This window comes from Rhinolophus hipposideros (assembly GCF_964194185.1).
Source record: "Rhinolophus hipposideros genome assembly, chromosome: 25".
In the NCBI taxonomy this organism is placed as follows: Eukaryota; Metazoa; Chordata; class Mammalia; order Chiroptera; family Rhinolophidae; genus Rhinolophus; species Rhinolophus hipposideros.
Genome location: NC_138071.1, coordinates 6,234,499 through 6,306,587, shown reverse-complemented (window position 1 = coordinate 6,306,587; position 72,089 = coordinate 6,234,499).

The following is a 72,089-nucleotide window of genomic DNA, read 5'->3' as shown; positions in this document are numbered from 1 at the left end:
TGCATCAAAAAAGTACAATACCTAAAAATAAATTTAACCAAAAAGGTAAAAGATCTCTACTTGGAAAACTATAAGACACTGAAGAATTAAATTGAAGAAGATACAAATAAATGGAAACTCCTAAACTGCTCATGGATGGGAAAAATTAACATTATTAAAATATCTGTACTACCCAAAGCAATCTATAGATTCAATGCAATTCCTATCAAAATACCAATAGCATTTTACACAGAACTAGAACAAATAATCTTAAAATTTATATGGAACCACAAAAGACCCTGAATAGCTACAGTAATCATAAGAAAGAAGGACAATATTGGAGGTATCACACCGCCTGATATCAAGGCTATGGTAATCCAAACAGCATGGTACTTTTAGGCACATAGATGAATGGAAAGGCACACAGATCAATGTAATAGAATAGAGAGCCCAGAAATAAACACATGTCTATGTGGTCAATTAATCTATGACAAAGCAGGCAAAAACATAGTGTGGGGTAAAAACAATCTATTCAGTAAATGGTGTTGGAACAACTGGATCAATAGATGCAAAAAAAATGAAACTGGTCCACCTTCCTCCACCATATACAAGAATAAACTCAAAATTGGTTAAAGACTTCAATATAAGACCCAAACCATAAAATTCCTAGAAGAAAACATAGGCAAGAGTAAACTCCATGACATTGCTCTTACTGATTATTTTTCTGATATATCTCCTCAGATAATGGAAACAAAAGAAAAAATAAACGAGTGGGTCTACACTAAACCAAAAAGGTTTTGTACAGGAAACTATCAACAAAACAAAAAGACAACCTATTGAATGGGATTATATTTGCTAAAGATACATCTAATAAGGGTTCATATCCAAAATTCATAAAGAACTCATACAACTCAACACCAAACAACCCAATTAGAAACAGGGCAGAGGACCTGAATAGACATTTACCCAAAGAGGACATACAGATGACCAATAGACATATGAAAAGATGCTCAATGTCACTAATCATCAGGAAATGCAAATAAAAGCCACGATTAGATACCACCTCACACCTGTTAGAATAGCTATATATCATCAATAAATCAACAAACAGGGGTTTGGTGAGGATGTGGAGAATCCAGAAGCCTTGTGAACTTTCGGTGTGATTGCAAATTGGTGCAACCACTATGGGAAACAGTACTGAGGTTCCTTAAAAAATTAAAAATAGAACTATCTTATGACCTAGCAATTCCACTTCTGGGTATATATCCAAGGAAAACCAAAGCACCAATTCAAAAAGATATATGCACCCCTATGTTCACTGCAAAGCTATTAACAATAGCCACTATATGGAAACAACAGAAATTCCCGTCAATGAACAATTGTATAAAGAAATGGCAGTACATTTATACAACGGAGTATTACTCTGCCATAAAAAGGAATGAAATCTTACCATTTCTGATAACATGAATGGACCTAGAGGGTGTTGTGCTAAGTGAAACAAGTCAGACAGAGAAGACAAATACCATATGATCTCACTTATTATGTGGAATTTGAACAACAGAATAAAGAAGAAGCAAACAAAACAGAAATAAACTCGTAGATACAGAGAACAAACTGATGGTTGTCAGATGGGAAGGGGACTTGGGAGCTGGGTGAAAAAGATGAAGGAATTAAAAAATACAAATTAGTAGTTGCAAAATAGTCACAGGGATGTCAAGTACAGCATAGAGAAATAGTCAATAACGTTGCAACAACTATGTATAGTGCTGGGGTGTACTAGACAATCCACCTGGGAGGATCACTGCATAAATTACATAAATGTCTCAGCAGTATGCTATACATCTTAAACTACTATAAAATAATATTGAATGTAAACTGTAACTAAAAGAATAATTTTTAAAACGATCTTAGAAATTCAAAGTAAAATGGTTATTCTATAATAAATGTATGTGATTTAATTTATTAATAAATGTATGGGACATTTGCTATGATAGAATTTTCTCTGTGTGCTCAATTTAAAAGTTTGACCAACAGGATACAAACAATCATGATTAGAGATTTACCAGTTTTTAGTACATATTCATGGTATTATTCAATAAACATTTTCATTGACCACTTTAATTTTAAACTTACTGGAGCTTACAATGTCAAAAGAAATGTTTGATCTATGAATAAAAAAAACCAAAGTTCTAATATTTAGTAAGTTTCAGGTAAGTGCCAATAAAACCAGTTTTCCAGATTGCCCTGTGTTTTCAGAGAAGCTAGCATTCTAGCAATGCCAAAGTCTGCAAATGGAAACACAACTGGAATTTCACTTCCACGTACTCAAAATGGTCTTTAAAGGAAATTACATTATAGTTGGTCCCTACTGCCATTTAGGCACAGAGTCAAGTTCCTTCTCCCAATGCCTCCGTTAGGATGATCTCTCCTATCAATTCAAACAAATTAGCTTTAAAATTCCAGGTACCATCAGGAGGTACTCCAAATCGCTCTTGTAGAACCTTCTTGGAGGAATGTTTATTGTCAGAACTTGTACTTATGTTTGCACTGCGGGCTTCCACCCTGAGAGAAGAATTCTAGAATTCACCAAGTGCCAGCATCATTTCATTTCCCTTTGTAGTCTATAGACAATTCTATTTCACACGCAACAATGGACTGAAAATGCAGATCACTCCGAAAGAAGGTGCTAGTTTGTAATGGTATCTTTCAGAATGTCTCTGCACAAAGTTACATTGTCCTCTAAAATACTCTCTTCAAGCATTTTCATTCCTTATATAAATTGAACCGAGGAAGAAAGTCAGCTTTTGGCAAAAATAACATTATGTGAAAATGCATCCCATCATGCATTGAAGCTGTCTATTAGGGTTCATTAGTAAGAAAGAAAATGAACGTTTCCCAGCCCGGAGCATCAGTCTGTTAACTTTAATTTCAAACACATGCTACTGGCTAACTGCAGTAGATTTAATGCTATGTAATGCTAAATTTTATGGGCTTACATAGGCACCTTTGTCTTGTTTTTCACTCAGCTATCCAGCCTATTATTGATAGCTTCCCGTTGTTCAGTTTTAGCTACCGAAATAATTTTGATCAATGGAACTTTTTTAAAAAATAGACCTTAAAAAGCAAGTTATTAGGAATGATTTTTGTCATCACTAAAACTTTCAAGAATTAACAACTGTAGGAAGTGTCAATCCTTTTCTACTCTTTAAAGATCTTCAGTGCGATTCTGCCTGTTAAGTACAAGCTGATGTGAACACTTAGTTCATCCTTGAAGAAGCACATTGAGTTTGAAGTTATTTAATGCTATCATATAAATTTCTATTTGAAGGTGTTTCTAGTACCATCTTGAAGTGTATAAAATAATGGGGCAGAGATAGAAGCATGATTTAATACCTTCCTTCAAATACAACTTTGCATCTTGCAGAAAAACTAGATTTAAAACAAAGAAAAATGAAAATTGCTACAGCACTTTTGCTCATTGTGAACTCCTAAAAGATAAAGGTTGATTTTCTAAATAAAACAAAGTCAAGAACAGTAAAATACTAAAATAATTGCACAATAATATTCCCTAGGATGTTTTCTTAATGATACTTTATGCAAAGTATTTGTTTTGACAATAAGACCTGCCAAGTTAACTGTTGTTCCTGATACAGTTTTCTTTTTATTGTTTTGCTCTTAATTCGCAAGGGCAATTCAGAAAAAATGGTTATATACTGTACAGGCTTTTTAGAGTCTACTTTGTTGATTTCACTAATAAGCCAGGGCTCCAGACCATTTCATTGTTTTCAGTATTAGGAACACTCTCCAAAACTTGATAGTGGATTTTTCTAAGAAGCTTTCCCAAACTATGTAAATATCTATATTTCAGCTACTCTTAGTCTCCAGTAAGCTAAATTAGAGCACAAGGAGTTCTAGAAAACCAAGCAAAGGTTTCATGCTACCTTCTCCTACAAGGGAGCATTACAGGTCAAATGTCAATAAATATCAGGAAATGGCATCCAAGAAAAGGAGTGAATTAATTTGTATACTGGTATTTGTTGCAAAGTGATCCCTTGAGACAAAATGACAGAACTTAAGAAAACCATTCTTTTAGAAATGTGTTTTTAGTACAATAGCGTGAATTCTACTGAATTTTGCAACCCACTCTGATTTCTATTAATTGTATTTATTAGCAATAATGCTGATAAGTTTTATGTTTGGGCCTAAGAAAATAGAAATTAAATAGAATTCAAAAAAGAGCTTCATATGGTTCTTCAAATTGTTCTTGAAAGTATTTACCTAAATATGTTTGTGTTTACATTCTGGTTTCAATGTCAAAATTATTGCATAGTTTCAGAATATATAAAGGCTATATATAATTCACGTAATCCATTCATACATTCAGCAACTCATCTCATACACCCTTTTCCATGGGAAAACTGTACTATCTCAATCTACTTTTTATAATATATGTTCTCAGATTTGCCCGATGAGTAAAGTTACTCTCCCTGCACACTATGGCATCTGTAAAAAGATATGAAACAAAATGAATCCATATTAGAACATGTTTTCTGGGAAACTTAAACCAAATACGTAAGCATTTTTGTTTGTTTGGTTTTTGCTTAGTTTTTTAATCCAAATAATCTTTTTCAACAATTCTGGACTACCAAAGACTTCTCAGTTGTACCCTGCCATTTGACTTTTCTTCATTTTTAAATTGTGGGACAATAAACAACCAGTAAAATACACAAATATTAAGTATATATCCCAATATTTACACACGTAGGTATGCTTATGAATGTGTACACAGAGACGGGAATAGAGGTAGAGATAGTGATAGAGATATGGTATGTGTCTGTGAAAGCATCAATTGTATCAACATATGGAACATTTCCAAAACCCACCCTACTCACATTCCTTTACGGGTAACTACCATTTGGAGTCCTGTCACCATAGATTAGTTTTGTCTGTTCTATATTTCATAAAAATGGCATCATCTAGATCTGTTTTGTCTGGTCATTAAGGATGTGTTGCATGTAGCAGTTGCCTTTCTATTCCATATTACTCACATGTAATATTACACTGAATTAATATCAAACAATTTCTTCATATATTCTATTGTTAATGGACATTTGGAGTATTCCAATATTTCTCACCTAATAAATACAGCTTCTGTGAACTTTATCATGCACGTCTTTTGGTGGAAATATGCATTTATTGCTCTTGGTCATAAACCCAGGAGTGGAAATGTTTTTAGTAGACATTTGGTTGGGATAAGTTTAATAAATATAAACAGTCTTGCAAAATGACTATTTCATCTGACTATTGTTAAACATATGGTTGAATGTCATCACTTACTCCTCTTACATTAGGATCTTTATATTATTATGTCTATTGGAAGTAATATCTTGTTTATGTTGTATATATTGGAAGTAGAGAAGCTATCACTCTACACTATCCTCTTTCCAGTAAAATAAGTCATAATCCCAAGCTGTAGGCAAGGCTGATGAAACCAAGGGGGAGAGTGCTTTGCAGAGGTCTGTGATAAACAGAAAATGGTTGCTGATTATTTAATGCTCAGACAGGACTACACAGTGTTCTAGAGCAGAGCTCAGGATACACAGTAATATCTTTAGCTCTATGGTTTTTGATATAGTGCTCAGCTTTATTTATAAATTGAATTTCACAAAATGTTCACTGTCACAAAACATTATCCTACTTTTTATTTTTGTATACCATTTAAAAATGTAAATAATAAGACATATAGATGACGTATTACAGAACTGTACCGTTGAAACCTATGCAATTTTAGTAACCATTGTCACCCCAATAAATTAAGGAATAATATATAAACTGAAAGAAGGAAAGGATATAGTTTTAAATTTTTTTTGTTATAAATATACTTGATAAGGGGAAAGATCAGACACATTCAAGTGATATTTGATAATTTTGGACAAAAAAACCCGTTTGTTGTACTTTAAGACACCTTCCACGTCACAGTGGTGTCCTATAAGGAATGAAAAAGTCCAGCATCTACCAAATTAGTCTTATTAGAAATAAATAACTAAACTTTTGACATTAACAGTTTCAAGTCAATATCATTTGTGGATTTCTAAAAAGCAGCTAATATTTAATGAAAAGTATGTTGCTTATTGGCAAAATATTTTAATTTGCTTTTTAACAAGCACTGTATCACCTATATCTTTTCTTTTGGTCTCTGTTGAAGGACCACAAACTGAATAATAAAGAAGTACAATTTCACCTTACTTATAGGCAAATTATTTCAACATGTATTTACTAAATTCTTGCCATGTGCAGATAAGTGCTGGAGGGAATAAAAATGACCAAGTTATCAAGTGTCCGTTAACCATTTTACACACATGCACACATGCATGCATACTCTATCTATCATCTACGGTGTTTCCCTGAAAATAAGACCTCGCCGGACCATCAGCAATAATGCATCTTTTGGAGCAAAAACTAATATAAGACCTGGTATTACATTATGTTATATTATATTATATTTATATTATATTTATATTATATTATTTAATATTATTTCATATTATGTCATATTATGTCATATTATATCATATTATATTATATTATAAACCTGGTCTTATATTATATTAGAATAAGACCGGGTCTTATATTAATTTTTGCTCCAAAAGACCATTAGAGCTGATGGTCCAGCGAAGTCTTGTTTTCCGGGAAATATGGTATCTAATATTACTAAGATATTTCCCCTGTTGCATTTAGTAGTTATATCTCTTTAGTCTCTTCATCCAGAACAATCCTCTCGAATGTTTGGTGTGTTTTTGTTGTTGTTGTTGTTTTTGTTTTGTTTTGTTTTGTTTTCGGTCATTGCTAATTTTCTATTGTAAAAAGACTAAGAGAAGATTATTATAAAATGACACACGTACTGCCTTTTTCCAGATGCCTCTTCATGTTTTCCTTTGACTGTTGGCTATATCCTATATAAACTGAGAGTTAGGATTAGAGGCTTGATAAAATTCAGGTTCATTCATAGAAAGAATACTTCATAAGTGACGTTTTGAGCTTTGTATTGCTTTACTTTAAAAAGCACACAATTTTAGGTTGACCCATCAATTAACAATGTTATGTTTGATTTATTTATGTATGTATGGATGTATAAAGGTCAATTTTTGTAAATTACATTCTTTCTAGGAAATCAATTCAGCTAATTTTAAAAATACATATATAGAGTTATACAAACTTGTCTAATAATTTATTTAAAATATCTCATGTATCACTAGCTAATTTCTTCTTGTCGTGTCTAATTTGGTATTTTTTGGATATTTTCTTTTTTTGTTAATTAGGTTCACATTTATCTGCATAAAAGTCTTTTTCAGAAAAATCATTTAAAATTAATTACTCATACTATTTTCCACTAATTAACTTTTGTTTTATGCCTGCTATATTTTCCTTCTGCTTTCTTTCACTTTCCTTTGTTGTATATTTCGTTTTCACATTGGGAATTTAATCATATTTCAACTTATATTTCAGATATAAATATTTAGTTTTCTTATTCCTATGATCAGAAATGTGTCTCTTCCACTCCACCTATTAATTTATTAAATCATTTACTTATATTAATATAAACACATGGATATTTATTTTATACATTTGGGTATATTATAATACTATTTTGGTATTTTCCTGCTAAATTGTCTAGCTTTGGCCATTGAGAGTGCTTTCAGTTGGCTTCTGTATCTTTTTGATATACATCCATACAGGGAATATTTTTTTCCTCTATCTTACTTTCTGGTACTAAGGATGCTCCAGGTTCATCTTGTATATTTACTACCCAAAATTAGAATCAGCCATTTTTCAAAGACATTTGTCTTTACCCATAAAGAGTAGGACTTTTTTATATAGAATGCTCTGGGTATATTTCAAAATGATTATATTTTCCATTCTCTTTCCAAAGCCAGGAGTGACACTTGTATTTTTATCATGAGAACTTGTCAGGGCCCCTGGAGGTAAAACCTACAAAATTATGGTGCCGCCATAATATTGAAGCTTCAAGAGTTTCTCAGATATTGTACACTCAGCCTCCAGCAATTCAACGCATTTACATGCCAAATGTTCCTACTACTTTATGGCTCCAATAGCTTCTGTTCTAAACAGTATATCTATGTTGTGACTCTAGAGTTTCAAGATTTCTGGGTGGTGGTTTGCCTTGCAAACTGAGTTCTCTGGTGGGTCCGTGAAACATCAGTGATTTTCAGCTTACGTTTTTTCTTGTTTTTATGATGGGAGTAATACCTTCTGAGTTTTTCACATGTCAGATATGAAATAGTGTAGTGAGGTCTTTTAAAATCATTCTTAAATATATTATTTTAATTTAAAAAATTATAAACTTTGGAAATAAAATAAATACAAAGAACTTTCTCTTGAATGTTAGAAAGCAATTTGACAATTTGTCAAACCCTGATGAAACCCTTTCAGGGTTTGTAATTACTTCTGAGAAAGTGAAAAATGGGGCCCCAATTATCCATAATGTGTACTCGACTATTCATCACCTCATCCCATCCTCATGTGACAGATGTCCCACACCCACTACTATATCCTTCCCATTAGAACACCTTCCTCTCTCTGCTCTGACTCTATGATTGTGTCCACACCTTGTACTTAAATGCCCCTCACTCTATTTGAGTTACAACACACATTGTCAAGCAACCCCCCATAAGATGTGCTTCACATCCTTACTGGGCTTTACCATTCCTATTCGGCTGGCCCCGGGCATGGATGCCATGCTGGTTGTATGGCCTCTGATACAATGGACCAGGCCACTCTTCTCCGGGAATATCCTCTTTCCTCTACTTGTGCCCCTGTTCTCCACAACAGGTCACCTCCTCATATTTTGGCTTTTATTGTTAACTGTGTTTTTGTCGAATGTAGTAGGATACTCGGATATATTAACTACTATTACTGTTTCAATGTTATTTGAGAGCAATTCTAAAAGTTAGTATTTAAGAATTATGCTTCAGGTGTGGTTGTGTAGCCCCTATTGTTCCAAATCGTATGCAGATAGCAAATATATACACTAGAGGCACTGGTGAGTGTTGGAAAGTAGACAGCAGAGGGGAGTCAAAACTTTACAGAAAGGAACAACATTAGTTGAATATCTTATTTGTATGGCTTTGACCCTATGGAATGACCCATACTACACCATGCAGATGACTAGATCTCTAATAAACATATTCGCTGGCATAAAGAATCAGAAGACAAGGTCTCAGAAAATCATATCCACATCTGCGGGAAACTGAGGAGTTAAATCTCAGAAAGAATAGATCCAAAGAAAGAGAGCCCAAATTCTGTATAAACTCTTTCTGATTGTATAGCTGACACCTGATTTATGCAAACAGAAGGAAAACATAAATATGCTTCAACTCCTATCTGGAATTCTGCATACCGTACTCAGTATAGGTTAACTATAGCCAAGTTATTCTTTGAAAAATGAGAAATCCAACTTCAACTTTGCTGATAAGAAGCAAAAATCACTTATATTTCCAGGGCCCACATCTGCCAGTGAGAATAATTCATGGGGAATAAAGAATAATTATACCAACATCTATTATCCCTGCTGAACACTAGCCTCAAAGTAAGAGACAAGCTAAGTAATCCATCCTGAAATGCCTTCCCAACTCTTAGATAATGCGGTTTATGCACATTTCATTTCTGCCACCTGTAGCCACATCATTGTGACAATTAGCAGACACCACATAGGATTTAAAGTGAGTTACTTTTTGTAGTAAACTAAATCATGGCTCAGTATTTTTAATAGCATTTTATTATTGTGGGTCAAGGCTTTTCTTAAACTTGAACAATTTCACAGTCTTCTCATTAAAAATTAAAGATAAATTAGAGGCTCTTACTAGATTAAACTAATTTCTTGCAGTACTCCTTAGTACTGATATATGGCATTTCTGCTTCCCCTAGAAGGTCACAAAGTAGGATTTCATTTCACTCTAATAGCTAATGAGATATGAGTATAAATAACATGTAAAAACTCTGGAGTAAAACCTTCAAGAGTCAATGCACACTTTTCTATCTTCCCCTCCCACTTCCATAGTCACCAGTGATATTTCAGAAGCAGACACTCGTGACCCCTGCTAGAGGTAACACAGGGAGAGGTTAAGGAAGGGATAAGGAAAAGAAGACAAAGGAAAGCATGATCTGTATCTTCACACAGACACACACAAGACAAATACTTCCATTAACTAGAACTGGAAGGAAAAAAATGTACGTCAGAAAAGAGTAAGCCACATAATAAGAAAGAGAAGAGAAAGTACATTGGGGGATGATGATTGGCTCTAACTAATTAACAGGAATTCTCTAAATTCCCATTCCCTGAGTGTAAACAAAAACATGCTCCAATGGTCTTTAAGAAGATGCCTCCTTACACGCTTGTCAGTATAAAAGTGGCTTTCTAGAGCTCTCAAGCATCTATAAAGTGTGGGAAACAACTGAATCATTTACCACTCAAAGCTTGAATGCTTGAAAACACTTTTCAGGATGGCATATTATTTAGATAACATGAAAACTGCAACACGATATTCATAACATGGTAGCAGTAATGTGTGCAGTAATGTGTGCAGAAGAGTTTTATGCTGGTATTTTAAAAGGCACTCAACGTTGCTCTCAGCTTCTTTATTTTTTAAATTATTCATTTTTTTAAGTTACAGCTGACATTCAATATTATTGGTTTTAGGTGTCCAGCACAGTGGTTAGACACTGATATAATTTATGCAGTGATCCTTCTGATTAGCCTGGTACCTGCCTGGCAATATACATAGTGATTACCATATTATTGATTATATTCCCTATGTTATCTCCATGACTATTTTGTAACTTCCAATTTGTACTTCTTAACCCCTTCACCTTTTCAACCCAGCTTCCCAACCCCTCCCCACTCTGGAAACCATAAATTTGCTCTCTGTATCTATGAATCTGTTTCTGTTTCTATTGTTCATTTTGTTGTTCTTCAGATTCCACATATAAGTGAGATCCTACGGTATTTGTCTTTCTCTGTCTGACTTACTTCACTCAGTATAATACCCTCTAAGTCCATCCACGTAGTTGCAAATACTAAGATTTTATTATTTTATATGGCCGAGTAATATTCCATTGTGTATATGTACCACGTCATTGACAGCTATGAATAGATCATCCAAACAGAAATTCTTTATCCAATCATCTATTGATGGGCACTTGGGTTGTTTCCATATCTTGGCTCTTGTGAATAGTACTGATATTAACATAGAGATGCATATAATTTTTTTTATTTATTTAGTGTTTTGGATTTCTTTGGATAAATATCCAGGAGTGGATTTGCTGAGTCATAAGTTAGTTCTATTTTAATTTTTTTGAGGAACCACCAAACTGTGTTCCATAGTGGTGCACCAATTTGCAGTCCTACTGGCAGTGCACGAGGGTGCCCTTTTTCTGTGCATCCTTCCCAACACTTGTTGTTTGTTGATTTATTGATGATACCCACTCTAACAGGACTGAGGTAGGATCTCTTTGTGGTTTTTATCTCCATTTCTCTGATATTAATGACACTGAGCATATTTTCCTATGTCTGTTGACCATCTGTATGTCCTCTATGGAGAAATGTCTATTCAGGTCCTCTGCCCATTTTTTAATCAGACTGTTTGTTTTTCATGCTGAGTTGCATAAGATCTTTATAAATTTTGGACATTAATCCCTTATCAGATATAACATTGGGGAGTATCTTCTCCCATTCAGTAGGCTGTCTTTTCATTTTGTTGATGGTTTTCTTTCCTGAGGAAACCTTTTAGTTTGACATAGTCCCACTTGTTTGTTGTTGTTGTTGTTGTTGTTGGGTTTTACATTTTATTTTATTTTTCTAGTCCAAAGAAATAGATCAGAAAAAAAATGCATACATACGTGTGTGTGTGTGTGTGTGTGTGTTTGTGTGTGTGTGTGTGTGTGTACATATTACTAAGAGCAATGCCAGAGAGTTTACTGCTTATGTTTTCTGTAGGAGTTTTTTGTAATGTCCTTCTCTGGTCCTAGAATCAGGGTCTTACCTTGAAGTTTATAATCCATTTTGAGTTTATTCTTGTAGGGAGGTGGTTCTGTTTCATTGTTTCGCATGGATTTGTCCAGTTTTCCCAACAACGTTTATTAAACAGACCATTTTTACCCCACTGTATGTTCTTTCCTCCATTGTTACAGATTAATTGACCACATAGGCATGGGTTTATTTCTGGGCTCTTATTCTATTCCATTCATCTATGTGACTGTTTTCATGTCAGTAAAATGCTGTTTTGATTACTATAGGTTTGTAGTGTAGTTTGATATAAGGGAGCATGAAACCTCCAGTTTTGTTTTGTGTGTTTTTCTCCAGATTGCTGTGACTATTCAGCGTCTTTTGTTGTCCCATATAAATTTTAAGATTTGTTCTAGTTTTGTGAAAAATGTCATTGGTTTTTTGATAGGGACTGCATTGAATCTATAGATTGTTTTGGGTAGTATGTACATTTTAATGATGTTAATTCTTATTATCCTTGAGCACAATACATGCTCCCATTTATTTGTTTCTTCTTCAATTTATTTCTTCAGTGTTTCATAGTTTTCTAAGTATCGGTCTTTTACCTCCATAATTAATCCTAGGTATTTCTTTTATCTTTTTCTTTTCTTTTTCCTTTTTGCTGTTTTGATTGGGTGTCTTTGGCTACCTTGCCTTCCAAATTCCTGATTCGATCCTCTGTTACATCTAGACCGCTGGTGATTCCTGTTAGTGCATTCTTTATTTGTTATTATATTCTTTATTTCTGTTTTTTGTTTTTCTTTTTAATCGTTTCTATGTCCTTTTTTATGAGGTTGAACAATTAAGTTCCCAAACTCATCCTAGAAAAAGTGCTACACACCTCATTGCTGAATATCACCACAGTCACTATTGAAGTACTCCCCCTGGGAAGCTATGCACTGACACCAGCGCCTAGTGCACCCTTCAGAGCAATTTTGGAACTCTTTTTCTGAAATGGCCATCAGAGCTGTCATATCACTCTTGATGTCCTGAATGTCATCAAAATGTCTTCCTTTCAATATTCCCTTATCTTCCGGTAAAGAAAAAAGTCATTGGAGGCCAGATCAGGTGAGTAGGGAGGGTGTTCCAATACATTTATTTGTTTACTGGCTAAAAATTCCCTCATAGACAGTGCCATGGAAGCTGGTACATTGTTGTGAAGCAAGAACCATCAATCATTGATGAAAAGATCAGGTCGTCTAACTTTTTCATACAACATTTTCAGCACTTCCAAATAATGAACTTGGTTAAATATGGTCTAGCTGGTATAAATTCATAATGAATAATCCCTCTGATATATAAAAAAAAAAGTTAGCAACATTGTTGCAAGTTCGCAAACTTAATTGTCAGACCTCATTGCTCACTGTCTCTTTGTTCAAGTTCTTACTGAATTCATCTATTCTTCCCCTAAGTTCATTGAGCATCCTTATAACCATTATTTTGAACTCTGTATCTGGTAGGTTGTTTGCCTGCATTTCATTTTCTGAAGCTTTGTCCTGTTCTTTTAATGGGGCATTTTTGTTTCCTCATTTTGCCTGCCTCTGTTTGTTTGTTTGTTTGTATTATGCAGATCTGCTGTGTCTCGCAGTCTTGGTCAGGTAGCCTTCAGGGGCACAGTCTCCATGGTCACCTATACCAGGGGTTTCAGGAATGTCCTATGTGTTGGTTGTGTGTGCCCTCCTATTATAGTTAAGCCTAACTGCTTTTGGCACAACAGTGGGTGGCTTTGACCCTCAGGTTTTCTGTGGGGTTTGGACATGTCCACTGTTTACAAGCTGCTGTGTAGGAGGGGGCCTATCCTGTAAAGTGAAATTCACCCCATTAGGCTTTAGTGTCTGCTGAGACCTCTCTTTAAGTCTACTGCTTGTGGGGCAAATAGGGTGGTGATCTGCTGTGGTCTGAAGGTGATCTCCAGGTATGTTGGTTCTGGGGCCTCTTGTGAGGGACTCCAGTGCAGGCCCAGGTCAGCCACTGCCTATGTCTGGCCAGGGGACTAACTGGTATGAGTTACAAAGTGATTGCAGTTGGTCGCTGCCTGGGCTAGACCAGGAGGCACATGGGAATGGCCATGCTGAGAATTGAGGATGGCTGCCACCAGTACCAGTTCTAGGATAGCTCTGCCAAAAGCCCAGGACACTCTGAGGCCTGATGCTGCCTGCCAGCTCCAGTAGGCTCAGGCAGCTGATAAAGCCTCCTTTGTTATATAAGTCAGGCAGCATCTTGGAGTCACCAGGGTGAGACAAGTGGTGTTCACTAGGTTAGATTCTGATTTGGTGCCAGTGGTGAGCCTGAAGCTACTCGGCAAAAGTGTCAGAGCACACCAAGGTCAATTGTGACCCTCTTGGGGCACATGGGCCCCATGTAAGTTGTCCAAGAAAGAGTACAAATCAGGGGGTGTGGGCTGCCAGCTGAGAAATTGCCTCCAACATACACGAGTTGGGTGGGGCAGGGTCCCTGGCAGTTACCAGTGTGGAATCAGAGGAGTTTACCAGGCCAATTGAGATTCAGATTTGGCCATGTGGGAAAAGATGATGCCTGCCTTCCATTTGCATGGGAGGAGGGTTCTACCTAAGAAAATTGGTGACTGTCCCTCCAGTCCTCATCGTACAGTCACACAACTCAGTCTCTCTCCGTATGTCTCTGATGCCTCTGAATCATGGTCCCTCAGAGCCCAGGGTGAGTGCCTATGAGCATGTGAGTCTGCATGAGCCCTTGAAGAGGATGTCTTGCTTTCCCGCAGCCTTCCATCTCACATGATGGTCGTAATCCCCACTGCTTTCACAGTCAAATGTTGTGAGGGCTCCTCTTCCTGGCACCAGTTCTCTGGGTTGGGGAGCCCAGTGTGAGCCTGGGGTCCCTTGTTCCTCCAGAGGAGACCTCCACAATCCAGTTGTCCCTCCTAATTCTCAGCCACCACAGCAGGTGTGGGGCTGGCCCATTCCACGTCTCAACCCCCTTACCAGTCTAGACAAGGCATCTTCTTTATATCCCCAGTTATAAAATTTCTGTTCAGCCAGACTTCAGATGGTTCTCCATGTTGATTGTTCTATAATGTAGTTGTAATTTTAATGTAGTCTTTCTCTGCTTCTTTACACCCACTCAACACAGCATAAAAAAGACAATTTAGCAGAAATGAATACTTATTTCATTTGACTCTAAAGTATTCCTGACTCTAAAAGTTACAATGCTCTCTTTTTTTTTTTTTGTAAATTGGGTGCTTTTTATGGCACAGAAAACTTAACCAATATTATATCAATATTCTCCTTCTCTCCATAACATAATAGATAATGATTTCCCAAATTCAAAAAACAAAACAAAAAACAAAAACAAAAACACATACACTTGAAAATCACTGATGTTCTCTAAATAATTCAGACCGCCGTATGCAAAATATAGTATCAATGTGCTTTTACTAGGAAATGAATAATTCTAAATGTAAGAGAGCTCTGATGATGTAAATTGAAGCAATTCTACTTCACAGAATACAGAACTGAGGAAATGTATAAAAATATGAAAAAAGTGAGCAATAAATACATAATGACAAATATGCTCAAAATTTCCCTAATTTTTTCAAATATTCATCTTAGATTTTTATTTTGTGTGTTTGAGGAAAGCAATCTTGAATATAAAATTCCAAAATATCTGAGCCTTTTGTTTTCTTACCTGTTTTACTATTCACACATATAATGGGATGTGACAGAAAAGTTATTTTTCTAGAGATAGCTTGGTTGGACATTCACAGAGCATAATTTTCGAATCTCTATGGGCCATCAACAAGATCTTTACTTATTAAGAACTTTACTTATTAGAATTCTACAAGAGTACAAGTCTTCACTTCAAGTAAATTGTACTTACCTTCCTTACTGCTCTATCAAGTTTAATTATGCAAACACTATTGAATGGAAGTAGACTCCTAGACTCCCTGTGTAGCCATATCTGTTACTATTGCCTCTCTAAAAATATTCTAAAGATTCTTCTGGAAATGTTTAGACAACAATAACATCCTTAAAAAAGGAACTAGAAATGTTTTCCACCTAAGAAGTGTTTATTAAGTCTGCTATTTGCCTATCATTTCAGGTACTATTTGGTATTTAAAAATATTTATGACTTGGACACTTTGCCATCAAGTACTTTAAGTATTTATGCAAAAAAAAAAATAAACTATCCAAAAATGTGTTCTAGATAACAAACACTAAGAACAGAATACCAAAGTGGAAAGTAATTAGGAAAAAAAATCATTAAAAATATGGACTCTCGTCATTTGTCAATCACTGCATACATCCTATGATAAAAAACAGTGCAATAAATTTAAGAGATATAGCAATGCTATTTATCAAATATAGAGTAACTTGGATTTAAACACATTCTATAATTGAGATACAACTCATGAGCCCTGGGAACACAGATGAAAGAAAGATCAGTGTAAAATTTAAGTTTCTACAAGGCTTGCTGGTGAGGTTATAGTTAAGTAAAATATAACTTTACTATTGTGATATCATGACAGTGTGTATGACTGACTATGGGAAAGAACATGAAATGACCTGCAGAGACATTAAAATGACATATAGTAGAAGGTTAAGATCCAACTAGCTTTTTAAAAACTAAAAACTAACTTTAAAAACAATGATCTCTTGAAAAAAAGTAAATTCCAACAATTTTCAATTTCATGCAAATATTGGGGAAATGATTTAGTAAGACTAAAATTTAGGGGGATTTATACACGATAAGGTATAGTGAACATAGACCACAGCACTCATTATTGTAGCATACACGAACATTAAATAATAATCTTGAGTATGCAGACTCATCTTGAGAGGGTCGTTTTGATTTATTTTACCAGAAGCCTAAAATATGTTTTAAAAAGCCAGATCTGAAAATAGTGTAAAAGATAAATTAAACAGGCAAGAGTTGATGAACACCATGTTAATCCATTTTACATATATATACACGCAATACTTACTTTAAGGTATTTAAAGGAACCCTAATTTCTTGATATGTTAAGAAGTGTTATGTCAGAAGAAAACAAATCAGATATAACACAAGGATGTTAAGGAGGGTGATGTGACAAAATGAATAAAAATTGTGTGGTCAAATAAGTTTGGGAATTACTGAGTCACAAAAAAGGTAGCAAACCTCTTCACTAGAAGACACAGACTAAATGAAAGCCTTTTACTTTTTTTCAAAATGAGATTATTTTATGCAGAATTCCTAACATGTTTACATTTCCAAACTCATTTTTAGCTGAACATCTCAAGGGAATCGTGTTCTAAGGAACACATTTTGGAAGCAAAGATTTTAAATTATTAAATTGTATTACTTAAAACCTATACATGCTTAAGTCAAGAGCAGTGAATCCAGTTAAAGAAAAAGTGAAATGGAAAGTATCATATGATGTTTCTGCGCTACCCTTCACCCTACTCCAGCAATGTCACAGGTGGCTATCTTCATTTAGTATTTTAGGAAGCTTCTGCAGTCAACATGCTACAGAAAGGAAGTGTCAAGAACTCCTTCTCGTAGTCTGAGGAGTTCCGCATTATTTAAATAATGCAGTGATTAATCTACAAAACTTAGTACCTACTGTTACCTACAAAGCTTTTTTGAAAGAGACCACAATCACAGAACTTTTATGGCAGCATAGTTAAAATTGTTCTATTTTATTGCTGTTGCTACTCTCTTGCTGTGCCTAATTTACAAATTAAGCTTGATTATAATTATATTTATATAGGAAGAAAACAGAGTGTATAGGGTTTGGTACTATTCATTTGATGGTAGAAGGATCTATCAAGTGAAGCAGAATAGAGAATCCGTTACATTTCTTCTCATGCAAAGAGGGCTTAATGTGTCTCTTCCTTATTGTTTTTATTTTTCCAACAGCTTTGTTAAGATATAATTGACACTAAACATACTGAACGCATTTAATGTGTACAATTTGATGAATTTAGACATATGCAAATGTTCTTAATATCAGTACCACAGTGAAGTTATTAAATATATTTGACACATCCCCAAATTTCCTTCTGTCCCTTTGTTTTTTCTCTCTGGTAAGAACATGCAACAAATTTTGAAGTGCGCATACCATATTGTTAATACAGACAACATATTGCACAGCAGACTTCCGTAAATTAATTCATCTTTCATACCTGAAACTATACCCACTGAGCAACAATATCCTATTTCTCCAACTCCTATCCCCAGGCAACTGCTATTGTATTTTCTGCTTTTTCAGTCTATTTTAAGTATCTCATATGAGTGCAGTCATACAGTATGTGTCCTTCTGTTACTGGTTTATTTCACTTAACATAATGTCATGAAGGTCCATTCATGTTATTACCAATGGCCAGATGGCCAAATTTCCTCCTTTTTAAGGCTGAGAAGTATCCCATTATGCACCATATTTTCTTTGTCTGTTTGTTTGTTGATGAAAACTTGGTTTGTTTCCAAATCTTGACTATTGTTAAAAATGATGTACTAAACATGGGAGTGCAGATATCTCTTTGAGATCTTGATTTCAAGTCTTTTGGATATATACACGGAAGTGGCGCTCTGGACAAATTGGAACCCTTGTACTTTCGGTGGGAATGTAAAATGATGGAGCACCTATGAAAAACAATATATGGGTTCCTCAAAAAATTAAATACCATACTACCATATGCCCCTCCTTTTTTGAAGAACACTGAATATGGCAAAGGGGACAGAGGAGGGGAAAAATGAAACACAATAAAACAAAAACAAGGACAAAGGGCATTATAAAAAAATGGGGTAATGAGATAATTTCTCAGGTTTATATCTAAAGAGCGAGCCAGAATTTAAAGAACATAATGGGTATGAGGGAGCTAAAACATTATCCACAGAAACTGACTGACAGAGATCATGTATTGAAAGACTACCTTTCTTGTCCTTCCAATGCCCAAAATAGGATTTCCAGGTGGAAATTCCTGCCCGTTCTCAGCAATTTTTTTCACATTTCAGTTCCCAAATCCTGAGAAAAGTTGGTCGGGAAATCGGGAAAATCGGCTCCTTGAACCCAGGTGGTTGGTAGTATTGGCTGTCACTTTGTGGAAACAATTCATCATGGAGAACAGAAAACAGTTCCTATCTCAGGATTCAGGAAAAGGAAAGTAAAAAAAAAAAAAAAATCCTGAGAATGGGCGGGAATTCCCGCCTGGAAACCCTAACCCCAAATATGCCATTTCCTTTCCTCTCTGTATCACTGTATATAAAGGAAATATGCCATTTCCTTTCCTCTCTGTATCACTGTATATAGGCCCCTATGATAAATAAACCTGAGCTATCAGGATAAATTCAGGTAAGCATCACCTTTTGCAGAATGCTTTGTCAATGAATATGATTTCTGTTTTTGAGTGCTATAATTTAAACTAGCATGAGAATTTGATCAGTTGGATGGGATAACCTAGGTAACCCTTGGATGGGAAAATGTTTTGTGAATGTTCATTGAGCACATAAAAAAGTGCACATAAATCCAACATACATTTCCTTTGACATTTCTTCAAAGTCAAGGTTATGACTTGCGAATCAGAGTTGCAAATATTCTACTTAGATTATAAAAAGTAGATATACTTTATTTACTTGAAAGTGTTTATTTTATTGTATCTGAGTTTGTGGCTCAACCCTTCTCTTCACACATTCTAGGGAAGGGTTATATTTTCTAGTCATATGAGCTACATTTGAGGACAGAAAAATGGTCTCCAGTAAGTCACTGCTGAGGGAGGAACTGTGCTCATAATAACTCACCTGCACTGGGTTTTTCACTCTCTAAAGAATTTTAACTGAATGTTAAATTTGAGACAGTAGAATGACCTACAAAAAGGAGAATTATATAAAAGGCAGGAAGGATTAATTCTTCAGGTACATGAAGCAATACGGCATAAATGTCACCGGCAGGGGAGATGGCAGCAGCGTAGGGTAGAATGAAGCAATCAGCAGCTGCGTGACTCTGTCGGAAGAAAACATGGTGCCTACGGGGTGGGAAGCAGCATTTCTGGAGACAGAGACAGGCTTTACTGGCAGAGTCTAAAATAAAAATTTGTCAATGGCTCACAAGAAATCAGAACATAAGGGGGAGGTGGTCACTGTATTTCATCACAGTTGTGCATGGGGGCATAATAAGAGCAACCCAAACCATCAGTTGAAGGACAAATACATATGTACTCGTAATATAAATAAAGTACATGTTAATATAAATGTACATTAAATTAACCTGAGCTATTCCACTTAATGTTGTTTCTAGACTTTTTACTCTATCTATACCTATATTCGTATAGTATGATATACTTAATATAATGTTATATGATGTAATCGCAATATAATGTCATTTTGTACTAGATGAATGAAGTTCCAGGGCCATGACTATTTGTGTGGTCTTTGGAAATGTTCAACTAATATTTACTGAATGAGTGAATACTGACTCATTTTAACCCTCACACATCTACATTCAGGGGTTAGAAGAAAATCAACAACAAATAATTCTTCACATAATTTACTCCCCCAACTACTTTCAACTTACTTTTATACATAAACTAAATAATGATTAAAGAACATTAATCATTAAAGAACATTATAGATTAAAGAACATTATATTTGGAATATAATGAGAGGTTAGTTCCCCTCACTTTAAAAAATAAACAACTAAGAACCTCTAGATGTTACTTTTGTTTATGAACATGATAGAGTATTTTGAGCATTATGCAAATAGTGTTAAGACAAATGTTTCTAGAGGAAACAACCCGAAAACTAGGCAAAATACATGTAAGCTAGAAAAACTTTTTTTTTTTTTTTGTCAGTGTTGGAGAGATGCTGAAGCAACTGCACTAGGAGACTCTAGAGTCCTTAGGGAGGGGACATGCAGAGATGTTTGTTTACAGTCAACACACAACGTTCCAGGCACAGGGCCAGAGGGTTTGAATCAGGTTGTCATTTCACAGGGATGCTACTGAAGAACAGAGATTTTCTGGTGGGCTCATGGGAGTGGAGAGAAGCATTTGGAGACTAAAAGGGCAAGGTACTAACAGCTATTTAGAAGCTAAAAGTGAAAACTGAGGCTGACACATTGCTGTTTTTTCCTTCATGGGAAGCCACATAGTTTAGAAAGTTAAAGAAAAAAATTGCAAAAATATTGCAATGAGAAATCAGAGTATTAAGCAATCTCACTGTGCTAAAACAAAATAAAAAATGATATTTCAGAAATACCATAGGATTACATGCCAGAATCTGGAGCAAACAAAATGTTGACAGAGTTTTACAAAAAGGTCAACTCAGTCTTAAGTCCCTAGTTACATTAGTATGATTGGTCCCTAATGTGTCTGCCTAGAATATAGTAAACTCTCAAAACTGGAAGATTTAAAAATATTATACAGAATATTCCGGATCCACGTAAAAATTTTCCAGCATGTCCAGAGGCATGTGTATGTAACAGAAACATAAGAAAAGAGACAAGAGACATAAGCTCCTTTAAATTACTAATATTAATATGTTTAACAAAATAGAGGACAAGGTGCAGAACAAAAATGTCGAGAAAACCAGAAAACTTTACCAGAGACCAAAGTTCACAATTATAAATTGAAACCTGAAATTAAACACTCTATAAATAAATTTAACAACTGAAGACAGAGTAGTAAAAGGTAAGTAGAAAGTCGGGTTGTCAGATGAATAGAAATCCAAGCTGACGTACTGAACAAAAAATAATCATCATAGTAAAATGGCGTGATGTGTAGATAACTGGGGTATCAGGAGTTCAGTCAGAGATGCAGTATACAAACAAGAAAATACTCCTAAATTGATTAAAAAGATTGACACAGAATTTCAAAAGGATCTGTCATTTTCAGACAAAATAAATATTAAGAAAAGTGACTTCCACATTGGAGAGAGTTCCTTAATATGAAATAAGGCATGAAGCCATTTAAAGAACACCTTTAAAATCCTGAAAAAATAATTCTCAACACAAATGGATGTATTTAGTCAATGAAATCCCAAAAACCCAGAAGATATTTTATGAAAATAGATATAAGTTGATTCTAAAATGGATATGTAATACAAGCAACCTAGAATATCTAGGTTCAGTCCAACTTGAAGGAATAACAAAAAACAGAGAACATATGTTATGATGACATCAGTTTGGTGTTATAACTGAGACGGCATGATTTGGCACAACAAACAATGGACCAACGGAACATAATAGATCACAGAAACAGATCCACTATATAATGATCATCCAATTTGAAACCAAGGTCCTATATAACTCAATGGGAAAGATACAGTATTTTCAATACAGGTACTATAGAACAGGACTAAAACCCAACAGGAGAATCATATGAAGCTTGATCACTCCTGGAGGAACACAGCTGGATACAGAAGCTACTTCAGGATGCTTCCACCAATCCAGAGGGCAAGGGAACACCATCTAAACAATCCGCTTAGATTACTTTCCAGGGTCATATTCTCAGATTTGGCATTCCTGCTCTGGTATCATAACCTTGGTAATTTATTTGACCAGGGCACAAAGACTTCTCCGGTGCAGTGAGGAAGCTTTACAACCTCCAAACATTTGGTAGACTGCTGCCATCTCTAATTACACACATTACCCATCCAGCATCTACATTTCAAGTCTGAAAAACTTGGAACATCATAATTGGACCACTCTCAGCAGATCTCCCTTGGACAAGAAGGGGAGTTTACGGGAAGAAGTACCCCAAGTCACCCACTAACCATTCTTCAAGCCAGGCAGATTAACTGAATACCCACAGATAAAAAAAAATGATGTTGCTATTTGGGCCACATTACATAATAAAATTAATTCCAATCTAGTAATAGTTACATAGGTGATCTCATTTTATAAAAATTAATTGACCTGTATGTTTATTATTTGTATACTTCTCTATCTGCATAGAAATAAAATATTAATCTTAAAATATCATTGTATATTCCCCTTCCAGTTATTTTACTGTACATACATTTTCATATTTTCTCAGATTATACAAAATATGCCTAAAACATGTAATGTTTCTCTGATTATAAAATCATTGCACAGTCAGTGTAGAAAATTAATTTCAGTTGATTTGTATAATTCTTGTATGCTTAATTATGCAGTTTAATTAAAAGTATTAGGTTGGTGCTAAAAGTAATTGCAGTGTAAAAGGTTAAAAATAGGTCAGGTGGGTGGCTCAGTTGGTTAGAGTGCAAGCTCTGAACAACAGGGTTGTCGGTTCGATTCTCACATAGGCCAGTGAGCTGCACCCTCCACAACTAGATTGAAGACAATGAGCTGCCAAAGATCTTCCTGATGGGCGGGCTGCATGGCTCAGTTAGTTAGAGCGTGAGCTCTCAACAACAAGGTTACTGGTTCAAACTGGACTTGGAGCTGAACTACTCCCTCCACAACTAGATTGAAGGACAACGACTTGGAGTGGAAGGGCCCTGGAGAAACACACTGTTCCACAATAAAATTTATTAAAAAAGAAAAAAAAGGTTAAAAATTATTGCAAAAACCACAATTACTTTTGCACCAACCTAACACAAGCTGGTTTTTAAAGCAGCACTAAGAAAGTGATAGTTAACCACTGTTTAATTTGGAAGATTTCATCACCCCCTAAAGAAACCTATTCACAATCACTCCCCATTCAGCCTCCCCAGCGTCTGGGAAACACAGATCTGTATGGATTTGCCTCTTCTGGAGATTTTATATAAATGAGATTATTCAGTATGTGGCCTTTTAAATGTCTCTAGTTTCTTTCACTTAGCATACAGTTTTCAATGTTCATCCAGGCTATAGCATGCATTCCTCTTTATTGCTAAACTATATTGATTTATATGACTATACCATATTCGTTTATCCATTCATCAGTTGAGCGGCATTTGGATTGTTTCCAATTTTTTATTAATAAGAATAATGCTACGAAAATTCCCGTACAAGTTTTTATGTGCCCATATGTTTTTAACTCTCTTGAATATTTGTGTATATGTAACATTTTGTGAAACTATCAAATGGATTTCCAACATGTCTGCACCATTTTACAATCCCACCACCTGTGAGGAGGGTTCTCATTTATACAAATTCTTGCTAAAGCTTGTGTATGTTTTTTTAAATTTAATTTTAGCCATTCTAGTGGGTGTGATGTGGTATTCACTGTGGGCTTGATCTGATTTTACCTAATAACTAATAGTGTTGAGCATTTTTTCATGCCCTTATTGACCATTGCATATTTTCTTTACATAAATGTCTATTAAAATCATTTGCACATTTTTAACTGAGTTATTTATCCTCTTACTGTTGAATTGGAAGTATTCATTATACGTTCTGGATACAAATCTGTTATCAGGTATATGATTTTATAATTTTGCTCTAAGGACACATGCTGGATTGTCCTCTTTTGGTGATGTCCTCTGAGACACAAAGGGTTTTAAATTTTATGAAACCAAATCAATCTAATTTTTTCTTTCCTGCTTGTGATTTTGATGCCTTATTTAAGAAACCATTACATATAGGGACTTACTCCTATATTTTTTATGAGTTTTAAAGTTTTAGCTCTGACATTTATGTTTGTATCATTTTGAGTTTATTTTTGTATATGGATGTAAGACAGGACTCAACTATCATTCTTTTACATGTGGATATCCGGTTGTTTCAGCACCATTGTTTTAAATATTATTCTTTCCCTTAAATATCCGGGAAGCCTTGTCTAAAATCAGTTGATCATAATTTTCAGGTTTTTTTTTTTGATACTTTCAGTTATATTCTATTTATCTACATGTCGATGCTCATGCAATACCACACTGTCTTGACTCCTGCAGCTGTATAGTAAACGCAGAAATCTGGAAGAGTGGAGCCTCCGACTTTGTTTTCACAAGACTGTGTTGGCTCATCTGGGCCCCTGGCATTTCCACATGGCTAAAGAATCAATTTATACAAAAAGGCAGCTGGGATTTTTATAGGGATTGCATGAGTTAATAGATCAATTTAAGGATTACTTCCATTTCTAAAAGAATTTCCTACAATCCATAAGCACTGGATATCTTTCTATTTATTTAGGTCTTCTATACTGTCTTTCAACAATGTTTTATAATTGTCTGTGTACAAGTGGCGCTTATTTGTTAAGTTTATCCAGAAGTATGTTCTGTTTTACATGCTACTGTAAATACAATTGTTTTCTAAATTTTCAGGTTGTTCATTGGGGTTGTATAGAAATGCAACACATTTTATAGTGATCTTGTATTCTGCAAAGTTGCTAAACATGTTAATTAGTTCAAATGTTTTTTTTTTGGGGGGGGGTAAATTCTCTACATAGTCATTTCGTGTGTGAATAGAGATAGTTTTTCTTCTCTTCTAGGGTTTTATTTCTTTTTCTTGCATATTTTCCCTGGCTAGAACAGTATAATATTGAATAGAATTAGTGAGAACAGACATTCTTGTCTTGCTCCTTTTCTCAGGGAAAAAGTATTCAGTCTCTCATCATTAAGTATAATAGAATGTTTATACTGATAAAACATACAATGTTTTATCAGGCTGTGAATGTTCCGTTGTGATCCTAGTTTATTGTGTAATATGTGTGTGTGTGTGTATGTGTGTGATTTTATCATGAATGTGTGTTGCATCATAACAACTACTTTTTCTGCAACTATTTTCTGCAACTGTTATTTTTATACGATGTATTACATTGATCCCACTTAATATGTTGCTGAGTTCAGTTTTCTATTATTTTGTTGAGGATTATTGAGTCAATATTTATGGGAGATATTGATCCATAATTTTCTTTTCATGTGGCTTTGGGATATTTCTGACCTGATAGAATGAATTGGGAAATGAACTTCTAATTTTTAAGAGAGGTTTGAAGGATTGATGCTAATTCTGCTTTAACCATTTCATAGAATTCATCAGGTTCACTGGTGCTTAGCTTTTCCTTTTGAGGAATTGTTTTTATTATTAATTTAATATACGACCTGTTATACAAATGTTTTATGATGTACAATACTGAGTCATCCACATTAACACTGTGTGTTAGACAGAATACACCCCCTCAAGGGAGTCAGGTCTTTGCAGTTGTGATTAATTTTAGGATCTTGAGCTGAAGAGTTAATTATTTAGGTGGGCCCACATGCACTAAATAACAAGTGTCTTTAAGAGATGCAAAGCGAGATCTGATGCAGATGAAAGAAGGCACACAGACAAAAGAGGAGACATATAAGACAAAGAGAAAGTTCATTCTGCTGGCCTTGAAAATCAGAATGATGCAGCCACATGCCAAAGAATCCTGGCATCCACCAGAGCCTGAAAGAGGTAAGAATGGATTCTCCTCTAGAGCCTGTGGAAGAAATGCGTCTTGCTGACTCTTTTACTTTGATCCAGCGATATTAATTTTGTGCTTCTGGCCTCCAGAAGTGAGGGAAGAAATTTCTGTTGTTTTAAGCTACCAAATCTATGATATTCTTTTACAGTAGTCATAGAAAACTAATTAAAAATCTATTCAGAGTTTCTACTTTGAGTTAACTTGTAGTTTGTAACTTTCTAGATATTCATCCATTTCCTGTAGTTTAAATAATTATTTGGAATTATAATTATAGTACCCTCTTACAATCATTTTATTTATGTATGATTGGTATTAACTGCACCTAATTTATATATGTTTCCCAAAGGATATGAACAAGGATGTTCACAAAACATTAGTTGTAATGGCCATTTAATGGTTAATTTTATGTGTCAACGCCACTAGACTACAGTGCCCAGTTTAATCAAACACTAATCTAGTTTTGCTGTGAAGGTACTTTGCATATGTGATTAACATCTATATTCAATTAATTGTAAGTATAGAATATTACTCTTAATAATGAAGATTAACTCATTAAATCAGTAGAATACCTTAAAAGTAAAAACTGAAGTTCCCAAGAAAGAAGAATTAGGCCTTAACAATGCAGCATCAAATACTGCCTGAAAAACGTGTAGGCATTAAGAAGTACATACAGGTAGATATGAAGTAATCATGGGCTGTAAAGTACAGCACAGGGAATATAAACAATAATATGGCAATAACTATGTATAGTGCCAACTGAGTTCTACACTTATTGGAGAAATCACTTCAAAAATTATATAAATGTCTAACCACTATGCTGTGTTCTATAAACTAATATAATGTTGAATGTCAACTGTAGTTGGGAAAACAAACAAACACACAAAAAAAACAAACTCCCTGAGTTTCTAGCCTACTAGCCTGCCTTACACATTTTGGACTTGCCAGCCCTACAAACTGTGTGAGCCAATTCCTTATAAAGTGAAAAACAAAGAATAGTTTAAGAAACCATTGAAGGCTATCTTTGAAGGGAAACATCATGACAGGAACTTTCTAAGATGGCCAGGCTCCATTACTTGGTCTGGATGATTGTTAACACCAGTTAATTCACTTTGTGAATATTCATTAAGTTGAGACCATATAATGTGCTCATTCGTGTTTTTTTCTTTCTCTGTCCCCCTTCCCCTCTTGTTGGGTATAAAGTGGTATCACATTGATTATTACACTGTAATATTAATTTCAATTTCCATGATAACTAATAAAGTTGTGAAACATAGAGAACCTATTTCTTTGTTCCTGCAGAGTTGGGGATTACTGAATAAATAGTGCTGAAAATAGGATGCTGAGCTGAGCATATCTTTGGGGAAATAATTTACAATTGAAGTATAGTAAGAGAACTCCAGAAAGTTTTTTGTTGGTATCTGTGTACATTTTAAGGGAGAATAAGATCCAAGGTCCTAGAGATCACTTTAGATTCCCAAATCTGGAGACATAAGAGTTCATCTAACCCTTAAAGAGATGCAACGTCCAAGGCTGGCGTGAGAACCTAAATGAAATGGGATGGAACCCTTTCCATCCCATTTCCAAAAAGTGAACTTTTTGTCTCTCCTTTCAGGAGGAGGGAGGGAGTAGCTGCCACTTCTTCCTGCATAAGAGTATTAGAAGAGAAAACCTACTTTTCATCCCTTGTCTATGAAAGGTCTGGCCACTCTACTAAACTCTTCCTTCCAGCTTTCCTTATATTAGCCAGGGGTAAGCACTGAGGGAAAGGAAGCTAGCATAGTATTTGGTAAATAATAACTAATCTGTCTTTCATAAAAAACAAAAACAAGAAACTTCATATGCACCATTGCGGATAAAATTAATAAAGATTAGCATTAAAAACTATACAATTTGGGTATTTTTAAATACATTTATTAACTACCTACATTTTAATTTTGAAGTGCTGGTGAAATATTTTGACCATTTTTTCTATTGGGTTCATGTCAATTTCAACTATAGGTTTTCATTGCAGGGGTAGCCTCTTAACAACAAGAGAGGAACTCATAAGAAAGGGAACAAAGGGAAAGATGAAAGACACAAAAATGGTAGGAAAGGAACACTAAGGGAATAATTCCCATGTGAATCAACTCAAAAAGTTCTAGATTTATTAAAAAAATATGTCAATAACAGTCAGTGACACTTTCTTGTTTGTGAGTTTGGGAAAAGAATCGTGATTTCAAAGTTGAAACCCATTAGTTGAAAGTTCTGTTATAGAACACCAATAAATAGAAAAATAGAGAATTGATTTCTTTTTTTGATTATCAATGAATAGATAAGAGTCATAAAAAGCAGCGAATGAGAGATATTTCTGTGATGGTAGACATTTCTATGTAGTTTGTTTCTTCTACAGCTTCACTATTTACCTTCAGGATCCATTTAATCCCAGGATGAATTAAATAAATAAAATTAATCACGGTCTTAAATCTGTTTTAAATCTGTTGTTTGTGGTAGAAAGTCTTAAAACACTTTTTAAAACACAATTGCTTTTGTTATTTGAGATTCACTGTGCTGTTGCAATTTCATCTTTCTGAGGAAAAAGAAAAACAGTCCTGCTGCTCTACAGGACAGAGGCTGCAAATACACTGAATGAATGGTAATTCCCCAGGGCAAGTATTTCAATAGTAAACTTTAACAGCATGATTGAAAAAGAGTGAACTAGTCCATTAAATTTGTTTTATTACTGTAAAATCTTTCACTCCAAACAGAAACAGTTGAAACCATTCCCCACAGAGTGATGTGGTCTCATCTAAGTAATTCCCTCCCCCTCACTGGGCAGAATCATGAACCCCACTTTGATTACATCGACTGACTTAGAAAAAACTCAGTTGAGCGGTTGACATTCTTTACGTAATGTTTCTGATAATCCTTTCCTTGCTGTGAAATACATGATCCTCCTCTATGAACTACATTCAACTAAAGATGTTTTTATTTTATTTTGGAATTTCTGAAATTTTCAAATAATCCTACTGTTTTTCCCATTCTTAAAACTGGACTGTTATTTTACAATTAATTTGAACTTTCTTTTTTATATTCAGGACATGAGTACTTTAGATACGTTTAGTCCAAGTATATTCTTCCTTATTGTTTGCTTTTTTATCTCTTGATAGTGTTTATTTAATGAACAGAAATTCTTAATTTTAATGAAGTCTAACTTATTAATCTTTTCTTATATGGTAATCACTTTTTGCGCCATCCGTAAGACCTCTTTTGCTACCCTAAATAATGGACTATCCCCTGGAAGGTCTGTTTTTTTTCTGTCTGTCACATTTAAGAAAATTGCTCAAAAAAGTTTTGTGTTTGGTGTGAGGTTGAATTCAAGTTTGTTTGTTTACCTGTTCTTTGTTATTCATGTTGTTTTTCTTACGTTGTTATTTTTCTCATTCAACTGATCCAGGACATTTCTTTTGAAGTCTACCACTGCCCTTTGATCTCTTTAGCTATCTCTTTACAACACTCTCTGGAAGAAATAAAAAGATAAGTGACTTGATAAGATATGAAAACTTATGATGAACCTCTTAAATTAAGGCCGATATTGGAGGGTTGGTATAATTCTATTACTTGTGTTGGGTTAGAGTTACATGGTTGTCAATGCTGTAATAATTAATTAAGCTGTATACTGTGTTTTACATATTTTCATATGCCATATGTTGCCGTATATACTGCGCACCCACATTTTTGGCCCAAACTTGCAGGGGAAAAAAATGTTTCATTTAATTTTTTTTTAAAGATTTTATTGGGGAAGGGGAACAGGACTTTATTGGGGGAACAGTGTGTACTTCCAGGATTTTTATTCCAAGTCAAGTTGTTCTCCTTTCAATCTTAGTTGTGGAGGGTGCCATTCAACTTCAAGTTGTTGTCCTTTCAGTCTTAGTTGTGGAGGGCGCAGCTCAGCTCGAGGTCCAGTTGCCGTTTCTAGTTGCAGGGGGCACAGCCCACCATCCCTTGTGGGAGTTGAACCCTCAACCTTGTGGTTGAGAGGACGCACTCCAACCAACTGAGCCATCCAGGAGCTCAGCGGCAGCTCAGCTCAAGGTGCCATGTTCAATCTAAATTGCAGGGTGCGGAGCCCACCATCCCTTGCGGGACTCGAGAAATCGAACTGGCAACCTTGTGGTTGAGAGCCCACTGGCCCATGTGGGAATCAAACCGGCAGCCTCGGAGTTAGGAGCATGGAGCGCTAACCGCCTGAGCCACCGGGCGGGCCCCATTTAAATTTTTTAATTTGAAATTTATTTGTTTACATTTAGGTACTTTTTTTTGTATTATTAAAGGGATTTTAACATTTATTTTTAACATATTATAGTATGAGAAATTTTATGTACCAGTAACAAATTTACCATATGTACGCATCATATAGAAGACCAAGAGTTCTTCGTTGTTTCAAGTTCATCAGAAGTTCAACAAAACTGATTATTGTATCCCAGGGTATTATTTTGTATACATATATCATTATTGATTTCTAGAGTTAAACTTTTAACTTATAAGCATAAACAAAAGAATTAAAAACACTTATAAATACATGGAATTAGTATTAGCGCATCCATATTTTTCCTTCACAAATTTGAGCAAAATAGTGTGCATTATACATAGCAAAATACGGTATTCCCCAAAGGGAAATAAGTGTAAGAAGGAACAATAATCTCCATGTTGAAAGAAATTAACATCTTGTTGTCACAGACAGTTAACAAAATGATTTGGACAATATAGTTATTTAGTCACAAATGTAAGACTTAAAACATCAAAAAATGATAGTTCATCTGTTTTTAAAGATAATACCGTTATTACTACTGAAGAATGATTGAGTGGAAAGTTTAGTGTAGCACACAAAGAATCCATAGTTGAGTTCTGCCAATTATAACAATTTCACACATTGTACTGGAAGCAAGACAGTGCTTTTTAATGGGTCAAAATATTTCATTTCTTGAACCAAAATATTTAAACTTTCAATATATTGCTAATTAGGAACAGGTCAGTTTATGCTATTCTGCTTAACTGATTTTCTAATGTATGGACATAATGCCATCAGAGAACAAGGGAGCATTCAGAAAAGCCTCACCCACATAGAGGTACATCGTGCTCTTAGGTTCTTTCATTGTGCAGTATCACAAGGATCTCTCTTACTCATCCAGTTCTTCAATCAGTTAATACTGAGCACCTACTATGTGTCAGGGACACTTCTAATTCATTGTTTAAAATCCTTAATAAATTATTGAACCCCAAACAATTTTCATGCTAAATAATAATTAATACTACTAATAACTTATTATTCTCCTCCCCTCCTCCTCTTCATTTTGTGTGTGTGTGTGTGTGTGTGTGTGTGTGTGTGTGTGTTTGGGGGGGTGTTTTGTTTTTTGAAATAAGGGTTATGTCCAAAGGACCTTCTCAGGAAACACCAACTATCTCATCAAAACCCCACAAGAGACCCTATTTACAAATGTGAAGATTGGGAATCAGGAAGTTTAGGAATTTGACCAAGAAACTGTAGCCAGTAAGTTGGAATAACAAACCTAGCTTCTTTCCCTATAATATACCTCATTTCCTTCTTTCAAACAGACTTGAATGAAGGAAGGAATGAAGACATGAATTAATTTTGTGAGTCTTGTGTGAGTTTACGTGTGCTCATAATAAGTAGATAATTGAGTGTAGTAAAATATCATTTTCTTAGACATATTTAGCCTTCTCTCCTTGTCCATATTTTTCACACTATAGTCTACTTCTAAACAGACTAGCCATAGTTCAATGAAGAACCACACACCACACCAAACTGCTGAGTAACATGCAGTCTCAGCTGTTACATGTGTATAACAAATATGCAAAGATTTGAAATGAAAAGGATGTCTTTTCCAATGGGCCCCATTTGGTAATTCCCAACTTTATAAAGAGAACATTTTAGAAACATTCATCTGTGCAGAAATACTAAGGTGGAGAACATAAACTCTGAAAATTATTGACATTCTAATCGAAAAGTAAAGGTCTGTTAAAATGTCTTTAAGGAGGGACTCATTTCAAATGTTGCTATTGACAAATACAAGTAGTAATACATGAGGCATTTATTCTACTTCCAATTTTGGAAACTGAAATAAACGTTACAGAAGCTGAACATCAGTCATGAAAAAGAGAGACGAGATATACACCCCAAAGTTGTTGGACTTTGGAGAAGATTTAATAAAATTTAAGCAAAGAACTGACAAGCTTGTATCATATTCCCAACAATTACACGTGTATCCATCTAACTATTCTGGTTAATTTCATGATCCTTAAAATACAAATAAAGAAGACGTATTGTATTAATTAGAAGATTGAGGCTAATATTAGCAAATCAAAATGTACTGCCATAAACCAATAGGAGAAGAATTCTGAATCACATAAGTAGAATCATTAACAAAATACCTGCTAGAGCACCAAAAGCATAATTTGCTAACCACTCTATAGTGAAGTGAAGATGTGGTTCTCTATGTTTCAGTGTATCTACCACATCAGCCGAGTAAAAACAAACAAACAAACAAACAAAAATCACGTCTTTGTTCTCTTTTCAGATAACTCATTTTTATCCCCGACAAGAATCTTATTGTGACACATGTATAAATAGCACTACTTTCAACAGAGCATGATTAAGTAAATGTAAATTACTCAAGTAATTTACAGGAAAAGAAACAAACCAAAACAAAACAAAACAATATTTAGATTCAGTGTAAATATAGGCAAAGAGGATACTGCTCAAACCATCTTTCTAACAGAGGTATAATTTGGAACTGATCAAAGAAAGTACTTTCATAAAGAAAATTGCTTATCTTTTCTGAGGTAAATCATACTGAACCCAGGCAGAAGGTAACTCAAAGCGATCTTCTCCTCTCAGACAATTATAACTTCCATAGAAATAAATATGTTCCGTCATGCAGCATAGCATTAGAGATAACAATTAGGTTAATCGCCTTATTTCACCATTCCCATTATGAATCTCATAATGACAATATTAGTTGATATTTTAATATTACACAGCACACACACACTTTCAAGACCTAGCTCTAACGTACCTAACATCATCTGAAAATCTTCAGTGCATATGGACCACACAGCTATGTAGCAGAGAAGCTCTTTCTACCTGCTAATATTTTACAAAGAATATGAACTAGAGACAATTTCTATATTCACACAAAGATGGAAATATCATTTGCGAAAACTCAACAAAAAGTAGTGCTTATCACATAACATCTACTGAATTAAAGATAAACAACATTTATTTTACTTAATTATTCTTCCTCCTCTTAATGGAAAGAAAATGAGAGGGTTGTGAAAATGGACGTAGCCAGAGGATTGGGTATGTTTGGACATTACAGGTAGCCCATCTACTCCCAAATCTATAATAACCATCTTACAAACCAAATGAAACTGATGAACTATGGCCATTTTGGTTTCCAGAATTCAGAGATCAGAGTTCCACAAGTGGAAGCACCGGCTGGCACACTTATCTAAATACACTGATTTGCCCATCACTCAATCCAAAGAAGGATTTTAACACATGGCCACTTGACCAAGTAGGTCTCATCTACTTTAATTCATAAACCAATGAAAAAGAGAATTTCATTATATAAAAAAAGCTTTACAACAAACACCAACAAAAATGGCAGCTTTTAAAATACACAGCATAAAACTTTTGTTTTTTGTTTTTTGTTTGTTTTTTTAAATACTAGGAATGGAGAGTCCTTATTCTAATTTCATGCCTTTCTATCCAACTGTGTGGGTTTGACTGAGTCACTGACTGTTATCTGGGATCAGGTCTGTCATCTGTACAATGAAGAACTAAAACTTAAAGTTTCATTCTAGCTTTATTTTTCTTTACAATATTTCTCAATGTATGTAAGAATACTAGCCTTTCAGTACTACTTTGGGAAAATCAACCCGATATATACTATACGTGTGAAATAATGTATGAAACAAGGTTGATACATTTTTATAGTATCAACATACTGAAAACAACTTAAATGTCTATGTCTGTAAGAAAGAACAAAAATTCTATCAGTGTACTAACATGAAAATAACTTGAATATATTCTGAAAAGTTAAAAATTAAGGTATTAAATACTGTGAAAATGTTAATATGCATGTTAAAAGGAAAATATGTATGTACATATCTGTGTGTGTGTGTGGGCATGTGTGTGTGTGTGTGTGTGTACATGTTTGTCAATATATGAAGAGACAATATTTAATGACCGTATTTAACTTGCCATTATGCACTTACATTTGTAAGTAAATACCTGAATCACGGGAAGAGACTGAGTATGGATAAGCATAAGTAAATTATTTACTTTATAAATTTTTATATTTTTTGACATTTAAAATATACAACTGTATTAGTCTTCAATATTTGGATAACAAACTTGAATTTTTAAAAAATAGCATGAGTAGTCAACGATGCCAAATACTGCTGAAAAGGAATGTAAACTGAGAAATGAGAAGCTTGAAATATTTTTATTGTCATTGATGTATTAGTGAGATTTGCCATTACATATATCAGACTTTTAGATGTTCTGCAGTATTGAAACCCATATAAAAGAGTTCAACACATACTTTTCCAAATTTACATGATCATTTGTATCTTCTTGAAATAGCACCTATTAAGAAACCATAGAATTAGTGCTCTATGGAACACAATTTTTGGAATACATAAAATTATGAAAATTATTCCATGAAATTAATGGGAAAAATCTTAGTACATTATTAGGCACTGACAAGCACTGCCTTAAACATTCCATAATCTGGTGGACATGGAAAGCATGTGTTTCTAACGATTCATTGTATATGATTTCACAAAAATGATATATAAAATTATAAGAAGTGGTTTGTGGGAAGTGGTTTGCGACAAAGTAAGATAAAGAATTGGATATGAGTGAGCTTGAAATCATGCCACATTGAAGTAGCACCATTAGTCCTTCGAATAACCTACATTTTTAATTTGGCATGAAACCATTTCAAGCTCTGTAGTGAAACTAATGAGGGAGCTACAACTGTGCAAAGCAATAATCAGCACTGCTTTGTTGTGGAGAGTTTATTAAGTCCATGCATGAGGTGAACTAAGACAGCTTTTCTGTAAGAAAGGAGACATGTGTTTGTACTGTTTGACTGAATAAAAATAAATATCCCACATGTGCGTGATGCCTGGAAGAAGTCCAACATCATTAGCTATTTTCGAACAAATGTGCCGCTCTGAAAATCACTCAATGCAATGATTACAGAGACAGTTTCAGTGTTTCTTGGAAGGTTTCTCCAACTATTAAAGAAAAAATGACACTGTAAGAAAACTAATGATGTTAAAAGACAAGAGCAGCTATTCTAGCTTTAGACTGGGAATAAACACACACACATATACAAACTAAGCACATATCTCCAACCAAAAGTCTTCTTAACAAAGCAGTGCAATCTTCTGCAACAATCTTGATCAACAACAGCAAATCTAAGTATTTTACCCTAATAGATCTAATAGCAAAAATGAGCTCAAGTTTATCCAAGCGCTATATAGCATGACAGACAAAAAAAACAACAAAAACAACCCAAACTGCTGAATCTCATATCAATAATGTGTTGTTCTTTCTTTTCTTGACTTGAATGTAAGCAAATCATATACTGCGGTTTCTCAGACACACACAAAAATACACTTCTGTAATAATTAAGTTGGAATAAATTTTCACTTTAAGACCTCTGGTTTTTCCTGCCATTTCATTTGAATCTGAATATCTCTTATATACCAAGGTGATGGGATTAAGTTTAGATAAGGAAAGCATACAGTGTGGGCATTCATTTATTTAACATCCACTCACCCATTCACTGATTTCTCCAATAAATACAAAATGCATGTGGTCTTAGACTGAGAGTGCGCATACAGCTAAGACAGAGCTCATGCCTTCAAGGTGCTCACAGCCTGGCTGAGGACAAGGGTTATTCATGCTATGAAGCACTGTGACATTGGGAGCTGTACGGGGAGTGGGGTATACAACTCAAGTCAAGCATCAGGGAAGACTCCGTGTAGTACTGACACAAGAAAATCTTGAAGGTTGATTAGGAGTCAGTCAAGAGAAGAAGTCAGTTAAAACCATCCACGGTCATGTGCAAAGGCACCAAAGACATACAAGGTCTAAGAATTATGGTCCTGAACTTGCCACTGTACGCTTACATTGGCAGCATTGTACAAACGGCTCGGTAAGGCCTCATAACCTTGGTATAGCACTGTCTCACAGCTGTGTTTGTGCTGACGTGTGGTGGTGTCTTGCTGAATGGTGTTCATTATTGTTGCATGGTTTTGTGTGCCGTTGCGAGAATGTCGGAGCTTGAATTAGAGCAACGAATAAACATTAAATTTCTTGGTAAACTTGGCAAGAGTGGAAGTGAAATCAGGGACATGTTAGTCCAAGTTTATGGGGATAATGCCATGAAAAAAACGGCAGTGTACAAATGGTCTTTCTGAGGGGAGAGAACTCGTCACTGATGATGAGAGGTCTAGGGCGGTCAGTAACAAGCAGAATGGATGAAAATATAGCAAAATTTCATCAAATTGTGCGTCAAAATCATCAGCTGACTGTGAGAAGCATAGCAGACCAAGTAAACATTGATAGAGAAATGGGAAATCTTAATTGAAAAATCTTAGCATAAGAAAGGTGTGTGCAAAGAATGGTTCTGAAGGAGCTCACCAATGAACAAAAGCAAAGGAGAGCCAAGATCTTTCGGAGAGGTAAGATGATGTTTTGGGCCATATTATCACTTGTGATGAAAAATGGGTGTACCGATACAACCCTGAAACAAAGCCTCAAAGTGCACAATGGAAATCAGCCAATTCTCCATGACCAAAGAAGTTCCATCAGTCTAAATCAAGAATCAAAACAATGTTGCTAACCTTTTTTGATATCAGAGGGATTATTCATTATGAACTTGTACCAACTGGGCAAATAGTTAACCAAGTTTAATATTGGGAAGTGCTGAAAAGGCTGCATGAAAAAATTAGATGACATGAACTTTTCATCAACAATTTATGGCTCTCGCATTGCGACAGTGCACTAGCTCACACAGCACTGTCTGTGAGGGAGTTTTTAGCCAGTAAACAAATAAATGTGTTGGAACACCCTCCCTACTAACCTGCTGTGGACCCCAATGACTTCTTTCTTTACCCAAAGATAAAGGAAATATTGAAAGAAGACATTTAAATGACATTCCGGACATATGAAGACAGCTCTGATGGCCATTCCAGAAAAAGAGTTCCAAAATTGCTTTGAAGGGTGGACTAGGCACCGGCATCAGTGCATAGCATCCCCAGCGGAGGACTTCAAAGGTGACCATAGTGATATTCAGCAATGAACTATACAGCACTTTTTCTAGGATGAATTCGCAAACTTAATTGTTGTAAATAGGTGCATACAGGGAATGAGAATGTGCCTACTGTTAAGATTAAGGGTCGATCATGACACGAAGGTGAGAAGGTAGAGAGAGATCAATAAAATATACATTTGAATTTGAGGGTTTTAGAAATAACTGTGAACATATAGAGATCCTCAAAGGAAAAGACATGAAAAGTAGCAGAAGCCCCCCCCCAAAAAAAAAGGTCTTAAGAACAGCATTTGAAGCACTTTAAGTTATGCTTCATGTTTAAATTTGCATATAACTATTGTCTCAACCATCGAAAGCATAGTGCCCCTTGCTCCTTTTAAGTTACACTTCAGAAAAAAAAAATTTAAACCATGAACAAAATGCTATTGCCTAACAGAAATAATTGTTGTATCTTGTGTGGCCAAGACAGACCTGGATAATGAGCTTTGAAAGGGGAAAGTCACACTACATGTTACAGATTGTTTTCCTTATTTAGTTTTGCATCATGGGCATACATTTATTTTATCAGTCATTTTAATCATGTAGAAATAATAATCTTTGACTAAAGAGTGTTAGAACAGTATAATGCTCAATTTTATGAATCGCCATAGATATACTTTTCTTGATCACATACTATATATTTCAGAAGTTTTCTAACCTTTTCATTTACTGTTGAAGTATGTGTGTGTGTCTGTGCACGAGTGCATGCCTTACCCTCAAGTGCTGGCGTTTATAAGTCATCTGATTTTATAATAACCAATAATATTTCAAGTGCTGAATGACTTGATTAAACAATATTGAACAAAATAGCTTGGTGATGTTGTCTAAATATATACAGAAATACAGGGCATGTTTACCCAGTCCATTCTCTAAGGACAACTATATACAAGCTATGTACCAACATTAAAGATTTCGTTAGAATCACTACAAGAAAAACAGAAATAAAAAACAGCAAAGAAAAAAAAACAAAGAAAAAGTTCTTAGGAATCAAATAGTCTGTAGGAAGTAAGTCACTAAAGATAACACGTAGGCAAGCTACAACAAAATTAATCAACCAACAGCTTAAACACTCAGATTGATGAGGTACTCTAAGTACTTCTTAGATTGTTCACTTTCTTTTTGCCAACTATTACCTAAGATTGCTAAGACTTCCTAATTAAAAGAATGGCCCTGTGTCTGTGAAATCTATATCCTCTATTATTTTCTCTATTACAAAGTCTCTCTCTCTTAAACATGGCTCTGAACTTTGTTTTAGAATGATAGTAATTTTTATTGTGGAAATTCCAAAAACCTAGTGTGCTGCAAGAACACTTGTTACAATAAATCAAATTACCATCTGAAAGAAGATACTCTTGTTCGTATGGAACCACAGTGCCATCGGTCACCAATGAAATATGATCAGTTAGAAAAGACGGTTATTGAATTTTACAATGAATGGCATCTATTGTTGACTTCAACAAGAGAGAGCTTTAACTTTCCTGGGTTACATTCTTCCATTTCTCTACATTTATGTGCTTGTGTGGGGTTTACACTTGTGATTTTTCAATCAAGTGATTTATCAGTAACAGTTGACAATTAGGGACACACAGAAGAGCTACACTGTTTGATGGGGAGCCATTAAGACATATGTAGCTTTGAGCACATGTAGAGTTAGTCTGATTAGAGATATTGAAGTCAAGGGTCCTTATGACTTTGATTAAATTTAGCTTTAAATCCTACATGTAGAAATCACATCCTCCCCTCCCCATACCTGTCAGAGACCTAGCCTCTCCCCCCTATCCCCCTGGGTAGTCAGCCACCTGCAAGGCAGTAGAAGACAGTAACCAGGACACGACTAATGGTCACATGGTCTGAACTTCTTCACCAAAGTTATTATTCAGCTCCTGAGCCTGAAGGTAGAACTACCACCCCCTGGCTACTTTCCCATGAGACTGAACACGGGAATGCCAGAAAGCACCTCAGAACTGTCCTCAACACCGGAAGAAGTGATTTGTTACCCTTACCTCACCTCCAACTAATCGGTTCCCAGCACGGTCTTGAACCCCTAACTCGTGGTGTCTTGTGATTTTGCCCTTACAATTTGTAACTTACACACCATAGGGGAGTTTGGGCTTTTGAGTATTAGCTTCCTGTTCTCCTAGATGGCACCATTCATAATGAATTAGCCAATCTTTCTCCATTGCAATTCTCGGTGTTTAGTGTTTGGCTCTGCTAGTGGTGGGTGGACAAACTATTTCTGTTTGATAACAATGTCCTATAAGTATAAAATACACACTGGATGTCAAAGCTTAGTAAGGAAAAAAGTGGACTATGTCTCAATAATTATAAATTGAACACATGGTTACAGAATAATATTTTGACATATTGCTTTAAATAAACTATATTATTAAAATTAATGTTTATTTTTAGTTTCAATGTATCCACTGTAAAATTTAAAATTACATATGTGGTTCACTTTTGTGTCTTGTATTATATTTCTATTGGACAATGCTGGTCTACAGCTCCATGGGAAGACAGTGAATTTTAGTAAAACCCCTGTCAGGTTTTATTGGTTTGCAATGGTGCTCAGAATTCACGTGCTGTTTGTGAGGTAGGTAAAACACACATGGAAAACATTTTCCACATCAAGGATATGCAAACTATTTCATTTCAAATGCTCTTTTCAAATGAAATGTTGATTATTTTCATCAAAATTTTCATCAAATTATATAATTCTCAAGGTATAATAAATATGCACAACTAGTCTTGTTTATGTAGGCTTTAAAGAAGTGTATTTTGTCCATAGACAACATTAACATTTTATACTTTTAAAGTCATGTGAGTGTTTCCATCTTCATCTTTAGATTTTTTTGAAAAAATGAAGTTTAAAGGAAAACAAATTAATCCTCTTTGGAGTAGTCTGTCTTTATCTCCCAGGGCAAACTCTGAAAGTTGCTGCTACAGTAATACAAACACACAACCATGCAGATATTTTTAAGAGGCATTTTCCACAAATGTTTTGATTTCATTTTAATTTTGTCTTTGAAATTTGCATAAAGATCAGAATTTCTATAATCTTCTTTTTCAAGATGAGAAATGTTGTTACCTGTACTAGCATCCCTAAGATTATAACCAAACATGTTTACTTTGAACGGATCCTTAGAACATAATTTTAAAATGGACACCCAATGGTAAAAACTGGGGAAAGAGAGGTTTGCAACAGGTATATGATTTGAATAAAATTGAATACGCTTAGAAACTAGTAAGAAAATTCACTGAGAGCAAAATATTGCATGTGTTTTAAGGGGGAAATGTTGCTTGGGTATGAAGTTACTGGGTGGAGGTGGGGAAGGAGTTTGCCCAAAGCTAAGCTTTAGGAACAGAGCAATAGATGGTCTCTACAATGTTTTTTATTTCATTTTACAAAAGTGTTAGTTGCTGGTCCTTTGTCAGGTTTGAAGGAGGGTGAGGTCACAGTGCAAGCTCTTTAAGGGATCCATCAGGTGAGTGAGAGAGAGAGGGGAGCTGCCAGAGATGTGAGCAGCAAGGCAGTCGGAGGTCTCAATGGTTGTGAAGAGGGGTGTAGGAGACGCACTAAATGTGTTTAGAACTAGGGAAGAGCTCTTCCTCAACTGCTGGGTCTCAGAGTGTTAAATTCTCAAATAAGGCATTAAAATGAAACATTAACAAAAGCAAATTCAAAATAAATCAAACTACATAAACTGAAAGAACATAAATTGAAATCACCGTAACGCAATAGCATAAAACTCTGGAACACGTCTGTCTCCTATTTTTTTTTCCATTTCCACTGTATTACTTTTAATTTTATTCTTCTTTAAGATATAAATCTCTTTCAGGCACATCTTCAGGCTTGTCCAATTTGCAAACAAGTGTGTTTATCTTGGCCTTGTTCATTAACTATCTACATGAGCACATATTATAACAGATAGGAATTTACAGCCAAGGAAGAACATGGAAAATGCTATTGGAACTATTAATTCGGAGTGCCAAAGTGAGGACTGGGGAAAATTTGCAGCACCTCAGAAGAGCTTTAAAAAGTCTAATGAAAATGTTAATGTTCTTTACTGAGTTTCACTGATAACTAAGTACATAAACTAAATAGCCCAGTTCTAGAACTATTTAACTTTAATTACCAAAATCTTAATACTAATAATGATGAATTAACCAAATATTTTCCATTGGTAATTGCCTATGCATAATGCATTGCCGTAATATTTAACATACAAAAATTTGAAATTAAATACATTAGAAAGCCATTTCGATAAGGCATACATTTTCTGATGGCATAGTTGTATCTGGCATTCCTAGCAGTATGTAAATGAGATATGCATTATGTATAAAACTCATAAATTTATTACCCTTTAAAGTAGCATGATGACTCATCAATTGGTTGAAATATACTCATAGCTGCCACAATCCATTCTGAAAAGACACTGTCAGATTTTTGCATCTGGATAAAAGTAACTGAATGTTTATGCATTACACCAATTCCAATGCAGACTGACCTGTGTTATTTTTAACATACACGAGTCCGTAAGACTGTGCTTGGAACAGTATAAACACTCACACATTGGTCAAAGTCATGTCACTGCTTCATTTCTCTAGTTAGTCCCACAGGTGAGACTGCAGCTTGCTACAGTGCTGACCAAGGTAGTCATCACACCCTTTTGTTTAATTTCCTCTCTAAAATCCCTGCTGCAGCTCTATTCTGAGGTCCAAAAGATATAGAAAATAATAGTTGTCAAATACCTCAATAATAGGCTATTACTCCTGCAATTCTGGTAGGCAGCATTTTACTCAGCACAGATACAAATATTCAACTACTTATATGTTTTATATTTAAATAAGTTTTAACATATGACAGCATTGGCCTAAAACCTGGTAAGAACATTAGGTTTCTTTTTAAAAACTGTAATAAAAACTGGTTTGATATTTTCTTTCTTGACAACCACTTGGATTCTGTCCAGAAAGACTGATGATACAGGAAAACAGAACTCTAACCTACAACCTCTACAGCCACTGGCCCAGGAAGCCACACCAAAACCTCTCCAGTAATTGGCCCAGAACAATCAGGATATGGTCAATGACTGCCAGCTTCCCTAATGTTTGCCTGTGCTTCCAACTCAGGACCAGCTAGAGAAAGACAATTAAATATGCTCTCTAAATCAATGACGTAAGATGTAGTGGTTCTCATCTGCTCTCCTCCTACTTCCCTACATCAATATCCTTCAGTCAGAATGTAAGTGAAACCTTCCATTTTTTTCACTGTAAAGCTTTTCCACTCCCTGGCTGGCTTTGTGTCTCTGACAAATACGAGTGATGGTTGCTGACACCCATGCTATAGCAAACTCTGAATAAACAGCCTGTGTTCTCTTTAGTGTTGTTTTCATTCAGACAGCCCTACAACTGTTCTGTCTTCAGGGTCCCAAGGCAAACTGAGAATTAAGATCAATGACTGCCTATTGTTTTTACAAGGTAAGGATTATCAAACAGGTTTCTTGTCCCCTTTAATTTACTGTTTTAATCCTTCCCATTATTATACTATTTTTTTAAGTAAAAATGTAATGCTACAATATGAGAATCACTGTTTCAGTAATTGATTTAATATGCATAGCACTGTTATGAAACAAAATGTTATTGGTATTCAGGCATTCTAATCAAGAGGACAACTACAAGAAGCAAAATTTTCTCCAATCACACCTGATATGCAAAAAGTATATAATAAAATTTTTGCAAAACCTTTCATAAATAATAGAACAGAAGAGGAAACATACTGGATCAAAATCTGAGCTAAATCACTTTCCTTAAAATTAGTGGCTTTGGTAATTATCAAGTACCTATGTTCCGTATCTGAGTTTACAGACACACAAGTGAAAGAAAACGCAGACATTGGAAATGTGAGACTAATTTCTATTAAAACTATTCATGAACTTAAATCCCATGTGACTGTCTGCTTTTTAATGCAGTTTGGACAGTAGGAGAGAAACTCAGCTCAATTAAGGAAATTTTCCTTCTGCTTCAAGTTTCACCTTAATTTTCTGTGTTACATTCCTCCTTCCTTACTACTGGAACAGGAGTCAAAGTCTCTCAGGACATAGCTGAAGATTACCACAATGTTCAGTGAAAATATGAAGCAATTAAAATGCATTTATTTAGAAATAATGGCAGATGTACTTGATAAAATAACACAGGAAAGAAATATAAAACTGGCTAAAATGGGATTCTCAAATTTTCACAGGCATCCAAATCACCCCAGGGATCTTGTTAAAATGCAGATTCTGCATCAGTAGGTCTTTGAGACTGCTGGAGGGACTGCGTTCCTAACAAGCTCCCAGGTGAGGCCCACGCTACAGACAGCATTTTAAGTATCAAGGTGGGGAGTGACATGCAGTTATGCCTTACAGATGCTTTAGAAGGACAAAGTGAAAACTCTAGTCTTAGTCTCCTTCTCCATATATGTGGAAATTCTTCTTACTACTCATAGGGTTGATTGTAAAAATTACACAATTATTTTAAAGCGCCTGACTCAGTAGCAGGTGCACACTAAGTATGATGAATATAGGTTATTATTGGGACTCCGCTTTTGAATTGAATTTTAATAAGATAGCGAACATTAAGTTCAAGTTCACTATGTGTTAGGCACTGTTGTGCATTTTACAAGTACATACATTATTGCAAAATACAAACTATTACTAATCTCCATTTTATGGGTAGGAGAGTTAGTCATTGAGAAGTTAGGGATCTTGCCTGAAGCCCACAGGTAAAAACAGAAGACAGGGATTCAAAGCAGGCAACCCCACACCAGAACCAAAAATCTTGCGCTGATACAAGACACCGAACTGTCACATCAGACTCCTATGGGTCAGAGATTTAATCAGAGTGGAGTTTTACTAACTAATGGGAAGGACACAGGCAAGGAAAGGACTCATACAAAGTAGAGATGTTACAAACTGCTCCCAAGTTTCTTCTCCTATTGGATAAGCCTGTCTGGCCCAGAATACATGAAGTTTCTACATGAGGTTCCCAGGATCACCTCGCAGAAGGATAGAGTATAAAACATCTCCTTTTTATACTTCAGAGAGTTGTATCACCCCTGTGACCTTCTCCCGGGAGACATGCTGGTAAGTCCTGAGCAATCCTTCAGGGGTGCCCTGCTTAGGGACACCTGTTATCATTTCAGATACAAAGTATGTTCCTCCTGGGCAAATACCTGTTTGTTTGCCAAAAGGTCAAATTAATAAGAAGACGAGTACAGGAGACATGTTTATTCCCCACCCATGGCCTCCCTCAACTCCACTCTCCACCCAACAATGAAATGAGAAGAACGGATCAGAGGCCAGCTGCTTTCAAATGTTTTTCACATCTTTAAGCAATAGGCAGTAGAGCCAATCAGAGCAGACAGCATTTGGGTATACTTTGAGAAACTGACTACTTAATAAATAGTGATGATAATACAATTAGAAAAATACAGCAGCAGTTCAAAGACTATTTATTGATCTGAGGGCTCTCACTGACAGAGAAAGTCTGAAATTAGGCAGATGAACAGCAAAACCCATGGGGGCAATCCCCAGAGTGCAGATCGGGGCATGTGGTCCACTGTCAGAGTGGTGACCCATTGACCACAAAATCGGGGTTGGAAAGCACAAGGCAGCAATCAACAGCCAAAATGGGGCACAGGATGAAAAGAGACCCATCAGAGCAGAGAGACTAAGCCCAGACACACAGTAACACTAGCCCGCAGTGGCTGGTTAACCCGGGTCCAGGCTTTCTAAATGACTTTTGATTAATGCAGTGGCGAATGCCAGTGGGCCTGGCCTGGCCTGGGTCTTGCAGGTGGAAGGAGCTATTCAGTACCTTCTGTCAAAAAACAAGGTGCCCACATTGTGGAAAGCACAGCTCCAGGCCAGACATTAGACCCATGAGATCTGAGAGAAACATAAACTGGAGTCATTCCTGAGATGAATCAACATTGCCTAATTTTCAAAGAAAAATTATATAAATTCATTTGTATCACCATATAAATATATAAATCCATTAGATAAATCCACTGCTTCATTTATACATTCTAATGCTGTCTCAAATTTTGGCTGAAATAGTAAATCCTGTGTCATCATCACTTCATTTTTCCCAAAGTGTATCCATTAATGCTCATTTGCCGGAGTAGAAGTGTGTGTTTATCCAGGATAAAACCCTTGAGTTGAAGAACACAGAATGCCAGGAAATTGCTCTTATATACAGTGATTAATTTAAATTTCAGTCTTTTGATTATCTCGGCATATTTTAAACCACAATCTGTAATCCCAAAGGTGAACAACATTTCTGTGCCTCTTATTTGTTCTCAGATGAAGAGAAATGAGTGACATGGGACTGATTTTAAAGGCTAAGTGCGTCTGGGAATTTGTCAGGAACCAACATCAGACAAGATATATTGTCTTTTTGACACTGAAGAAGAGTGAAACTCAGCATTTCCAAGAATTGCACAGATACATTTTTTTCAATGTGCAGGTTAATAAAATATATTTAAAATGGTGACAGTTTTCTTTCAAAAGAATTCATAAAATCCAGCAGCAAGTCTCATAATAAAATGCACAGAATGCCGTTGCCTTCATCAAATCAACTGTCACCTCTAATGTCAGTGGGTGATGGATGGGGGAAAAAAGCATGTTTGCTATTGATTTAGGACAATGAGCTGCCTTCCAGATCATTCACCATTTTGTGATAAATGGTACCTACCAGCTCTCCTGAGTTGCTTGTTTGTTTGTTTTCTGAGGCCATCAGCTAGCACACATTTGAAGAGTTTCTACTTTCATGAATGTGATCACACTTAACTGCCTTAAACTGAGTCTTCCTTGCAGATCATTTCTCTTCCCAATAAAAGTGTGCAAGCCACTTTTCTGAGTGTCAGTTTCCTATGTTCTAGAGCAGGGGTGTCCAAACTGCGGCCCGTGGGCCAACTGCAGCCCATGATCCATTGTTAATTGGCCCACAGAAAATTCCAAAAATATATTTATTTTACTTAAATAAACCAGGTGAGGCAATATGTACTTCATCTCGAGTGAATGGCCCTGCTGTTTGTGTATTTTACCGCATATGGCCCTTGGTGAAAAACATTGAAAAAAGTTTGGACACCCCTGCTGTAGAGGATGCCACTATTTCTTGTCCTGCAAATCTCACAAACGACTGCAAAAATAGTATCTAAAAAGTGGTATGAGCATTCAACTACAGGCATTCCTCATTTCATTTCACTTTGCTGCACTGCATGGATGTTGCACTTTTTTACAAATTGAAGTCCAGACCCTCACCAGCATAAAGCTACGACTCGCTTTACTGTGATACCCGCTTTAGTGCGGTGGTCTGGAACCAAACCCGCAACGTCTCCAAGGTGTACCTATATTATAATTATAAAAACTCTGTTTGGTCCATGATTATTTTTTATGTTATTTAGACATCTGTACCAATGACATCCTTCACTATCTTCACTCAGCCTAACTTTCTATGACACTAAGAGAACATAATCAGTGCTTCACAGCAACTAGAGACTTCCGGTGATACAAAATCAGCAGGAAACAAACATGAGAGTCTATATATTCTTCCGATCTGATTTCTTTTTGTTGTCACTGCTCACAGATTTAATGGCAGTGCTTATGCAGGGCAGCACATACTTCTTTCACTGGCAATGCTGATGGATAGCAAATTTTTATGTATCCCCAGAAAGCTTACATCTCACTTTTCACTTAAGGTTTAAAATTTTAACAGAGAATTCCGTGGTAGATCATAAGACCTTTCTCATGTGATGTAAACAGATACTATGACAACAGAGGCAGAGTTTTTCCCAGACCTTTGGCCTCACATTCATTACTGGCCCAGGCAGAGAGGGCTGTGCTAGCATTTTCACTAAGAAAACCATCTTTTTTGCTGAATTGCTAACACCTCCATACACTATATCCAGTGTCTAAACCAGATACCATAATCAATGGAGGAAAATAAAAAGGCATTCTTTATTTACTTCAAGGAAGTACCATGCACCAAGGAAACACTACACAGATGCTGCATAATTATGTAGAAAAAAGAAGAATGTTGCATGTACGATACCTGACATAGGATGGAGAAAGAATCAAGAAATGGGGAAGGGGAGTCGTGCTTCCGAATCCTCGCTCCACATAGAATCTACAGAGATGCTTGTTAAACTGTAGTCTCCTGCGAACCTTCTCTCTTCTCCCACTGAATCAGGAATTCAGAGAGGAGACCACGAAGCTCTATATTAAAACTGGCTCTAATGCAGCTGCTCTACAGCCAGGCAATTAGAGATGAGTGCCAAACCATACAGTCCAAACTCTTTATATTAATGGATGATGTTAAAGCTCAGAGATGAGCAAAGCTTCTTAGATCCGTCCCCAGCACACCCTAGTTAACAGAAACCTAGTTTCCTAACCCCAATTCTTTCCTTTCCATGGGCTATTTCCGTATGATCAAGATGCTTATGGAGATACCATTTTTACCAACATACATTGACCTTTCCTTGGAAAAAATCAAAATATCAAGCAGGTTTACCTCACCCTTCATTTCTGTGCCGATTCCAACAATTCATTCTTTATCAAGAAAACTTTGCTCTTATTTCTGGTCTTTGAAAGTAAACAAACAAGTAAATCTTCCCTCAATAAAGGACTTGGGACATATATGCTACTACAGACAGCTGGCTATAGTAGTATAAGAAGGCAGACTATTCCTAAATGAAAGGACAAAATTGTTCAAAATTGTCACTAACCATCATTTTGGGGGTCTCTAGAAATCAATCAAAGAAAAACTAGAGAGGGAGAAAGATTTATTCATAAAAACTGATACAGATTTACATATTCAAAGTGAAAATATGTGTTTTGTTTTGTTTTGTTTTTTGTTTTTGTTGTTGTTGTTGTTGTTTTGTTTTGTTTTGGTTTTGGTTTTTTTTTTTGCCACATTGCCATCCTCCCAGCTCTGTTGGTGAGAACAGATTTTGCTTGAATGTACCCATGCAGAGGATAGAAAAACTAGCAAAATTTTTGCCAAAGTCTGTGGACTTGGTTTTACCCAAGGAGTATAAATCAGTGGAGACACTGTTAGTAAAGTTTAACAAACTGAGTAGGAAACAATTGGGAAAACCTTCATATCTGCTAGACTGACCTTTCAATCCAAGACAGAACAGTCAGTGATCTCTGAAAATAAATTTGGCATGAGGATTCTTGAAAGAGAGAGCCAGAGAGCCCAAGGAGAAGCTCTCCATACTTTCCTGGCTGACTGGGAAGTATTGTATGGCAACTTGGAGGGAGACATAGCTATTTCAGCTGAAAGCAAAAACCAAAGAAAGCTTGACAATTGGCTGAACTTTCAATGTGTTTGAGAGGAAGGTATAAGTTGTTACAAATTGTGGAAAAGAAAGAGGGGAGGGAGGCAGATTCCAAAGTCTAAGTCCATACCTGCTATAAAAAGAAAAGTGTGTGTGTGTGTGTGTGTGTGAGAGAGAGAGAGAGAGAGAGAGAGAGAGAGAGAGAGAGAGAGAGAGAGAGAGAGAGAGAGAAGAGAGAGATATGCAGGGGAGGGACAGAAGGAGAGGAGAGAAAAAGAGAGGAATCAAAAAAATAAAAGACTCAAGAAAATCCGATGTTGCCACAGTATTGTTACCTATAATTTACAATTTCAATAAAAAAAATGTGATACATGCAAAGAAATAGGAGAGTTCAAACTATATTCAGGAAAAAAGCAGTTAATAAACACTGTGATTGGGACAAGATACTGGATACAGAGGGTGCCAAAAAATATATACTCATTTTAAGAAAGGAAAAAACTGTATTAAAATTGTAATACTCAATATATACTGACAACAAAAGATGAATATAAGTCATGTGTATACAATTTTTGGCACCCCTGGTATATGTACACACACACACACACACACAAAATCAAGATACATCAATAGAGATTATAACATCTGAAGAAAATATGCAGAATCTCAGAGATTGTGGGATTACTTCAGGTATATCAACATAATTATACTGGAGAGACCCAGAGGAGAATAAAAAGAGCAAAGAGAAAAAAGTATTTGAAGAAATAATATGTAAAATCTTATGAAATTGGTGTAAAACATTAATCCACCTATTCAAGAAAATGTAACTCAAAGTAGAATCACACAAAGAGATCACTATCTACACAGAAAATGCTTGAACTGCTCAAAGATAAAGACAAGAGAAAATCTTCAAATCAATGAGAGAGAGAGTGGTCCGTTGGAATATATGAGAGTAAGAAGCTACAGGAATTAGTCCTACCACACACACACACAAAAAAACTAATAATAACTGTATAAAGAAATAATGTCTAGAAAGTTCCAAAATTTGTTGGAAGACATGAGTCTACACATTCAAGAATCTCAACAAATTCCAAGCAAATACATTCAAACAAATGCACACAGAAACCCATTAAATCAATAGATAAATAAATTAAAAGCTGTGGTATACTTACAATGGAATATTATTCATCTATAAAAAGATAAAAAGCACTGAAACACGACTACTTGTATAACTGTGAAAAAGTCATGCTAATCAAAAGAAGCCAGATACGAAAGGTCATATATTATATAATTTGTCTTATATGATATATTCAGAATATATAAATTTGTAGAGACAGAAATCAGATCAAGACTACCATGGGGTAGAGGCAAGGTGAATGGGAGTGAGTACATAATGGTACAATGCGTTTTGTTGGGTGATAACTTTATTGCACAACTTTGTAAACAGACTATATATCACATCAGATTTTATCAAGCAATATTTATAGGGCACAATCTCATTCCTTTATATGTCTGAAAATTTTGGTTGCAAATTGAGCAATAATTATAAAATAATAATAACTATAATTTATGTCATATAGAGATGTAATATTATGACAATAATTGGATAGCACTACAGTTAATTTGAGCAAATGTGGTATATTTCACCAGAATTAAGTCAGTATTAATTTGAAGTAAATTGTGATAAATTAAGATGTACATTTTAATCCCTAAAGTAACCAGTAAATGAATAACTAAAAAATATAATTATGTATCAATTAAGAGTTAAAAGGTGTATTGAGATAATTATATGCCACAAAAATATGAAATTAGAAACAGAAATAAAAATATGTATAGAAAATAAATAGCATATTTTCATATGTAAATCCAACCATAACAATATTTATTTTAAATGGAATGGACTAAGCACATTAAACAGAAGCCAAACATTTTCAGACTGAGTAAAAAGCAAGATCCAATTATATGTGGTCAACAAGAAGCATCTTTTATATTCAATAAAGCAAAAAGGTTAAAATTTAAAAGATTAAAAAGATGCATGATACACACATTAACTATAAGAAAATTGGAGTGGCTAAACTAATACCAGACAAAAGATTTCAAAACATGCAAAAAAATACAGAGAAATATACAAAAACTTTCATAAGCATAAAAGGGGCAATATAAGAGAAAGATATAAATGTTATATGTGTAATTGCTAACAATAGTGCCTTAAACTATGAAACATAATAAATGACAAAAATGAAGAAGTACACTGTTAAAAATTAGATTTGTAGATAACAATATCCGTCTCAGTAACTGACAGAAAAAAATTGATAAAATTTCAGTAGGGATAAAGAATGACACTGGTTACCAAAGTGGTGTGTGTGTGTGTGTGTGTGTGTGTGTGTCTACAAATAATCCTTTTTAAATTTTTATTATTTTACAAAAAGAAGAAAAATCTAAAAACCCAAATTAAAGCATCTATCTCAAGAGGTCAAATCAAACCTAAAGGAGAGAAATGAGAAAAAAAAGAAAAAAGAAAAAAAGAAAAAAAAAAGAAAATCAATGAAGTAGAAAACACCAATGGAGTAGAAAAATCAAAAAAAACCTAAAGTTACTTCTTTGAAAGTAGCACCAAAGTTGATATAACTTTTTTTTAGAGTGGCTGAGAGAGAGAGAGAAAGAGAAAGAGAGAGAGAAAAAGATAGAGAGACACAAGAGAGCCATGTAATAAAAATCAGGACTACATGACTCCAGGTGTTACAGAAATTAAAAATTATAAGAAAATACGATAAAATACTTTATACCAACAAATTACACAACTTTGTTGAAATAGATATATTCCCAGAAAAACACAAAATACCATAAATGACTCAAGAAGAGACAGAAAACCTTAATAGAACTACAACTAAGAAATGCATTAAATTATCAATTAAAACAGTTTCACAAATAAAATCCCAGGCCCAGGATTGAATTCCATTAGATATTCAAGGAAGAATTATACCACTGCTAGATGAATAACTGCACAAAACACAGGGTGAGAAAACACCACCAGACTCATCTAATTAAGCCATTAAGCCAGGATTACTCTGATACCAAAGCCAGATGCAAAGAATACAAAAACTCATTGTGGGGACAGAACCCCAGAAAGCAGTTTGCAGGCTCTCGGCCAAATAGAAAGGTACTGGCTCGGGTAGTAAATGGCCATCAACTGTGATCAGACGGCCATCAGCTGTGGCTAGTTGGCTGTCAGCTGTAACCCGTAAGCTATTGGCCACTAATATAACTGCTGTGGCTACGCTAGCAGAAAAAATGGGGGCTAGCAAGAAGATGGTGGCTGGCAAACGCGGACTGCTGTTAGGACGGCGGGTTGCAGATTATGTAGATCCTGCTTCCTGTGTCTCCAGCCCAGGCGCCTGTGAGAATATAGTGATATGATTCCCCTATGTATGGCTCCGTAGGTGTTCCTTTTTGGCCTCACCTTATCCTGCGTTCTTATGTGGAGAGCGGGAGCAGAGACTCTGCCTGACACCCCGCATGACACTCATAAAATGGTATATATTAAATATGTATATTTTCTGTATCAATTATACCTCAACAAAGTTGTTATAAATACATAATAAATAAATAAAATCACATTGCTGTCTCCAAAGCCATAAATAAATAAAATAAAAAATAAAAAGTGCAGATCAATGCCCTTCATGAACTTAGACACAAAAATCAATGACATTAAGAAACCAACTTCAGCAACACATAATTCATACACAATGACCAAATAGATTTTATCTCAGAAATGCAAAATCAGTTTAATATTTGAAAATCAATTAACATAATATACCATATTAACTGAAAAAAGAATAACTACGTAAGTATCTCAGTGAATATTCAAAAAAATCTCAAACCTCAATAAAAATCCTTAACAAACTAGTAATACAAGAGTATTTCTTCAACCTGATAAAGGGCATCTATAAAATACTTCAGCTAACAACAGATTTATAAGGAAGGAAGAGAGTCCTGGTCAAGATGGCCGAGTAGGTAAATGTTGTTTTTACCTTCTCTCATGACCACAACAAAATGATAACTAAACCACAGAACCACCACTGAGAATCACCTGAGGTCTAGCTGAACCAAAGTCCTATGACTACAGGCACATAGAAGCCATCTCGAGACGTACCGGGGGTAAAGATGAGGAACAGGCTGGTTCCACAACCGTGAGTGACTATTAAAAATTGGGAGGGACATCTCAGATACGGAAGTCCCCCCCACCCACCCACTAGGGAGAAGCGAAGGGTCCCAGTCCCTCCCCTGCCCAGGGTTCCAGTGCCAGGGATAATTCTTTGCCAGGGATAATTCATAATTTCTGGTTGTGGAACCCAGTGGAGATTGTAGCTGAGTGAGACATGGGCAGTTGCCCTCCCAGGTACTCCTCTTTAAGAGACTGTGCACGGACTTACTCGTTGGCTGACTCACTCACTCTGAGCTTCAGCTCTTGGGCAGAAACTGGAGAGGTGGCAGGAATATACAGTGGGGAACTGGGTTGTCTGGCTTCAGGATGGGGGCTGATGGGGCAGCCTTCTCCCAGATGTAGGAGCTGACGGAAGCCATATTTCATCACTGAGCCCTCCCCCTTCCCAGCAAGCAGATGCAAGGTGTGCTGAGTCTCCACCAATTGGCTGACACCATTCGTTCACCACGCCCAGGTAATTATGTGACCCAGCCCATCCCAACATTCAGGCATAACCAAGGCACTTCCAAAGGCTGTTTTGTACAAACTGCCTGCCTGCCTTTGCTCATGCTGCTGACTTTCCTACGGTCTCTCAAAGGTTTGCAGAACCCAAACCACCAGCACCTGGCTTGAGCATGTCCTATACCTCTGTCTGAGCAGCCCTAAGCCTGGCAATAGCAGTAGCCGAGGCTTGGCTTCTCCTGGCACTTCCAAGCCTGGCAAGGGCAGTGGCCATCTGCAGATTGTTTGTGGCTCCTGCTGGGTGTCCCCTGGTGTGGGAGAGGTTGCATGGTCTGCAGCTGAACTTCACCTGCAGCAAGTGGCCCCTGGGGCTCGCATGCCTAGTCACCAGCTTCAAAACAAGCTAGAGCATCACCCAGTCGCCTTCAAGGATGACACACCCACGGGGTGTACTGGGCAGGCACCAGACACCTGTTGACACAGCCCCTGCTCTGTAGGGTCAGCCCATGCATTGAAAATCCTCCATTGTAGTCATGGCCAGTCCTTAAAACCAATGAGCCTGAAAGTCAATCCCTCCCATTGACACACAAACAGAAACCCAGGCTCAGCTACAAAAGGAGGGCACACACAACACATATGGAGTACACAGCTCAGTTGACCAGAAAGACTGTTCCACTGAGCCCCACAGCACACCTACTACATAAGACCACTCTGCTGAGACTGGGAAACATAGCAGCCCTCCATAATACATAGAAAGAAATACAGGGAAGAAGTCAAATGGGAAGATTAAGAAAAACATCCCAAATAAAAATTTTAAAAAAGAGAGAGAACAAAGCTCCAGAAAAAGAACTAAACAAATTGAAGATAAGCAATCTACCAGATGCAGAGTTTCGAACCCTGGTTATAAGGATGCTCAATGATCTCAGGGAGAACTTCAACAAAGAGATAAGAAATGTAAAAATGGACATAGAAAATGTAAAAAAAAAAATCAGAAATAAAGAATACAATAACAGAAATGAAAAATACATTACAAGGAGTCAACAGTACATTAGATGAAGCAAAGGATAGAATCAGGGATTTAGAAGATAAAGTAGCATAAAACACCCAATCAGAACAGCAACAAGAAAAAATAATCAAACAAAAAAAAATGAAGAGAGTTTAAGGGGCCTCTAGGACAACATCAAACATACCAACATTCTCATTATAAGGGTACCAGAAGGAAAAGTGAAAGAGCAAGGAACTAAAAACCTCTTTGAAGAAATAATGACTGAAAACTTCCCTAACCTGGCAAAGAAAATAGATATACAAGCCCAGGAAACACAGAGTCCCAAACAAGATGAACCCACACCAAAACACATCATAATTAAAATGCCAAAGGTTAAAGACAAAGAGAAAATCTTAAAAGCAGCAAGAGAAAAGGAGTTAGTTACCTAAAAGGGAGCACCCATAAGATTATCAGCTGATTTCTCAATAGAAACTTTGCAGGCCAGAAGGGACTGGCAGGAAATTCAAAGTGATGAAAAGTAAGGATCTACAATGAAGATTACTCGACCCAGCAAAGCTATCATTTAGAATCGAAGGATAAACAGCTTCCCAGACAAGGAAAAGCTAAAGGAGTTCATCACCACCAAACCACTATTACAAGGAATCTTAGAGGGACTTCTTTAAGAAAAGAAAAGAAAAATCAAAATGATGACTAATAAAATGGGAATACTACACATATATCAACAATTACTTTCAATGTAAATGGATTAAACGCTCTAATCAAAAGATAGGGAGGGAGGGCTGAATGGATAAGAAAACAAGACACCTACATATGTTGCCAAAAAAGAGACTCATGTCAGACTTTCAGGCACACACAGACTGAATGAAAGTAAAGGGATGGGAAAAAATATTTCATGAAAATGGAAACACACAAACGAAAATCTGGAGGAGCAATACTTACACTAAGCAAAATAGACTTTAGAACAAAGACTATAACAATACATAAAGAAAGACCCAGTCATCCCACTTCAGGGTATTTATCTGAAGAAACCAAAAATGCTACTTCGAGGGGACCTGCTCATCCATATGTTTATTGCAGTATTATTTACGATGGCCAGGATGTGAGGGCAACCTGGGTGTCCCTGGATGGATGAATGTATAAAGAAAAGATGGTACATATATGCAGTGGGATATTGTTCAGCTGTAGGAAGGGGTGGAATCTTGCCATCTGCGACAGGATAGATGGACCTGGAGGATATAGTGCTGAGTGTGGTGGGTCAGACTGTGAAAGACAAATGTCATATGATTTCACTTGTGGGTGGAATCTAAAGAACAAAATTAACAAGCAAGCAAAACAGAGGTAGACTCATAGATGCAGAGAACATTTTTTTGATGGTTTATTAAAATTTTATTAGAAAATGTAGATAAGAAAACTGTACATAATAACCCTATTATAATACAAACAAGTAGATAGAAATTAAAGTTCATTATATAAAAAAAAAAATGTTCTTACCCTCTGGTAACCACTAAACTATTGTCTGTGTCTATGAGTTTTTGTTTCTCATTTGTTTGTCTTGTTCTTTTGATGTTTTTGGTTTATACACCACATATCAGTGAAATCATAGAGTTCTCTGCTTTTTCTGTCTGACTTATTTCGCTTAGCATTATACTCTCAAGATCCATCCATGTTGTCACAAATGTTCCTATATCATCTTTCCTTAATGCCGAATAGTATTCCATTGTGTATATATACCACAACTTCTTTATCCATTCATCTATCGAAGGACATTTTGGTTGTTTCCATGTCTTGGCCACATTAAACAAAGCTGCAATGAACATTGGAGCACACGTGTCTTTATGTATAAATGATTTCAAATTCTTTGGGTAGATACCCAGGAGAGGGATTGCTGGGTCATATGGTAATTCTATTTGTAATTTTTTAAGAAACCTCCATACTGTGTTCCATAGCAGCTGCACCTGTCTGCATTCCCACCAACAGTGGATGAGGGTTCCTTTTTCTCCACAGCCTCTCCAACACTTGTTACTATTTGTCTTGTTGATGATGGCCATTCTGACTGGGGTGAGGTGATATCTCATTGTGGTTTTTATTTGCATTTTTCTGATGGTTAGTGATGTTGAGAATTTTTTCATATGTCTATTTGCCATTTGTAAGTCTTCTTTGGAGAAATGTCTCTTCAGGTCCTCTGTCCATTTTTCAATTGGGTTGTTTGTTTCTTTGTTGTTGAGCTTCATGAGTTCCTTGTATATTTTGGATATTAGACCCTTATCGGAGGAACTGTTTGCAAAAATCTTCTCCCATTCAGTCGGTTGCCTCTTTATTTTGTCAATGGTTTCTTTTGCTGTGAAGAAACTTTTAAGTTTCATATAATCCCATTTGTTTATTTTAGCTTTTACTTTCATTGCCTTTGGAGTCAAATTCATAAAATGCTCTTTGAACCCAAGGTCCATAAGTTTAGTACCTATGTTTTCTTCTATGCAGTTTATTGTGTCGGGTTTATGCTTCAGTCTTTGATCCATTTTGAATTAATTTTGGTACATGGTGACATATAGCAGTCCAGTTTCATTCTCTTGCACGTGGCTATCCAATTCTCCCAGCACCATTTATTGAAGAGGCTGTCTTTCCTCCATTGTATGTTTTTAGCTTCTTTGTCAAAAATTATCTGTCCATATTTATGTGGTTTTATTTCTGGGTTCTCAATTCTATTCCATTGGTCTATGTGTCTGTTTTTCTGCCAATACCATGTCGTTGTGATTATTGTAGCCCTGTAGTACAAGGTAAAGTCAGGCAGTGTGATACCTCCAGCATTGTTCTTTTTTCTTAAGATTGCTTTGGCTATTCCGGGTCTTTTGTGGTTCCAAACAAATCTGATGAATTTTTGTTCTATTTCTTTTAAAAATGCCATTGGGATTTTGATGGGGATTGCATTAAATCTGTATATTGCTTTGGATAATATGTCCATTTTAACTATTTTGATTCTTCCAATCCATGAGCACAGAATGTCTTTCCATTTCTTTGTGTCTTCTTCAATTTCTTTCAAAAATGCCTTATAGTTTTCAGCATATAAATCCTTCACATCCTTGATTAAGTTTATTCCTAAGTATTTTATTCTTTTTGCTGCAATTGCAAAGGGAATTGTTTCTTGTATTTCTTTTTCTGAGATTTCATTGTTAGTATATAGGAATGCAATGGACTTTTGTACGTTGATTTTGTAGCCAGCAACTTTACTGTATTCGTTGTTTGTTTCTAACAGCTTTTTGGTGGAGTCTTTAGGGTTTTCTATATATAGCATCATGTCATCTGGAAAGAGTGATATTTTAACTTATTCATTTTCAATTTGGATGCCTTTTATTTCTTTCTCTTGCCTGATGGCTCTGGCAAGGACTTCCAACACTATGTTGAAAAGCAGAGGTGATAGGGGACAGCCCCGTCGTGATCCTGAACGTAGAGCAAAGGGCTTCAGTTTTTCACCATTAATTATGAGATCAGCTGAGGGATTCTCGTAGATGGCCTTTATTATGTTAAGGTATTTTCCTTCTTTACCTATTTTATTAAGTGTTTTAATCATAAAAGGATGTTGTATCTTGTCAAATGCTTTTTCTGCAGCAATTGATAGAATCATATGATTTTTGTCCTTTATTTTGTTTATGTGATGTATCACATTGATGGATTTGCAGATGTTGTGCCCCGGGGATGAACCCCACTTGGTCATGATGAATAATCTTTTTAATGCATTGTTGTATTCGATTTTCTAAAATTTTGTTTAGGATTTTTGCATCAGTATTCATCAGAGATATAGGTCTGTCGTTTCTTTTTTTTGTGTTGTCCTTACCAGGTTTTGGTATCAGGGTAATGTTGGCCTCATAAAATGAGTTAGGGAGTACTGACTCTTCTTCAATTTTTTGGAAGAGTTTGAGCAGGATTGGTATTAGACTCTGTTTGAAGTTTTGGTAGAATTCACTAGTGAAGCCATCTGGTCCTGGACTTTTGCTTTTGGGAAGGTTTTGGATGACAGATTCAATTTCGTTACTGGTGATCAGTCTGTTTAGATTTTCCAGTTCTTCATGGTTCAGCCTTGGAAGGCTATATGTTTCTAAGAATTTGTGCATTTCTTCTAGGTTACTGAATTTGGTGGCATATAGTCCTTCATAGTATTCTTGGATGATCCTTTGTATTTCTGTCATGTCCGTGATAACTTCCCCTTTTTCATTTCTGATTTTGTTAATGAGTGTCTTCTCTATTTTTATCTTAGTGAGTCTAGCCAAAGGTTTGTCGATTTTATTAATTTTTTCAAAGAACCAGGTCTTTGTCACATTAATTTTTTCTATTGTCTTTTTGTTCTCTATTTCATTGAGCTCTGCTCTGATTTTTGTTATTTCCTTTCTTCTGCTGACCTTGGGTTTCACTTGTTCTTCTCTTTCTAGTTCTTTAAGGTGTAACATTAGGTTATTTATTTGGGATTTTTCTTGTTTCTTGAGATAGGCCTGTATTGATATAAATTTCCCTCTTAAAACTGCTTTCGCCGCATCCCAAAATTTTTGGTAGGATGTATTTTCATTGTCATTTGTTTCTATGTATCTTTTGATCTCTCCTCTTATATCTTCTTTGACCCAGTCGTTCTTTAAAAGTATGTTGTTTAATCTCCATGTATTTGTGTTTTTTCCTGCTTTCTTTTCGCAGTTGATATCCAATTTCAAAGTCTTGTGCAGAGAACATTTTGATGATTGCCAGATGGGAGGGGATTTGGGGGTGAGTGAAAAAGGGGAAGGGATTAAGAAGTACAAACTGATTGTTACACAGTACTCATGAAGATGTAGAGTTTAGCATGAAGAATATAGTCAATAATATTGTACTATGTATGGTGTCAGATGGGTACTAGAATTATCACGGTGATTGAATAGAGGGCAGTTGGAGGACAGGGTGAAAAATTGGAAGTTACAAAATACTCATGGGGATATAAAGTACAGCATAGGGAATATAGTCAATAGTATGGCAATAACTATGCAACTAGTGCTAGTTGGGCACTAGTTAGGCAGATTACTTCATAAATTATATGTCTAACCTCTATGATGTACATCTGAAACTAATGCAAAATAATATTGAATGTCAACTCTAATTGAAAAATTAAAAATGGGGGAAACAAAGATTAATAAGAGGTTCAAAGTTCCAGGTATAAAACAAATGAGTATTGGGGATGTAATGTACAGCATAGGAAATACAGTCAATAATATTGCGATAGTGTCGTACGATGTCAGACGGTTGCTGGACTTATCATGGTGATCACTACTTTAGCATAGGAAATATAATCAATAATATGGTAATAACTATGCATAGTATCGGGTACTATGGAATAACTATGATGTACACCCAAAACTAATATAATACTGTATGCTAGCAATAGTTTAAAAAAATCTTTTTTTTAAAGAAAACAAAGGAAGAAAGCAATGAAAGAAAAAAATCAAAGGATAAAATAATGGATGAAGAAAGTAATGAAATAACAGCCTGAAATCCATTGCAACTATGGTTTAAAATCTTGTTTTGCCTTTGCTTAACCCCCCTATTATAACATACATTTTCTTACTCTGAAAAAAATTATCAACAATAACAATAATAATAATTGTATTTCTATTATCTATAAGAAACAAAGAGATGAGGGGTTATTTAGGGTTAATAGTCCTTTTCAGTTTTGATTATATCTGAATATCACCATGTTGATTTTGTGATTCAGAGAAACATATGAGCAATTCTTCTAATCTATCATTAGTTCAATCATTTGTTTACCCAATGTTTCATTGAATGAAAACCATATTTCAGCCATGGTGCTATTATGCTTAGTGTTGGTGATACAAAAGTAAACATAATAATTCTTCAAGTTTTGTTGTTCACAAACAATTGGTAAAGAAAGAAGTAAACATTGAAGGGAAGTGAAAGAAGGGAAATAAACATACAGGAATAAAAAGAAAACAAGACAAAAGTTCATCAACAACTTACTACCTTTTACACTCTATGCTCTGTATATTAACATGCTTTAATTCATTTATTTTGAATTATTTAAACCCCACTACCTTCATATACATTGCTGTATTAATATTTCTCTAATTTTAGAGTTGAAAAAAGAGGCTCAGAGAGATTATGAGATAAAGCCACGTCATCTAGCAGATTAGTAAAAAATGCCATCACTCTTCCAGACAAGAGGCTGATTTTCAAGACACAAATGGTAGTCTAGGTGTAATGCAAAGAGAGGAATTACCAAATACTTTATTTATTAATACAAATTTTATGGATCATAATGTTGTGTGGATACAGAGGACAGAGCCACTAACTGCACAGGGACACAGTGGAGGTGGTCCTGTATTTACACAAGGATGTCCTGATTACCAGGAGCGAAGAGAATCAATCTCAGTTCTTCTAGCTCACTGGTCATTCACCAAACCCTTATTACATAGTTACTGAGTAAAGGTACTGTGTTAGGTACTGAGAATAGAATGGAAAAGACATGCACAGTCCTTGACCTCATAAAGTTTGGAGCTTATAGTTTATAGCTATGATAACTGCTACAAAAGGAAAAAAGAAAAAAAAAAGTAAGATACTGCTGAAGTATGGGGCCCTAACCTAATTCAAGGGGATCAGGAAAACATTTTAACAGAAGCAAAGCCTTACTCAGTCTTAAAGATTTGTAAGAATTTTCTAAGGTGAGGAAACCTGGAAGGCTGATCAAGAAGGATATTCCAGGCCAAGGAAGGGCAAGTAAAAAGTCAAGGAAGTGACAGAGAGCATAATATAATAAGCATTTGAATGAAACCCAGATTGATTATAATATATTTTTTGCAAATATAAACATTTAAATCATAATACTCCACAAGAATGTATACCATAGAGTATCATAGTTACTTTATAATCATCCACTCTTACCATCACCCTTTGAAGAAGATATATTAGATTTGTGATGCTGAGAAATTCGAATTATCTTTCGCATTTTCCAGGGCTCAGTGTCGCATTTGATGAAGATTTCTTACATATCAAGAGGGAAAAAGTTATCAACAAATTGGGTAAAGACAGAGAGGCAACACGGATGGTAACAAATTAAAATTGTAATTTGGTTCTTCTACCAAAATTAAGTCATCATGGGAAACTTAATTTTTATTAAGAATCATTATTTACTGAAAAACATCCAATACTGGGAGGCAGGATATCTAGTGTCTCATCCTTAACTCTGCCATTTAGCTAAACCTCAGTACGTGGATTGTTTTCTGTTGTGATTGTTTGTTTTTAATCTATTTAATGAATATTGGTTTCACTTATTTCAAAAAGCTTACTCCGTGTGAAATACAAGGTTCTCTTTCTGCTTCCATTTTCCTACTTTCGTTTCTCATCATTCCAAATCTGAGAGGTACACATGGCCTCCCATGTTCTCAAATTCCATATCCTTCTAATCCAAACTATGGCATTACAACAACCTCCTAAACATTTCTTTTACCAACTTATTTAATATTTCGAAATGCTGCAATGGATTCTCATTGCAATTAGAGTTCTACAACTCTGTCCATATTTGTGCCTTTCTCTCCATATCCAACCCACCATTATTCCCAATTAACAGGAAGTGCCTGCATGGGCCAGAGTTCCATCACACAGCTGAGAACTTCTCATGAACGTGGTGACTCTTAGGAGGACATCAATTATCTTCTTTGTCCTTGACATCTACATAACCCCTACCCATTCTTCAATATCCAACACCAGGAAACTTCTGCCAACCTTCATGACTTTTTTTTGAAACTACTGCAATTTTCATTAATTTGTACTTTCTCTGGAGGCTAAGAATACTGATTACCTAATACACTAGATTAAGTTAATTTAAATAATGAGGTCTAGTAATTTCTTGGACTGTACCCCCAGTAAATTTTAAGCATAAGGGCAGATTCATGTCATGTTTCCTTCTAAATCATTTACAACTGCAAGTGCTGACCACATATAAAATCAATAAATTCTGAGATAATTATATTAGGCAAAATTGTTTTATGCTAGAATAAGTCAGGAGGCATGTTCCAATGACCTTCCCTCCAGAACAGGTCACACCATTCCTGTAAACCCACAGGAACAGAGATGAATAACTCACAGACCACAGTAATTTCTTTCAATGGCTAAAAGTATTGCCCTAATCCTCTATGCTATTAGTGTTCAGGGTAAACTAAAATAATTTCCATAGTTTGTGGATTTTTAAAACAACATACAATCTTTGATCAAGAGCAGTAAAGGATATTTTATAAACACTTATTTTCTCAAGTCGAACAGCTACAAACAAGAAAGGTGGAAACGTTTCCACTCATTTTACCCTTTCCGTACAAGCTCAAGCTTTTCAAATGGGCAGCAGGAAGTTGTTTTCCTCTTCATGAACAGCAGTACGCTGACCACTGTCTGCGGTAGGAGAGTCCAAGGTCAGACACTTCCCTGACATAGAAAATGAAAGAAGTTTGCTTATTGCTACAGTCTGATCTGTAGGAGTTTAATCAAATACTTGAAACTCACTGTTATGATATTTTAAATATTGCCATCCAAAAGGATGTGAATAAATGTGCAATTTAGTCAATCACTAATTTATGTACTAGCAATTAATGAAATTTGATAAACGAGTCTAGTAAATTAAAATAATATAAATTTTGTTATGCATATACTGAAATTCTAACTTATCGAAGTTTATGGCTAACATACTAGAATACAAGAACCATCAGTTAATTTTATCTTATTTAATCTTTCTAAGGAACCTGGTAGATAAATATTATTAGTTCTATTTTTAGATTATTAACAGCAATCAGATTTCATATAAAACTTGTCCAAAATCATGATATTAGAAAGAAGCCAGATTCAAACTCAGGTAATCTACCCCAAGAATAGTCTTTCATTTTATGAGATAACAATGTGTGTATAATTATTGTTATTAGTAAAATGATATTTTAATATATTTATTACAAATTGATAACTTCCAATACCATATTAAACTTAACAACTGCACACATCTTAAACTTACTGAATCTGGGATAGCACCATTGAAACTAGTAAAAGCTAGACAGCATTTCTTCTTCTCTGACATTTTTGATTTTCTTTTTGTTGTTGTTTTTGTTTTTTAATTAAAGTTTATTGAGGTGAGAATCGTTAGTAAAGTTACATAGATTTCAGGTGTACAATTCTGTATTACATCATCTATAAATCGCATTGTGTGTTCACCACCCAGAGTCAGTTCTCCTTCCATCACCATGTATTTGAGCCCCCTTACCCTCATCTCCCACCCCCCACCCCCCCTACCCTCTGGTAACCACTAAACTATTGTCTGTGTCTATGAGTTTTTGTTTCTCATTTGTTTGTGTTGTTCTTTTGTTGTTTTTGGTTTATATATCACATATCAGTGAAATCATATGGTTCTCTGCTTTTTCTGTCTGACTTATTTCGCTTAGCATTATAATCTCAAGATCCATCAATGTTGTCACAAATGCTCCTATTTCATCTTTTCTTACTGCCGAACAGTATTCCATTGTGTTTATATGCCACAACTTCTTTATCCATTCATCTATCGAAGGACATTTTTGTTGTTTCCATGTCTTGGCCACCATAAATAAAGCTGCAATGAACATTGGAGCACACGTGTCTTTATGGATAAATGTTTTCAAATTTTTTGGGTAGATACCCAAGAAAGGGATTGCTGGGTCATATGGTAATTCTACTCGTAATTTTTTGAGGAACCTCGACACTGCCTTCCATAATGGTTGCACCAGTCTGCATTCCCACCAACAGTGTATGAGGGTACCTTCTCCTCCACAGCCTCTCCAACACTTGTTAATATTTGTCTTGTTGATGATAGCCATTCTAACTGGGGTGAGGTGATATCTCATTGTGGTTTTTATTTACATTTTTCTGATGATTAGTGATGTTGAGCATTTTTTCATGTCTATTTGCCATTTATATGTCCTCTTTGGAGAAATGTCTCTTCAGGTCTTCTGCCCATTTTTCAATTGGGTTGTTTGCTTTTTTGTTGTTGAGTTGCATGAGTTCCATATATATTTTAGATATTAGCCCCTTATCAGAGGCACTGTTTGCAAAAATCTTTTCCCATTCAGTAAGTTGCCTCTTCATTTTGTCGATGGTTTCTTTTGCTGTGCAGAAGCTTTTAAGTTTCATATAGTCCCATTCATTTATTTTAGCGTTTATTTCCATTGCCTTTGAAGTCAAATTCATAAAACGTTCTTTGAACCCGAGGTCCATAAGTTTAGTACCTATGTTTTCTTCTATGCAGTGTATTGTTTTAGGTCTTAAGCTTAAGTCTTTAATCCATTTTGAATTAATTTTGGTACATGGTGACAGATAGCAATCCAGTTTCATTCTTGTGCACATGGCTTTCCAATTCTCCCAGCACCATTTATTTATTTATTTTTTTAATTAAATTTATTGGGGTGACAATTGTTAGTAAATTTACTTAGATTTCAGGTGTACAATTCTGTATTACATTGTCTATAAATCCCATTGTGTGTTCACCACCCAGAGTCAGTTCTCCTTCCATCACCATATATTTGATCCCCTTTACCCTCATCACCCACCCCCCACCCCCTTACCCTCTGGTAACCACTAAATTATTGTCTGTGTCTATGAGTTTTTGTTTCTCATTTGTTTGTCTTATTCTTTTTGGTTTATATACCACATATCAGTGAAATCATATGGTTCTCTGCTTTTTCTGTCTGACTTATTTCACTTAGCATTATACTCTCAAGATCCATCCATGTTGTCACAAATGCTCCTATATCATCTTTCCTTAACGCCGAATAGTATTCCATTGTGTATATGTACCACAACTTCTTTATCCATTCATCTATCGAAGGACATTTTGGTTGTTTCCATGTCTTGGCCACCGTAAACAAAGCTGCAATGAACATTGGAGTACACGTGTCTCTATAGAGAAGAGCATTTTATGAATCTGACTCCAAAGGCAATGGAAGTAAAAACTAAAATAAACAAATGGGATTATATGAAACTGAAAAGCTTCTGCACAGCAAAAGAAACTATTGACAAAATAATGAGGCAACCAACTGAATGGGAGAAGATTTTCGCAAACAGTTCCTCTGATAAGGGGCTAATATCCAAAATATACAAGGAACTCATGAAACTCAACAACAAAAAAACAAACAACCCAATTGAAAAATGGACAGAGGACCTGAGGAGACATTTCTCCAAAGAGGATATACAAATGGCAAATAGACATATGAAAAAATGCTCAACATCGCCAGCACCATTTATTGAAGAGGCTGTCTTTTCTCCATTGTATGTTTTTTGCTTCTTTGTCAAAAAATTCATTAAAATTGTTTCGTCCAATGTACTGGTCACAAAACACTTCATCATATTCGAGACACATATGTTTGGTATATGCAGTGTGGGATTTCTTTTCCTTTATGGTAATAGAAATTTAATCAGTATTCCTGTAACTCACCAATATATAATGTAAAAGTATCAGAAGTTTGCAAGAGAAAGGATTTGAAAAATCTGTAGGGTCTCTAACAATTTTTAAAATCTGAGTACAAATCATAAATGGGTTTCTTTATTTCCTAAATTGACAAACCCAGTGACTCATGTGTAGACTAGCAGGAGAAGAGATGCGATTTGTTTTAGCAAGGAATTGAAGCCCATTCTCCTATGATTAATGTTCAGTTGTCTCCTTGGTGTTTTGAGCTATTTTTTGGTTAAGATAGTTTTGATTTTAAAACTGAGTTCACAACCTTTATAGAGCTGAGTCTTCCAACTTTGTCAATTATAGATAAAGTACAAATCACTAAATCTAATGCATTTTTGTACTTGCATGTTCCACAAAAATACTCAGCACTCAATCATATCCTTACTTCTTTGGAGAATCAGTAGATGGATTGATGCTACATGAGGGAATTTCCGATTTGTATGCATCAATGTTCCTATTGAGACTTCATAATAATTAGAACACTTTGAATACAATTATTTTATGAGTCGGGGTGCAAAAAATAAGTGAAATGTGCAAAACTTGGCTCTTCTCTTTTGAAGGAGCATGTGGTAAAAAGAAAATCAAATAGTTAAATGAGTGTAGTAAGTTGAATGGCGACCTAAAACAAAGATATGCTCCCTGGAATCTTTGCACATGAACTTATTCAGAATAAACAAACAAACAAAAAAACTTTGCATATGTAATTAACGTTCTCAAGATGAGATCATCCTGGATTAAGGTGGGCCCAAGAGGGACTAATAAACATCCTTCTAAAAGAAGAGGAAAGACAGAGGAAAAGGTCATGTGAAAACAGAAGCAACGATTAGAACTGTGCTACCACAAGCCAGGAATTCCTTGGGTCACCAGAGATACAAGAGGCGAAGAAAGATTTTGCCCTTGAGTCTTCAGAGGGAGAATGATTCTGCCATCATCCTATTTTCGTATTTATTACCTCCAGAAATTTGAAAGAATAAATATCTGTTATTTTATTCCCCCAAATGTGTGGCAATTTGTTAGGGTAGCTCTGCATAATAAACACAGAAGTAACAGATTATTTAAAAATTTATTATTATTTACAAATTTATGGTGTTTTATATTCATTGCTGATTGAATGCATTTGTTAGACTAAGTAACCTCAAAGCATTATTTATTAAACAGTAAAACAAATGTTTAATTCAATGATTGAAATACTAAAATAACCTTAATATTAGAATTTTCCAGTGTTTTTTTTTTTTTTTTCCTAATGGGTATTCATGAATAAGGAGAGAAAAAAAAATCATCTTTGGCGACTGGGAAACTAGACTATCTTAAGAGATGGATAATTAAGTCTACAGGTATAGGAAAATAATTAAAATTAGATAGACAGATAAACAGACAGGTGATAGATAAAATAATTGTTTTATGTTGAATGGTGGGAACAGTCACACCTCAGTAGAGATTATACCAATGTGGGTGAAATGCTTGCTCTTTGATTACTTACTGTGGTGCATAATAATTCTTACACTTAATTAAGTGGATATCAGATTGATATCATTTAAAAAGGTAAAATATATACATACATGTGCTCGGGGGCATCACATATTATTCCTATAGAACAAGCACTGCCTTTAGAGGATAGTCTGCTCTCAACTTAAAATCATCTGAACTTCAAAGAAATACTTGCACTCCTACACTCATTACAGCATTATTCACAAGAGCCAAGATGTGGAAACAATTGAAGTGTTCACTCGTGGATAAAGAAATTGTCATATATATTTATATGTATACATATATATACACATGTGTGTATATATATATATGTATATGTACGTGTATATATGCATATATATACATGTATACATATATTACATACATGTATATATGTATACATATATGTATATGTGTATATACATATCTTTATGTATATATGTATACATATATTTATGTGTGCATATTTATATATTTGTATACATATATATTTATAATACATGTAATACATATTTATAATACATATAATACATATATATTTATATATATATTTATATTTTATTTATATATATTTATATATATATGTTTACATATATATTTATATATGTGTTTACATATATATTTTTATATATGTATATATGTATTTATATATTTATAATACATATAATACATGTAATACATATATATTTATATGCATACATATATATGTATATATGTATACATTCATATACATGTATACACATATACATGTATACATATATCACATATATGTATATGTGCATACATATATATGTATGCATATATTTATGTTTATATATATATATGTGTATATACATATATTATTGTATATATGCATATACATATATTTATGTATACATATTTATGGGAAAATGGGGATATGTATATATGTGCATATGTATATATGCATATTTATGTATATATAAATTATATATTACATATAAAGATAATATATATAACATTATATATATATATATAATGATATATAGAGATACAGATATACATATAGTTATTCGGCCTTAAAAAAGAAAGAAATCCTGCCATTTACAGTAACATGGATAAACCTGGAGTACATTATACTAAGTAATATAAGCCAGAGACAGAACTTTAAAAACTGCATGATCTCACTTATATGTAGAATCTGAAAAAGGCTAGTCTAATACACAGAAGCAGAGAGTAGATCAGTGGTTACCAGGCACAGGGCGATGGGAAAAATGGGGAGATGCTGTTCAAAGTATACAAAGTTGCAGTTATACAGGATTAATGATTCTGTAGACTAATGGTTCCTATAGTAATGATACTGTACTAAATATCAAAAATTTGCTGAGAGGAAATTTCACATACTTTCACCACACACACAAAAATAGTAACTGTGACATACTATTATGTTAATTAGCTTGACTAAGGTAATTATTTCACTATGTGTATATACATATATACCCCAGAATTTGAAACCTTGAAAACCTTGAAAAATTTGAAATCAGAAAAACCAGAATTTGAACCTTGGTGTGAGTGACTCCAGGTCTGTTGTGCTTCTGAACATCTCACATTTCTGTTGAGGACATATATCAAATCATCACTTTGTACACCTTAAACGTACACAATTTTTTTTAATTAAAGTTTATTGGAGTGACAATTGTTAGTAAAGTTACATAGATTTAAAGTTTTTTATTACACACGTTTCTTATTTACAAATAATATTTTAAAAAGCCCCAAATCCAAAAAACAAAACAGCAGAAATACTGCATGATCCCAAATTCTCAAAAGATTAAGACTCACATGCTGTAATACTATATCAGTACTAAAAGAAAAAAAGTGAATTGTTTGTTTGTTGATTTAATTTCAGAGAAAAACTGCCAGAAGTAGAAAGTATGCTCAAGTAAATCATCTCAAATTATCTGGAACTTGGATTCTAATAATTTAATCTACAGACATTATTCAGAGTGTAGTCTAATTTTACCTGGAACAAAAATGCATTGAAATATTTTATCCAAATGAAAGAACACTTTATCCACCTCAACCACAGAGGCTCTTATTTAAAAAACCTAACACTTTTATACTTTTCGTCTAATATTAAGCATCATATGAAATGCCAACAAAGACCGAATTTGTTTTATAACAAACCATGAAAAGATTCTGTTTTTCAAGTGGTTCACATCATCCCTCTCTAACCTGCAAGATAGTTCAGAGATGAGATACAGGAAATAGCTATATAGGCAGCATATTAAAGCTCCCTCACAACAGACAAAATGAAAAAGAAATACTGTTCTCAACGGTTATTTCCAAATCTCCCAGGGGATTCTATTCATCCCCTCACTGTTCACACTCACGTGAGAAACAAGTACATTTTTAAGATAATAACTATAATAAAAATTGTATTTATAATAACTAGTGATAATTCTGCTATGCTTTCTCTAAACTCATTTAATTCTCTTAACCAAAAAGCCAATATTGTTATTGCTTCTTCACAAATGAGGAAATTGAGGCCCGAATTGAGTGATTTGTCTAAGGTCTCACAGTTGAGCAAAGGAAAAAGCAGAATTTGAACCTTGGTGTGCATGACTCCAGGTCTGTTGTGCTTCTGAAGATCTCACATTTCTGCTGAGGACGTAACACGCAATTAAGGACAAACTTCCAATTCCCAATAAGTAATACACTTTATTTACTCACCTACTCCTCTACTCACTGGCAGGCGGAATCCACAAATATCGTAAGTGATGAATTTTTAAATAAAACAGTAAACACCTAATTTGGACTCAATCATGAAATATCAGGTGAAAGGAACATGAATAAAAATACATAAGAAACGTTTGGCTTGATGATCAATACACACATTAGCTATTATTGCACGAATAATACAGAGTATTTATATATTCTAGACAACGGGATATTATACGTGACAATTCTAAACATATGTTTTTAAAAGGCTTTCACTATGCAAACTAAATGTCACACTATTTCTATGATCACTTTTTCTTTCTGTACATACTGCTGTATTTTATTTGCCAGTTTTTGTTTTTTGCAAAAATGGCATCCAAACAGATGGTTAATTTTGAAAGTTCTACCTCATGCAATAAAAGTATCTCTGTCCAGATGGACATTAGGTTTCCTTGCCAATATTGGACCTTTACCATATGGACAAGAAGATCTATGGCAGAAACACTATGTGCAGTTTTGTACCTCAACACAAATAATTTTTGATCCATTGTCAGCCATCATTTGTTTCTGTGGTCAGGGAATCAAGAAGCAACAGACTGTTTAGGTAAAATAGAAACACACTTCCAGATACACACACACACACACACACACACACACACACACACACACACACACACACACACACACCACAGCACTTCTATAACACGGTTTCGCTGTAACACAGTTTGAGAATTAGAGAAATCCCCGAACAACACAGAGTGTAATAAACGCTTTTAAGAGCAAAAAGTACCTCATCCAAAATTAGGGAAATCCCCAAACAACATGGAATGTAATAAAAGCTTAGTAGTGATGACGAAGAAAACATTACTTAATACATATTAATATGTTATACTTTTGGTGAAAATTGCTTTAATCAAGATATTTCTCTTAATTATAAAAATGTTGTATGTTTTTTGTTTTTTTTTAATTTTTGGAACCTAACTCCCTTTTTGTACTACCGTGTTTCCCTGAAAATAACACCGGGTTTTATATTAATTTTTGCTCCAAACAACACATTAGGGCTTATGTTCAGGGGATTTTATCCTGAAAAATCATGCTAGGGCTTATTTTCCGGTTAGGTCTTATTTTCGGGAAAACACAGTAATTCTTTGTTTTGTATAACATAGATTCGCATAACATGGCATTTTTAAGGAACCTAATAACCATGTTACATAGGGGTTACCTATATATATGTAAATTTAATATATTATAAATTTCAAGTTGACAAAAGGAACTATTTGTAGTCAAATTTATTGAGGTATACTTTACTTCACCTATTTTTAGGGACACTGTTCTATCAGTTTTGAAAAAGTTGTACAGTCATATAACCACCACACAATAAAGATATGGAACATTACCATTACCCAAAAGAGTTTGCTCAGGCCATTTGTTAATATGATGAATTACACTGTTTTTTGAATTTTATACCAACCTTGTTTTATGGGATAAATCTCATCCAGTTTTGAGTTATCACACTTTTCTGTATAATGCAACCTGGATTTAATTTACTGAAATGTTGTTTAGAATGTCTACATCTATGTTCATGAGAGACATTGGTCTATAGTTTTATTTTCTTGCAAGGTCTTTGTCTGATTTTAGCATCAGCCTAATGCTGGCCTCACAGTCCTATATCTTTCAGTTTTGGCCCATGGTTTGTGTAGAAATGAGATTTTGTTTCTTCAAGGTTTAGCAGTATTCACCAGTGA